At 43.1% G+C, this 72,089-nt stretch overlaps 1 protein-coding gene across 1 annotated transcript; it reads right to left on the bottom strand.

The window, feature by feature from the left end:
- Positions 1 to 22,635: 22,635 nt before the first annotated feature.
- Positions 22,636 to 24,072, bottom strand: LOC133911119 (uncharacterized serine-rich protein C1E8.05-like). The gene has a single exon (XM_062353324.1). It carries the CDS (start codon positions 23,984 to 23,986, stop codon positions 22,847 to 22,849), a length of 1,140 nt encoding a protein of 379 aa, XP_062209308.1. The 5' UTR covers positions 23,987 to 24,072; the 3' UTR covers positions 22,636 to 22,846.
- Positions 24,073 to 72,089: the final 48,017 nt, after the last annotated feature.

Genomic DNA, 72,089 nt, shown 5'->3' with positions numbered 1-72,089 from the left:
ACAATGACGTTGCACGCAATCCCCAGGAGTGTACGTGTCTGGTGGGTGTGTGGCTCTCATCCCAGCGGCCTACACCCCTACCTCGTGTTCCATTACTCATCATCATCAACGTCCTGCCCTCTGGGACCCCTACCGAACGTGTATCTTGCCCTGCTAACTCTGCCCTGCTTGTACCATGAAGGAGGATCTTCATGTGGTAGTGTGGACGCCCCTAGAACGTGCTTTGATAGATTCCGGTGTGCTAAAGGCCCGCCCTGCTGTTGCCACTGTGAACCCCCAGGTGTATCAGGATATTAGGGGTGTTGTGCGCTGAGGAGCTCGGTGAAGCTGGTGGCCTATATTACAGTAGCCCAGTCAAAATCATGCGTGCCGCTCTAGTCAGGCGTCTATTGCGTTCAGTCAACGATCTTCAAGATGAGTCGATGTTGTAGGCGGAGGTATCGGCAGAGCTTGAGGAGGTTATGTCCACTACGAGGCCTGTGAACCCAGTGTACACTGCTTGGGCACAGGAGCTTGTGTGCACTCCTCGTGATGCTCTGAAGCAGAAGGTGCTTCTCGCGACTGTGCCCAAACGGGTTCATCATGGGCACTGGACGAGCGCTTGCTGTGGGAGGCATGGGATGAGTCCATGGCTGGTAGGTCATAGCCCCTCCAACGCGGGGCACAACTACCTAGACCACATATAGTGGATGGGAAGTGGGACCCTCTCATCCTTATGTAGTCTCGGAGAGGATTCCGATCCCTCTGCGTTGATGACCCGCTTGCTTCCCCATAAGCTTGCTCTGACTATGTATGCATCTACGCATCTTTGATCTGTATAAGATGAGGGTTATGTTAGTACTACAGAGGTTTAACCAATAAAAAGCATCAAAAGTATTATAGCTATTACCACAACATGAAGAAGGCAGGCATGATCCTCGGGAAAGGGTCTAGGGCCCGATTGTATAAGTTCGCTGAGTAAGGTGGCATGCGTGCACGGATAGTACCTTTTATGGTACTCCCAGTACGTGGCGTCATTGTATTGTCCAGCGGGAATGACAACATCAACTGTAGTTGACTCCGTCCACCTCTATAGGTGCTTGGCATTCACTGATGCTCAGTCCCGCATGCCTCCGCCACCCTGTGCGCTCCTCCTGTATATGAACGAAACAGTTATAATTTATTAGCATAGATCACCAAAGATACTAATGCTACCTTGAATAACATAGTTACTCGTGCGTCCGACCGGCGTCTTGTGGGGAGGTACTGGCACCACTTGTCAGTACCCGAACTGCCTCTGTACACGCTCAGAAGAATATGCTTCAACGTTGTTCATGTACAACAAGAAGCATTTGGTCATCTACAAGTCTGAGTCACACCAACAATATGATGTGATGAGCCCTCCAGTCGCAATTTCAGCCACTCGTAATATACTCCATGGATCCCACTCCACGAGATCGACGCTAAGGACATCCAAATTACTGATCACCCAGGAGTAGCTACCATGGTCTTGCTGCTGACTCCATCTCAGCCTGGCATGCATCCAATGATACCCCATTGTAGGCCTCATATCATCTGCAATACCATCGAAGATGGGGCTGGATAGTAGCTCTTGAGCACCCAAGGCCGACAAACCAGGAGGTACTCCCAGCTTTATAGCTGTAAGAGGTATAAGGCAGCTTGTAACTAATCCCCTCTTCTTTGACCGCTGGGTTGCATCATATAATCCTCTGTACATGGCAGCTAGCACAACAAATCCCCAAGTGTAAGATGTCGGCTCATAAAGATGTGACATGAGCTGACTCGATAACCATACAATATGGGGGACGACTTAATCGCATGTCATGTTACAGAACATGATGTCTCCTAGTAGGACATACAAGTACACCTCATAGTGCTGTAAAATTGTAGTCTCATCTAGACCCAGTGGGTATGGACTGAAGTGTGGTAGCCTATGAATTCAGAACATGGAGAGGCCAACACCCTTCTTGTCATATTGTACACTAAACCTACAAGATACAAATGGTCAATGAAGCTTGAATATCACTACAATATTTGAAGTGCATTACATAAGAAATAATTACCTGCCATCAATGTAACCCTTCCACTGCTCCTTTACTGGTCGCGAAACTACTAACATGGCGCCCCTGATTGGCAGGCCAGTCAGTATGACCACATCCCTTAATGTTATATTCATCTCGCCAAAAGAAAAGTGGAACGTGTGCATCTCAGGATGCCATCAATCGACCAGACCTGTGAGCAATTACTCCTCAATTGGCGGGAGACGTGTCCTACCACCACCCGCCATGAGAGCTCTAACCATCATGAGAGCGAAAGGTTGTAGTCCTGCCCATGTAAGTGGCTCATGGAATCGAGGGTCTAACTCCTTAATTGTGTGGACACTCCGTGCTCGCAACAGAAGCAACTTCATAAGGTATTCAATACATGTACTGAGTTAATAGCAAATTATCGTGGCAATTAAAAATCAAATATAATCGTGGTACCTGCTGCCCTATAAAAATCATTCGTCCCCCATGGTTCTCATAGTACCACTGGTGAAGAAGCTCGGAAAGACCACCATGAGCCATGACAATGATTTCAAGCTATATGGTTCAATAAGTAGGTGAATAACAAATTAGAATATATTACAAGTTTCATGGTTCAACAAGTATTTCAATAACAAATAAGAATATATTATAAGCTTCATGGTTTAATAAATAGGTGAATAATAAGCTTCCTGGATTAATAAAAAAATATCGTATGTGATGCCAGTACCAAATGATATATTACAAAATAAGTAGTATAACTATTAGACGAATAATAATTTAGAATACAAACCATGACTACGAATAACTTCAAACAACAAACTAAAATACAATAACTCTAATACACTATAGTTAGATAGTGATCTGATAGTTTACTGTTGGGTCAGGTATGTCCTCCTATCATGGTCAGGTTATTTGCAAAGTTTGTACTTGCGTAGGCCGTCAACAACATCTACTTCATCCATGTCACCTTATAGCCTCGTGGCACTAGGTCTTCCAGGATCCGTGCATCGTGCTCGGGGATAAGGTACTTATTTAAGCCCCTCGATCGCTTTGTAACTACTTCTGATGTTGAAGGACCACATCTTTGAAAGGCATGTGTTTCTTAATGCATTGATCGTGAAGTATGGTGCTACGTACTATAATCCGTCATTACCACCTATGTCCCTGCAAGTGGCTAAGATATGCGAGCACGGGATATGATGCAGTTTTAGCTTATTCTATGTGCACTTCACCTTGTGAGGCCCAAGTTTATATTGCTGCATGGTGTCCCCTGCGCTATACCCAGAAGCACACCTATGGCGACACATAACCTCGAATTCATTGTTGGCCAGGTTGTAGATCTTTGTCCGATGAAAGTGTGTCTTGTTTCTCCTTTTGGATATGATATCCTCCACCTTAGATACTGCATGCTGCAATTCATAGCAGCATTACCACGGTCTCCAAAATAGTCCATCGTTCTATAGAATATGAGCTCAATAATGACCCATAACGGGAGGCTTCGTACTCTCTTTAGAACATTGTTAAACGTCTCTGCTGTGTTTATTATCATGATGGTGTATCTAACATGGGATATAATAATTTTGGAATGCCTATTTAAATAAAAAAGATACAATATAATCATTTAAATTATATATACTAACCTGGCACTATGAGTGTCAAAAAGATAGCAAAAACAAAATGACGTGACATGATGCGACACGATGTGACCTGCCACGTCGAAAACACCAACCGATGCGGCGATCGCTTTGGGTCGGCCTATAATCGGCACCTCATATTTGAGGTGTTTGAGGTGCCGAATACAGATGCTAGATTTATAAATACATTGATATGTTATCTATTTTAATAAACACGGTTCGGTCTGTTGTCTATTTTTATATTTTTGGCGCATGCACTCACATCTTGTGTGCACAAACTTCTACAAAACCGGCCGGATGATTGTGCGCAGAAATATAATCTCGTGCGGGTGCTGAATTTAAATAGCACCTGGTTCCCCGGCCAGTCTCATGAAGCAAATTTTGAATCGTCTCGTCAGACAAACATCATACAGACGGAATAAAGTGTCCAAGTAATCCAGGCTGACGCGAGTGGCGGACCCGTTCAGTAGCTATCACGAATTTGACAGCTTCCCGTGCGACTACGCGAGATATTTGCTGACCGGATCGAGGAGGCTCCAAAGCGGATCGCCCGGCGTTGCCATCGAGACCGGAACATCAGACAGGAAGGAAGACAGCCAGGTCAGGGCGCGCGGTGGGGTGGTTTCAGTCAGTACGCAATCCATCAATTTTGGTTGATCCACAAATCACACGCTTTGATTCTTGAGCCGCCTCTTTGCTTTGGTTGTCCACGTGTAATTCAGATACAATACTTTATTACGAATGGCATCCACAACGAAAGTGGTTTCATTTTATTTAAAATGTTTTATGAATGAAAGCACATTATTAGGTTACATGTACCGAACATTTAAAAATTTAAACTGATAGAAAAATATTAACAATTCAGTTATAATTCAATATATACTAGTACAATACTCGTGCGTAGCAACGGATTCTAAATATAACACCTTTATACTGCAATGGTTCCTAAATCTTACCCATAATACTATTTTATTTTCTACATGAAGAAAATAGAGCCCCAGATCGAGGAGGTGGCTGTGGAGAGAGGAGTGCAAGGGTTGGTCGGGGCAACAGAGTAAAGCATGAGCAAAGCCAGGAGAAGAGTGGATATCAAAAATAGATAAATTATCTAAACCGTGTGTTTTTATTTATTATATGGAAGGGGATGGTGAGTGGGAGAGAAGATGATACAGAAACTAAATCATGCTTATATAGTAGAGACTATGCATCACTCAATTGCTTTGCTCATGATTTTTCTTTTGCCACTGAGTTGTTTCAACTGCTATTAAGAAACTAATCTCTAGCTCGTCGTCTCGCTCTACCATGTCGTTTACAAACACCGTGCTATGCTATTTTCACATCATCTCTAACCTCTACGCTTTGATGATGCCTGCTTTGAGATTTGTGCATCAACTGACGCTTATAACACGCCTATGTTGCGGCACCTAGAAGACAATTGCGGTCAAAAGGCACGGGGCACCCAGTTGGGGTGCAGCCATTCGTTGGGAAGATGCTAGCAACGCATAACGAGCGGGCGCCAAAGTAGCTAGTGGTTTCATAAGCAGCACGGTTTTAGACACACTTAAGTGTGCAGGACCTATAGTTTAAAAATGTATTTTCTAATAAAACTTATTATTCTTAAATTTGAAAAAGATGATTTTGGTACCCAAGTTTTATTCTAATGTAACACAAAGTTTTTTAGGCGGTTAGGATCTAAAACCAACTCAAAAGCATCTTTCCTTAAAAGAGGGAATGCCAGGATCCCTTTCCCTTATGTAAAATATATATATATATATATATATATATATATATATATAGTTTATAAAAGTTATATCAACCCGTTTGAAAAGGAGTCATCACAAGGATAAACACCTAGCATTACCAACTAAAACACTAACACTTCAAACTATACCATCCTAAATGTAGAATAGATAGACCAGTTACACACCCTGCTACATAACTATCGAATAGGGTTTTCCAACTCTCAAGTCATCATGAGAGCGGATTCACGTACGACTAAAGAGAGGAGGAGATGGCTCCTCCTCCCCGACCCTGCCACCTCTTGCTATTGCCACCCATGGGGCGTTCGGTTCCAGCACTCTTCCCACGCCACCTCTACTGCCCCCTCCCCCTGCTCCCTTCAAGCGCTTCGACTTCAGCGCCTTCCCTCCGTTCACCTGGCACGACACTAGTCCCACGCTAGTAGCTCTGGATCGTCCCCACCAGATCAGCTTGCCTATCTATCAAATCCACACCCTGACCGGGTTGGCTATGCCTCCTGCTGCCCAATATGTCCACTACCGCTCATCTACCACAAACTCGCCCCCTGCGCCTGCTTCATACTCTTACGCAAAGGCTACATGTCCGCACCACCTCTCTTTGCCTTTACTCCCCTCCACCTACCAGCCCCCGATCGGTCACCTCATTAACCCCCCCTGATTTACTACCTCGCTCTAGGGGTGCTCATCCCCAATCGCTTAGACCAGCGTGGGATGCCTCTAAGCACTGATCGCATCGTCGTACCACCACTCTTGACTCCTCAGTGCAGCAGCCACGGCTTTGCCATCATGATGTGCCTACAAGACCTCCTTGTCCTAGCCGGTCAAGTCCGCATACAGCAACCGCTCAGTCGTCAATGCGTGTGCCCCTAGTGCGGATTCCCAAGCCAGCGCCTCTGGAGCCTAGCAGGACTCCCGTTCGATACAAACACTTGTGGAGGATGCCTCCTCATTCATTACCAGCGCTAGCCTCAAAGCATTTGCTCAAGTCACCCCGCCCTTTGCTCCTTGGCTCCTTCAAAAGAGTTCCCACATCGCGCCATTCGGCTCTCCAGAGGTCGATGGTGCACCTCGGTGACCCTAAACTTTAGCCATATGAGGATGGCTGCATGTAGGAGCTCAAGGAGTGGGACGGCACTGCGCTTGTGCATTGGGCCCTCAGCCTGCCCGTGAGTGGTGGTGCTCAACAGATAGAGGATGCGGTGCTCAACGCCCTCCGTCTCCACCGTGGGGAGGTCACTATGTCTAACCACTACCTCAAGCCCTTCCTGATCAAGTTCAAGCAGAAGTGCCACTACACCGAAGCCTTAGACATGCGAGTCATCAAGCGTAATGGGGTGCACCTCTGCTTGCATCCTTGGTGGAGTCTTAGCAAGGCAATTGGTGTGGCCTTCTTCTTCTGGGTGTGGCTCTGCCTTGAGGGAAACCCCAACCATGTGTGGTCGCCAGAGATCGTGGAACGCATTATCGTTTGTACCTACTCCCTGGTCATGTGCCCTTACCCGATCTTGCAAAGGTAATATGATAAGTCAATTAATGGAGTTTTGACGTTGATGATCTTAAGGCCCCAACCAGAATAAATCGAGAACCCTCACAACTACTACACCACTACAACGCGGTTATCAACCGTGCCAAGACGTGATTGATCTCACCAAGAAGGTTTTTCTTGCTAGCGAATCAAGAACACAAGCAAGAATAGGTAGATGCAATCTGAATATTGCTAATTACCAATGAAGTACTCGAGTTGGGGTTCAACAAATCGATAAACGGAAAAATATCTAAACAGAATAATCTAAGATAAAACCCGAGCCTAAACTATGATAGCTACTATATATTTATAGAGAGATTTGAGGAGGATGACCTAGGATTGTGCAGCTATGGAAAGAGACGTACATAACATGGACTCTGACCCCGACACGTTGACAAGACCCAACTAGGTCCAAAACAGTGGTACAATATCTTATTTCTTTCACTCTAACTAAACTATAAGGAATATTTAGTCAAGTTTATATCTATTGGAAAGGGCTCGTTGTAGGCTTTCCAGAATGTCCAAGATCGCCTAAAACGGACTTCGTATGAGAGAGTTATGCCCGTTTTACTGACGTGTTGTCTTGAGACTCGACCGCGACCACGACCACGACTTTGACCACGATCACAACTAGAGCTCAGCCTCAAGTCCGAGTAGACTTGACCCTCGAGGGGTGACGTCTGGTAAGGTTGTGATGCTTCTCCTACATTCCTAAGCAATAAAATATTACAAGAATTTAGTAGTAATCCATCCAAAGAAGCACGAACAACGAGAAATAAGTTCATCTGGTGGTCTAATTGTCGTGCACGTGCTCTTGTAATTAGACCTTGTATGATTTGAGGAATATTAATAGTATTTATTGTATCTAAAATAGCCATCGGCTCATCACCTGGAGTACATTGAGTCCGACATGCTCTCCTGGACCGACATAAGCATCCTCAACCTTTGGGCTTGGACGGGGAACCCGAACCGCATCCCCAAGGTAATATGGCTCATATTTACATATCAACCAGTCGTTGGCTCCTCCTCACACCTACAAATCTCCACAACTTTGACGAAATGGTGGCAGTTTGGCACCATGTTTCGGGTGCTTATCCACCTCAACACAGTGGGAGATTTCTCGAAATGCTCTACGTTCCTCCACGACCAGCCGTTGGCTAGATCGCTGACGAACAAGTTAATGTGGTTTAGGGCTAAGATCAACAACGAGCTAGGCATGGACTGCGTGCCCTCTTTCACAGACCCACCGTCTGGAGATGTCTCTCAAAGGATGACCGCGGTGCGCAACGGGAGTGCCATGAGCGCCGTGGTGGTGGTCGACACTACTTAGGGGACTACCACCCAAGGGCCCCCACGTAGGAGCCAACGGCATGATGACTCTAACGATGGTAGTGGGGACAGGTTGCCTCCCTAACAGCACGGTGATTCTAGTTATGGGTCTGGGTCAGGACATGAGGGTAGGCAATGGCGTATGAACTTCCCTGGTGTCCTTGCATCGTTCGTTGGGGCCCCTCCTTTCGCCCCCACCATGCTTCACAACTCCTCCAGCATCTGCGATCGCCACACCAATGGACCCTGCTGATGGGGTCCAATCGAAGGCTGGTGGGGCTCTAGCCGTTGTTGGTGCCCAGTCGGTCATGGACAATAATGCAGCCCACCACCTTGCCTGGATCCCCCATGATGGTGAATTTGGCATGAGTGGGTTCTCTGGTATGCCGGCATCAGCGTCGGATGATCTGCAGCTGCATGAAGTGGATGTGGTGCACGCAACCCCGTTGTGTGTCGTGCCTTTGCTCATGGAGCCATGGGCTATAGAGCACTCCCTCACCATCCATATCCGAACCAAAACTGAGCCAGCATTCACCCTACCATCGTGCATGGGTGCCGCCTCTCTTCACAATGGTGTCATTCTCCCAAATGCCGTGCCACCTGTGGGTGCCATTTCCCTTATTGACGAGGTGTGGACAACTCCGACGTCCCCTCTGCCAGCAGCGGCCTTCATGTTCCACTCCATGCTAGTTGTGTGGCAATCGAGAGCGACCTCATTTTTTGCTTTTGCTGCTAACATCATTAGTGCAGGGGACCTTGCCGGTTTGCCGAGCCTTTGAAAAATTTGGTGCTCCTGGTCCGGACTTGGGACTCAACGGCTCGCGCGATGCAAGGAAGGTGGCTATAGCAGGCGGACAATCGTGCCCTCTCATCAATCGCCCTAGACTTAGACCTGGGCCACCTCCAAGGGCTTAGGATTGGCTGGAGACCGAGACACTTGGGTCTTTTGCAAATCCACCAGGTAGCCCAGTACCTTGGCTGAAGCCTGCAAAAGGCACTGCCTTGAGGGGGTCCGTTGGTCAAGGTAAGTGCGACTTTAACATGTATCCTGGGTGATATGTAGGTGGGCTTCCACAGCGCAGTTGTGCCTGCACCTACGGATTCGCAGACCCGATCGGGTGAGCCGACCCTTGACACCCTTGTGGTGGTTGCCCTCTTTGGGGCCCCCAGACTGGCACAACTACCATCTATGCCGGCAACCCTGTCGAGCTCCCCCGTGCCAGTGACTAGATGAAAATGGACACGCCGCACATATGGATGCTCGTAGCTGCGCAGGAGCGAGCGCCTCTCAAAGTAGCTCCAACTCCTGATCACCCAGCGTGTGCAGATCCAACTCTGTCGCAAGTTGGATCTCCTTGATGACTCAAAGACACTGGAGGAGGCCATGTAGGACTATGTCACCATGTACGATGGTCCTCTTGTAGAGCCAATGATCGGTGCCCTGGCGGAGCTCTTCAACCACACAAACTAAGAAGACCATCTCCATGACACTATGGTAGAGATCCTGAACGAGGATGGCCCATACCTCCTGGAAGACCCGTCCCCGGTGATGTCTCTAATGCTCTAACAGGTGGAGCCATCCTTCTTCCTTCTTGGGGGACTCTTTTGTGATCATGTTGTTTTACTGCTTGATATTTTGTACCGTGTGGGGATGCTACATGATCTTTTGTAAGTGCACACAAGGTGGTGTCAGTGGGGCCCACAAGTCTGATCCCTAACTGCCATTGCGAGGCCTTTCATGCTTGTTATGTTTTGCTCCTTGTTCTGGCTTCTAGATTGCCTTGCAAGGTTTAGTCTACGATGGTCCCTGCAATTGCCACTACTTGTCCCTTCTCTTTCTTTTCTTTGGTGCATGGATGCCATGAAGGGTTACCTCTTTGCGTACCATGCACCATTCTCAGGGTTGACAATGTTCCGTCAATAATTGGCCTAGATGTATCCTTCCTCTCATAGAACATCCATGGACCATGTTCTGCAGATCATCATGACCTCATCTATCAGTTCCTCAGGCTAAATCAATGGCATATTGTCTACCCCCAAGAGACCAAACTCCACAATATTGACAACCAAAGTGTGAGTTACATGGGTGAGAACTACTTAATGCGCTACACACATCGTCCTGCTTCGAGTACACCTTGGCCAAGAGGAGGAATCCTCCTTCTTTACTCATTTCAGTTTATGGCCCCGTCGGATGCTCTCTCAAAGAATCCTTCCTTCAAGAGCTTAGGAAGCTTCACCTGCCACTAGGAACTAGATGGCTCATCATGGGCGACTTTAGCATTATTTATAAGGTGGTGGACAAGAACAACAACAATGTGCACGTGCGTCACATGAGGCCCTTCAGGCGCGCGATAAACTTCTACCAACTTCGGGATATCCATCTTCAGAACTGGAAGTTTACATGGTCAAACGGTTGATGAAAACGAACTTTGGTAAGGATGGACATATACATCTGCAATCTTGAGTGGGATGCGGCCTTCAGCCACCATGGCCTTCAGGCCCTTTCTTCCACTCACTCAGACCACAATCCTTTGCTACTCTCCAACCAAAGTGGGCCAAAGCGACCTAGGTCCTCTAAGTTCGAAAACCTTTGGACCTATATGTCGGGCTTCATGCATACGATGTCTTTGGCATGGTTTGCCAACATTGGACATCGTGATCCCTATCACATCCTCAATCAGAAGCTTCACAGCATGGCTGATCACCTCTGTAACTAGAGCCGACAGCTCTTCTCTGGTGCAAAGCTTCAATTAGTCATGGCGCTAGTGGTCATCCTCCGCCTTGACTCCGCCCAAGAGAGTAGGCATCTCTCTGCCAATGAAGTCGTGTTCAAAGCGCAGCTCAAGAGAGGAGTCATGTCCCTTGCTGCTATCGAGCATGCTAGGAAGAGACATGCCTCCAGAATTTCCTTCCTCAAAGAAGGTGATTCAAATATGAGTTATTTTTATGACTTGGTGAGCACGCAGAGAAGGCGCAACCAGATCCTAAGGTTGTGCACAATGAATGGTTAGGAAGCCTCACATGCAGACAAGTCCTCCACGGTTTAGCAGCATTTTAGGCAGGTGATGGCACGACCGCCACCAAGGGAAACTAACTTAGACTGGGAGCTTCTGGGTCTTCACGGCATGCCCTTGCCTCCCTTGATGGCTACACATCTAAGGAAGAGTTCCTCCCTAACATTAAGGATTTACCGCAAGATAAGGCCCCATGCCCTGATAGTTTCACCAGGCACTTCTTTGTCACTTGGTGGCACCTCATCAAAGCAGATGTGGTTGAGGCCGTCAAGGCTTTCTTCGGTCTACGCACCTCTGGTCTCCGTCTCCTAAATTCAACAAATGTCATCCTCCTTCCGAAGAAGGCATAAGCGGAAGGGATTACTGACTTCAAGCCTATTAGTCTTATCCACTCGATTGCAAAAAGCTGGTCTCCAAAATCTTAGTGTCAAGGCTCACACCTTTTATGGACTCAATGGTCTCCAATTGCCACAACCCCATTTTCAGAGCATGTTGCATCCACGACAACTTCATGACATTTCAGAGCGTAGCTAGGGCATTGCACAGGAGCCAGACTCTGACGCTTCTCTTTAAGCTAGACATCTTGAAAGCGTTCGACTCCATGCACTGGGATTACCTTTTGGACCTACTCTCCATTTTGGGTTTTGCGCAGAGGTTGAGGGTCCTTATTTCGATTCTCCTTGCATCATCCACTTCGAGAGTTATTCTTAATGAGATCCCTAGGGATCCCATTTATATTGGGATGGGTCTACAGCAGGGGGACCCTTTGTATCCTTTCCGGTTCACACTACTAATCTATCCGCTCTAGCGTCTGTTAACCCTGGGCGACCCAAAATGGGCTTTTAAGCTTGTTGGCCACATACAAGATAAGGGTGTATGCGTATGCTAAAGACATAGTGCCTTTCATAGCACCCATCGCCAAAGAAGTGTCAACTCTGGCAAGCATTCTTCACTCTTTTGGCATGGCGATTGGGCTGCAAATCAACATCTCCAAGACTTTGGTTACCCTCATCAGTTGCACATACATTGATCTACATGTGATCCTTACAGACCTTCCGGTGGTGCTCTCCAAGTCCCCAATCACTTACCTTGGCCTCCCTTTGACAACGAGGCGGTCGAAGGTGTCTGATCTACAGTCGATGGTGGATAAAGTGATTAGGAAGATGTCCTCCAGGAAGGGGAGAAACTTGGTGCCCTCGGGCCGACTAGCTCTTGTGAAAGCCACAATGTCCTCCCAACCTATTCACTTCCTGTTGGCCATCAAACCTCCTGCTTCAATAATGACGTAGATAGATAAAGCCAGGAGACAATTTCTGTGGATGAGATGCAAACCAATAATAGGAGGCAAGTGCAAAGTTAGTTGGAAGAGGGTTTGTAGATCGAAGAAGCAAGGCAGCCTGAGGGTCCTCCACTTGGAGCTCTTTGGTAGAGCCTTAAGGAAGAGATGGCTCTGGCAAGAGTGGACCACGTCCCAGAAAGCCTGGGTTGGCTCACAGCTTCTTTGTGGCAAAACAGACCGTCTAATCTTCATTGCCACCACTTCCATACACATTGGCAATGGGGAGACGATTTCATTTCGGCATTTTCCCTAGACTAAGGGCAACACTCCCAAGGACCATGCTCCACTGCTTTTTGTCGTCTCGATAAACAAGCTTTGTTCCCACAAAGAAGTGATTCTCCAAAGATAATGGTTGTTGAACTGACCACTCTTCAACACGTTTATAGTGACCACATTGCTCAATTCATTTGGTTATGGGCTGCCACCATAGTGGTTGTCCTCCAGCCAAGCATTCTGGACTCCATTACTTGGAGATGCTCTAGTCAGGGATCCTACACGGCCAGCTCGGAGTACGCCATGATGTTCACTAACTTCACCACCACTAATTTCTCTTAGTTGATTTGGAAGCTATGGGCGCCACCAAAGTGCAAATTCTTTGCCTAACCGACAGTCCAAAACAAGCTTTGGATTTTAGATCGCCTTACCCATAGAGGTTGGCAATGCAACCGCATCTGCCCCTTTGCGAACAAATCAATGAATCCGGCCTCCACCTCATCGAAGAGTGCTCTTTCTCCAGTAGAGTTTGGTATATCCTTGGTGCAATCTCAAACAGCTAGCAATTCGCCCCGAGTCGGCGTTGCAGTGCTACTCGGACCTTGGTTGGTGACCTCAATGGCTCTCTCCATCCTATCTTCAAGAAAAGCTCTCAAATCGCTTGTCATCCTTGCCACCTGGTAAATTTGGAAGGAAAGATATAGACACATCTTCGAGGGCAAGAAAAAATGGTGTCCTATATTGTGGGCCAAATCTTTGATGAGACAGGCACCTAAGCTTTCGTTGAGGCACACCATCTAGGATGCTTCGTGCGGCAAGAATAGGCCCTTCTGTCTTCCCCACTTTTGTGTTTTCTTTTTTCCTGCTCTCTTGTCTTTCGTGGTTTGTTTTTTCTTCTCTTGTGTATTTACCTGTCAGGACTCTCTTTTATTAATATAATAGGTAGCTCTTCTGCCAGTTTTGTTTAAAAAAACTATTAAAAAGAAAACTGACCTCAAAGGCCCAAACAGCAGAAGGAAGTCAAAACACCACTTAATTAGTCGAGCTCCCAGGCCTCACTATTAGATCCGTTCCCCTTGTCCTTGGAACAGACACAATCAAATTTTGGAGAAATAGCGATTCCATCAAGAGCTTTAAGCATATGTCAAATGCTTGTTTATCCACTTTATCACCATTCGTTCCTACATTACTGAAGCTACTTACAAATCTAAGTTGCACCTTTTAGAATAGAATCTTGTTTTGATCAAATCCCTGATCCAAACAACCTCTAAAGTGACATCTGAAACTCGTTTGGAAAAAAAGGGCCATTTGGAACACAGGGGTTTCACTCGATTGTTGTGGGAATTTCATTGTTTCATGTGAAATTTATGCATTCCAAGCACGCCTAATTAAAAACTTAATTTTATTTACAATTAGGCTGAGATTGTCATGCAGACTCTGCTAGTGTTCACATTTTGAAACTTATGAGCTGTTTTCTTTTGCAACATTGGGTCTGCTTCAGAGACCACTTCAGAGGTTGTGCTTTCAGAACTCACTATAAGTCCTCCTTGTCCTTAGAACTGTCGTAATCTAAATTTTGATGAAATGTTTCCTTTAAGGGCATCTGTGGGACGCTTGTATTGTATACCTTGTTTACTATTTTATCATCATCTTTTGCAATGTTGTCCAACATATACACCAAACTTACTCGTACCCCAGTTTTGTTCTGCTATAATTCATGATCCAAATAACCATTAAAAAGCTAATTTCATTACACGAGTAGGCCAGGATCATCATGCTGACTTGGCTAACGTTCCTAATTCAAAGCTATGAACAGGTCTTGTTTGCGACATGAAAATTTAGAGGATTTTACGGTAAAAATATATAATATGAACAAGGGTTCCCGATCTTCCGAAAGGTTCTGGTAACTCTCGATTTGGTGGAAACGAGACACAAGTCGATCCGGCTTCCGAACAACACGATCCGAAACCCCGCAATCGCAGCACCACGTCTCCTCTGGTTATCAACCGGCGTTGCACGGTTGACCTCGCCAAGAAGGCTAAAATCCTTGCCTGCGAATCGAAGAACACAAGCAAGAACAAGGAAGAATGCAACCAAATTACAGATGAATGATTAATCTCACGAGTTGGGGTCTCACAAACCGACGAAACGGCGAAACTGTTCTTGACAGAATAATCTAAGCAAAACCCACCCTAATGAGAGCGGCGGTGGCTGATAATAAGGGTCTAGGGTCGTCACACCCCCTGGTCACGCCCCCCCTAATGGGCTCAACGATGATACACGGCCCAACGGACCAAAAACGGTGACGCAGCACCGGGACAGATTCTGGACGCTGACTTGTTTCGACGTTTCCCGTTGACTCAGAAGGAATTTGGACCTCAAACCAACTCCATTGGTTTCCTTATGAAATTATCTTTCCAACCATATGTGAATCGTCGAAAACGGAGTCCGGATGCGTCCTGGGCGTCCGTTTTACTGCTCGCTGGTCCTGGAGGTCGAGGCTGATTCGGACTCGAGTTGGACTGGACCTCCTGCTGTTGTTGGACGTCCTAGCTGCTCCTCCACGCCTCCAAGCCTTCCTCTATGTGTCTCCTTGTACTCTCCATGATTCCTAAGCAACACATAATCATTAGGTAGTAATCTATTCTCAAAATTATATAAAGAGTTGCTTAGGAACGAGCTCACCTCTAAATTTAATTGTCGTGCGCGAGCCCTTGTGATTGGACCTTGAAAGTTCAATGGAGGATCATTGTATGTATCCGAGGGAGTGATGTCCTCTTCATCCTCCCCCTCTTGAATTGGAGTCGTCCTCGACTCAAGCTCATCATCGGCTCCCAAGTAAGGTTTCAAATCTGCAATGTTAAAAGAAGGACTAACCCCGAACTCGGGTGGCAACTCAAGTTTATATGCATTATCATTTATTTTCTCAATTATCTTATAAGGACCAGCAGCTCTTGGCATTAATTTAGACTTACGCAGCTCTGGAAACCTATCTTTTCTTAAATGTAACCACACTAAATCACCCGGTTCAAGTTTGACTTCTTTCCTACCTTCACTACCAGCAATTCTATACTTTTCATTCATCTTTTCGATATTTATTTTAGTTGTTTCATGCAACTTATGAATAAAATCAGCACGTGCACTAGCATCACTATGTATTCTTTCAATGGTAGGTAAAGGTAAAAGATCAATAGGAGCGCGAGGGGTAAAACCATACACTACCTGAAAAGGACTTACCTTGGTGGTAGAATGTGTTGCCCGATTATAAGCAAACTCCACATGGGGCAAACATTCTTCCCACATCTTCAAATTTTTCTTCAAAATAGCTCTCAATATGGTACCCAAAGTGCGGTTCACTACCTCCGTTTGGCCATCAGTTTGTGGGTGGCAAGTAGTAGAAAACAATAGTTTTGTACCCAACTTATTCCATAGAGTGCGCCAAAAGTGACTCAAAAATTTAGCGTCGCGATCTGAAACAATAGTAGAAGGCATACCATGCAAGCGAACAATCTTTTTGAAAAAGAGGTCAGCAATATAAACGGCATCATCACTTTTATGACAAGGTATAAAATGTGCCATCTTAGAAAAACGATCCACAACAACAAAAATGCTATCCCTCCCCCTCTTAGTCCTAGGCAATCCCAAAACAAAGTCCATCGAAATATCTGCCCAAGGAATAGAAGGAACAGGAAGAGGCATATACAAACCATGTGGATTCAAGCGAGACTTAGCCTTTTGACATGTGGTACAGCGTGCCACGAACCGCTCAACATCTCTCCTCATCTTTGGCCAAAAGAAATGTGTGGCCAACATATCCTCCGTCTTCTTAGCACCAAAATGTCCCATCAATCCTCCTCCATGTGCTTCCTGCAACAACAAAAGACGAACGGAACCAACTGGAATGCATAGACGGTTAGCTCTAAACACAAATCCATCATTGAGCACAAACTTGTTCCATGTACGTCCTTCTTTACAGTTCAGCAATACATCTTTAAAATCAGGATCAAGCACATATTGTTCTTTTATTGAGTCAAGTCCAAAAATTCTATAATCAAGTTGGGACAACAAAGCATATCGTCTAGACAAAGCATCAGCAATTATATTATCCTTCCCTTTCTTGTGTTTGATAACATAAGGAAAAGATTCAATAAATTCAACCCACTTAGCATGTCTACAATTCAGATTATTTTGAGAACGAAGATATTTAAGCGATTCATGATCTGAATGTATAACAAATTCTTTAGGCCACAAATAATGACGCCACGTCTCTAAAGAACATAACAAGTGCATACAATTCCTTATCATACGTAGAGTAATTAAGAACAGGGCCATACAATTTTTCGCTAAAGTATGCAACGGGCTTACCTTCTTGCATCAAAACACCTCCAATGCCAACTCCACTAGCATCACATTCTAGCTCAAAGGTCTTACCAAAATTTGGAAGTTGCAGCAATGGCGCGTGCGTAAGCTTGTCCTTCAAAGTGTCAAAGGACTCCTCTTGTGCCTTACCCCAATGGAACACCACACCTTTCTTTGTCAACTCGTGTAAGGGGGCAGCAATGGCGCTAAAATCCTTCACGAAACGACGATAAAAACCTGCAAGTCCAAGAAAACTTCTCACCTGTTTGATGGTTTGGGGCACCGGCCAACTCTTTATGGCTTCAATTTTCATCTCATCCACCTCAATTCCCTGTGGAGTAATAACATAGCCAAGAAAAGAGACTCGATCCGTGCAAAAGATGCACTTCTCAAGGTTACCAAATAAACGTGCATCACGTAAAGCATTAAAAACAGCACGTAAGTGATCCATATGTTCATCCAAAGACTTGCTATAAATCAATATGTCATCAAAGTAAACCACCACAAATCGTCCAATAAAAGCTCTTAAAACCTCATTCATCAAACACATGAAAGTGCTAGGTGCATTAGTTAAACCAAAAGGCATTACTAACCACTCATATAATCCGAATTTAGTTTTGAAAGCTGTTTTCCATTCATCTCCAAGTTTCATTCTAATTTGGTGGTAACCACTACGCAAATCGATCTTTGTAAAAATTACAGAGCCACACAACTCATCAAGCATATCATCAAGTCTAGGAATAGGATGGCGATATCGAATAGTAATGTTATTGATGGCTCTACAATCAACACACATACGCCAAGTACCATCTTTCTTAGGAACCAAAATCATAGGAACAGCACAAAGGACTAAGGCTCTCACGTACATACCCGCGGTCCAAAAGCTCTTGGACTTGCCGCTGAATTTCCTTAGTCTCCTCGGGATTGGTTCGATACGCAGCACGATTTGGCAATGTTGCTCCCGGGATCAAATCGATTTGATGCTCTATCCCTCTCATAGGTGGCAGTCCCGGGGGTATCTCAGCTGGGAAAATATCCTCATACTCCTGCAAAAGGTTAGTGGCAGCAGGAGGTATCGAACTAATAACATCATCAAGCGAATACAAAACTCGTTTGCAAACCAAGGTGTAGCAAATATCATTATTAGAAATTTCAGCAAGATCACTTTTTAGTGCAAGCATAACACCACCCTTCAATTTTATGCCCTCTACCTTAGAACTAGGTGCAGACTTATCCTTTTTAGGTGGGTAAAGAGAATTAGCAACTTGCTGATTTTCAGATTTAGTATCACGCAAATTAGCAGCTCGTTCTTTATCAGCTTGTACAATTTCAGCAGGGGTCATATGAACCAAAGTAATTTTCTTTCCTTTATGCATAAAAGTATATGTATTACTTCTACCATGGTGTATAGCATCTTTATCAAATTCCCAAGGTCGACCCAATAAAAGTGAGCAAGCTTCCATAGGTACCACATCACAGTCAACATAATCAGCATAGGAACCAATGGAAAAAGAAACTCTGCAAGTTTGTGTTACCTTAGCTCTGATACCACTTAATATGAACAAGTTATGGCGTTGCAGCTTCTCTGGTTGTTGTACCTTTGTGCTGAGCGCCCGCTGCACAATGATGCTCCTATAGGTCGCTGTGTCATCACTGCCCAAGATTTCGTTGCTCTCCTCAACAACTGGTTCTTCTTCTTCTTCTTCCTCAATGTCAGAGGCGCTGATGTACCCATCTTCCGTTGCAATGTATGCCCGCTGACTTGGGCAATCCTTCTGCACATGACCGAATATATGGCAGCGACGGCACTGAATGCCAGAGGTGCATCCCGTTGATGCAACAGAGGAAGCACTCTTCGAAGGTCCCTGCAAAACATAATTTTTACCTGAGCCTGAAGGTCGTGTAGTGACCGGATTTGGTGCCGTAGCTGCTTGTTGCTTGCTCGCTGGTGAGGGAGCCCTGTAAGTGGATGGTTTGGACAGCCCAAAGGATGGTCCTGTGCGCGGCGTGTATGTGGTGCTGGCCTTGTACTTGCCCTGCTGCTCACGCCCCTGCAACTCCTTCTCTGCAAGCATAGTAAACTGAAACAACTGGTTGACATGTTAAATTCTTTATAATCAATAATATCCTGGATTTCACGTCTCAAACCCGAATAAAATCGACAAATAGAATCTTCTTTTCCCTCTACTATGCCACAACGCATCAAGCCCTTTTGAAGCTCACCATAATAATCCTGCATAGATTTATCTCCCTGTTCTAAACGCATCAATTTCTTACGCAGGTCTCTATGATAAGATGGGGGAACAAATCTATCACGCATAGCAACCTTAAGCTCTTCCTATGTACGAGGTGTGGCACCATCTGCAGCTAAACCAGTCCACCAAATAATAGCAAAATCTTTAAACTCACTAGTGGCTTGTCTAACTCTATGTTGTTCAGGTACTTGGTGGGCACTAAATTTTTGCTCTACTGTCATCTCCCAATCAAGATATCCCTCAGCATCATAATGTCCCGAAAAAGAAGGTATAGTAAATTTAACCTTAGCATAAGGATCTTCAGGAGCTCGATTATACATACCTCGATGGTGGTGGTGATGTGGAACGCCACCCATACCTGTGGTGTTAGTGCGAAGACGACGCCGTAATCTGTTTTGCAATGTCGCCGCTGGATCAACATTAACATCATCATCATATAACTCATCACCGGTGTTGCTTCCATTCACATCTTCGTTGTGCACAGGACGGTTTTCCAACGCATATACCCTGTCGGTGAGCTCGGATAACCGTTGGTCCACCCGCTCAACCGCATTTGCGAGTTTCATCTCAATTATCGCTTCAGTGACAGCCTTGATGACTGTCTCCTTCATCTCCTTCTGAGCATTGTCTACAACAGCTTGTAGCTGCTCTTGGCTGACACACTCCTTGAAGTCCTTTGGCGTTTTATCTCCTTCAACTGACATTGTGGAAACAAACACAACAACAAACAGTGAAGGTTATCCCTAATAATCGTACTACAAAGGTGGAGTGGTGCCTCTCAATCAAGATCAGCAAAGGTAGATACCTTACCAAGCTCTTACCAGGGTTCTTACCAGCAAAGCAAAGGATACCTGGAAGGCGTGCGAGCGATTGCAGGGATGCAAACCAGTGCTGTCTAGAAGAATCTGTGGAGCTTGGAAGGCACACAAAGAGAACAAATATGTATATGTGGAACACAAATCAGAAACAGATAGTAATGCTGAATTATAGTCCCAAGTACTTGTTCTCGTTGCTGGCCTAAATTGTTGCAAGTACCAAGTATGTGTGATAAACAAGGTGAAGAAACAAGTATGATGGATAGCAAGAGCAACAGAAATAAAGAACTAAACAGCACACGCTAACACAGCTCACTTTGCCCTTCTCTATGTGCTCCTCTAGATATTGTTCCTCTTTTGCCCCTCTCTTTTTTCTATTTTTTTGGGCTGTCGTTGTTTTTTTGGGAAAATTCGACTTTTTCTTTTTATTTTTTTGATATTTTTTTTTCACTTAGGAGCACACAAGAGGGAACCACAGAAAATTTGAGCTTAAACAAGTGAAAGACGTGGCCTGTAGAATTTTCTGAAGTTCAACTGGAAAATGAGAAAAATATTTGGAAATTGAAAACTCAAACTTCGGAGGCGAATTCGGGAATTCTGATTTCGCCGAACCCGGCAAAGCGGGGGACGAACGGATCCGAAACGCCGTTTCGATGCGAAAAACTCTGTGACTTTTCTGAAAACGGAGTTCGTACGCGAAAGTTATGCCCGATTTGAGAAACGACTCCGAATTAGAGGACAAAACGGGAAGAAAGTGGGGAAAATATGCGACGAAGGCTAGGGTTTGATGGAAACGGTGGGGAAAAACACACGAACTGGACTCTAACACGACCTAACCAGCAACAAGACCTTGACTAGGACACAAACTCAACACGACGAACTCTGAAACTGAAATATGCAAAAGCTAAAGGCGCGGAAGGGTTGTAGGACAGGAAAAAAAAAACGATATGGCAGTGGACTATGGAACGAAGGCGAAAACACTCGAAGGTAGATATGAACCTGACGGTATACCTGAAGCTCTGAATACCACTTAATATGAACAAGGGTTCCCGATCTTTCGAAACGTTCTGGTAACTCTCGATTTGGTGGAAACGAGACACAAGTCGATCCGGCTTCCGAACAACACGATCCGAAACCCCGCAATCGCAGCACCACGTCTCCTCTGGTTATCAACCGGCGTTGCACGGTTGACCTCGCCAAGAAGGCTAAAATCCTTGCCTGCGAATCGAAGAACACAAGCAAGAACAAGGAAGAATGCAACCAAATTGCAGATGAATGATTAATCTCACGAGTTGGGGTCTCACAAACCGACGAAACGGCGAAACTGTTCTTGACAGAATAATCTAAGCAAAACCCGCCCTAATAAGAGCGGCGGCTGCTGATAATAAGGGTCTAGGGTCGTCACACCCCCTGGTCACGCCCCCCTAATGGGCTCAACGACGATACACGGCCCAACGGACCAAAAACGGTGACGTAGCACCGGGACAGATTCTGGATATTGACTTGTTTCGACGTTTCCCGTTGACTCAGAAGGAATTTGGACCTCAAACCAACGCCATTGGTTTCCTTATGAAATTATCTTTCCAACCATATGTGAATCGTCGAAAACGGAGTCCGGATGCGTCCTGGGCGTCCGTTTTAATGCTCGTTGGTCCTGTAGGTCGAGGCTGATTCGGACTCGAGTTGGACTGGACCTCCTGCTGTTGTTAGACGTCCTAGCTGCTCCTCCACGCCTCCAAGCCTTCCTCTATGTGTCTCCTTGTCCTCTCCATGATTTCTAAGCAACACATAATCATTAGGTAGTAATCTATTCTCAAAATTATATAAAGAGTTGCTTAGGAATGAGCTCACCTCTAAATTTAATTGTCGTGCGCGAGCCCTTGTGATTGGACCTTGAAAGTTCAATAGAGGATCATTGTATGTATCCGAGGGAGTGCTGTCCTCATCAATATATATGAGATATAAGCGAAATCTCATGCGCGACTGAGAACTGGCAATTGTCAAATTTTATAATCCATTCTTAGCTTGGTAGGTCGAGAAAGGGATGACTATTCTTTCCAACCTTTGGTTTGTGCCCCACGTCCTATCTTACTTGAAAGTAACCTTTTTTCATCTCCCAGATTCCGGCCACCAAGGCCATGTTTTTCTGCAAAGCCTCATGCTACTATCATTTCACCGACGCCAACAATGTAAATTACATATCCAACTATCTGCGTGGAACACGCAAATAACAATAGCAAATTGCAAGGCAGGGCTGCAAGAGGGTCGATCTTTGGCCCTTTTTAGTTTGCTCGTCCATTTTGTGAATTTCTTATACAAACAAATGAACAGAACGGGTCATAAAGTTCACCTATTGGCACCACTATTACAATGTGAGAATAATGTATGTAATAGAGCATTTCAAAGGCCGTGGTCTTTACAAATGAGGAGCTTTGCTCAATGACATTGTTGCATTAAGGGATTGATCAACCAACTAAATGGTGAAAACAAATCAAGTGACAAATATTTCCATGGGTGATACTAACCATCAAAGAAATAAAAAAATATCGAAAACAAATGCTGGTAGGAGACTATGTCTACACGACACCCTTCTCCTTGGAGATGGAGAGCTCCTCCAGCCAGTCGAAAATCCTGCTCCTCCGAGCAGTGTTCTGACCACTCCGCTTCGCATCTCTTTTCTTCTCTTCCGCCTTCTTCCTCCTCCGCCTAGCCTCCGCTGCGGCCACCTCCGCCGAGCCCACCGGCGCGACGGCGTCAGGCGAGCACGAGCACAGCAGACCGGCTCCCAGCAGCCCCAGAGCGAGCTTCTTATCCACTGCCACCGACTCCTTGGAGGCGGCGTTCGTCTGATAGAACCGCGCGCTCCGGCTTCCGCCCCTCGACGCGGCCACCTTCCTGGACTCGGCCACCGCGCGCGGTGGATACACCTCGGGAGCGCCGACGACGCCCAGGCGTATCAGTCCCCACGCGGCCGGCGGCGCCGATCCGGTGTTGCGGCGCGCCGCGGACGCCGCCGAGTGGCCGCTCCGGCGTGGCGGGCGCGCCGACGGGCTCGGGTGAGCGTAGAACACACTGCTCGAGAGCGACCGCCGCGGCGGAATGACCGTGTCGGAGGAGGATGCGCTCTTGTTGGACGAGCTGCCGAGGCCGGCGGGGTCCGAGGACGCGCTCTTCGTGGACGTGCTCCGGCTGACGCAGCTGCTGCTGCTGGAGCTCGCGCTTCGGCTGTCGGAGCGCGAGCTGAAGCCGCTGGTGGACGCCGCCGTCGTGGCGCCGTCCAGAGAATCCGAGCGAAGCAGCAGTAGTGTCGACGCGTCGGCCGAGTTCACCGACGAGAGGCGGAGCGGGAGGAGCTTGCCGTCGGAGAAAACCTCGTCCGCGACGCATATGTCCGCCGCGTCCTCGCCGGCCAGCGCGAGCCCACCGAACGAGAGTATACAAAACTCGAAGTCCTCGGGCGCCGCCGAGACGGGGCTTTCAGCTTCTGTGTGCAAGACATCGTCTCCCGTGCCCGATCGGCGTGCCGGTGCGGCTCCTCGCAGGCTTGCCATGGATGGATTTTTGCTTTCTTGGTCTGAATGAGGAAGCGAGCAAGAAATGGATTGGTTATGCTTCTGCATCTGGGTTCTTGGGTTTGGGCAGACAGAGACAGAAGAGGAGAGGAGCTGGAAGAGAGGTGATGCGTGTTTGTGCTCAGCTCTTTGCACCCGTGTCATCGTGTCTATTTATACGTGTATGTCGATCATTTTATTGGACAATGGGTTAAAGAAAGAAGTAAAGGAGACAAGCACGAAAAGACGAGAGAAAATTTGTTCTAGAGAATGTGTCAATTTACTAATAGGTGGTTCCACACACCCCTGTTGATGAAACGAGTATGAGAATAGAAACTTCTAAATAGATAAATCGCGTGAAGAAAAAATTGTTGCTGTTTTCTTACTGCTGCCAATTTTATTTTGTATTTTTTTCCACAGACGGTGGGGACAACCAGACAATTGGCCTTGGCCAGTGGTCTGTGGAAACTAAGGTGTCATACCTATACAATGGTTGCTATCTTTATTTTTTTAAAGTAACTAAACATTTTTCAATAACTACGGGGGATATTAATCTTAGAAAAATAGCAAAGGGAAGAACCAATTTTCCCTTAGACGTGTACTGATATGTGCTTATGTTCAAAACTATATATTATGGAGTGTGTTCTTAATTTGTTTTTAAGCAAAACAAATCGGGTGAGAAAAAACTACTTTTATTGAAATTTTCCTACCACTGCAAAAAAAAAAAAGATTGCCTTCTTTAGTTAGTAATTCTTCAAAGACGATGGGCATGATTGCAATTAAAATCGTACGAAGATGTGCGGCTCCAGTGGTCACAACCGTCGCCTCTATCTCTCTAAAGCTAGCTAGGGGTGGTGGGTGAAGCCTGAACCGTAACATTTTCCTTAGGTAGCCACACTACCGGAGGCGATGAAGGGTGGACAGAACACCAATGATCAATCGACTAAAACTTTTCTAGCAAAACCACTAAGCCGAAGAGGATTGGAAAAAGGTGGCAGCAGCGTGCAACCATAGCTACCACCAAATCCTATTTTCTTTTGCATAAATTAAAATCTATCTATTTTTCCACCTTAAAATATTCTGTCTATTTTCATTGCCTCTTGAACGACTCAAGGTATCATTATGAAAAGTTCTGCCCTATTACTAGGACTGAACAAAATATTCCTAGAGTTTTATTTTACATGTGTTCCAAGAAAAAAATGGGCATGATTTAATCTTTCGACTGTGTTAGAGAACATAAACAGGAAACTAACCTGTCTTACTTGTTTTTCTTTTATTATCTTACTATTTTCGAATTGCTGCACATGACAATAGAGGACTATTCTATTATTTCAGTGATCATGAAATGGTATAAGAAGAAGATGTCTCCTTCCTTCATCAACTGCATATGACCCGCAGATGGTGATCAATCCGTTTACTCCACATGTCAGTATCTGTGTATAGCGTGATGACTTTCTAGAACGACTAAACGGTTAATCTTTTGGGGAAGAAACAGAAGGAATCTCATCTGTTGACTCCTGTATCGGCTTTGCTTTGCATTTTCCGGAGTGAGTAGAGCTCTTCAAACAAGGACCATTTGGACTCACAAATCCAAAGTTGCAGGAACACAAAACATTGAAAAAAAAAATGAAAAGGAGTGTTTAGAAAATCTTTAGGGAGAATGAAACAGTAATTTATTGAGTTGTTTGTAAATATACTTCAAAGGAGGATTTTGGAGATAGAAAGACTCCCAGAAAATTTCCCAGAGGGACTAAATTTACGTTACATTTCCTATCAAATTCCTATAGGTGAGATTTACATAAGAATTTTGTATAAATTTAGAAGCTCTTCTCTTTGTTTTAAAGAGCTATGTACGGAAATTTCGGTCATATTCAGCATGATTCCCTCGAAAATCTCCCATTAACAAGTGATACATTTAACTTTTACTAGATTGTTTGTCGGCATCTATCTTGATCAAACTCTCGGGAACACAAAGACAAGAAGACAATCGGCAGCTCAGATTTCAGATGGCGCAAAGCAAACATGTGGCATGATTATGTGACAGAGATCACAGGGAATCTAGTGGGCTTACCGAGATATCTCGTTTTTTTAATAATATTGTTTTATTGAAAAATTGTAAAAATAATAGCTAAATTCTTAAAATTGCAACATCTGTGCCGCGTGCCGACATCCCAGGTGGCAGTGGGCCCGGAGTCCTGTCAGCACTCCAGCACTCAGAGTGCCGACAAGTGGTGGGCCTAGACCTGGGTCAGCGTCATGTCAAATCTCGGTGCGTGGTGGAGGCCTATCGGCACACGGAGTGCCAACAGACCTATAATTTCTATACGGCCATCGAGTGCCCGTTCGGTTCATCTTCTTCATCTCACACTCACCGCTCATGTTGGAGAGAGAGAGCAGCGATGCACGGAGGAGAGAGAGAGCAACAGCACGTGGAGGAGAGAGAGGGGAAGTGGGGAAAGGTCGGAGGAGGGACGAACCGGCGGCACCGTACGGCTACATTCGCCGGTACCTTTTTTTATTTAGATTAGATTAGGAATAGTAGTAGGTAGAATAGGAAAAATTTAGGTAGATTAGAGACAGAATCCGGTAGAATAAAACTAGGTTAGAGGCATAGTTGTATAGAATAATAGATAGAAAATTTAGAGTACGATTTTTTGGTATATTTAGTATAGGATATTTAGAGTGTTTAGAAATTTTAGTGTAGGATTTTCGTGGTATATTTAGAATAGGATATTTAGAGTGTTTAGAAATTTTAGACCAGGATTTTCACGGTATAGATAGAAAATTTGGAGTAGGATTTCTGCGACATATATAGAATGTTTAGAAAGTTTAGAGTCGAATGTTAACAACATTTAGACTAGAATTTGTAGGTTGAAGATGTAGGAATTTTTTAGTAGAATGTAGAATAGGTAATAGTGTAGGCCTATTATTTAGGAAATTTTGGTATATGTCAAATATGAATTTTGATTAGATTTGAGCCAAATTTAAGATAGGCAAGATTCAGTACAATGAAAATTAGGTTTATTTATTTGAAAGAGTTGGTAGAAATTTGGTAGTGTTAGATAAAGAAATTGAGGCATATTATTAATTTATAGGTTTGGTTACATTTGGTAATTTTAGGTAGCATTGATTCTATAATGCGACGTCAATGTTCATTGATATATTATTAGTTTATAGGTTTGCTTAGATTAGGAAATGTAGATAGAAAATTTAGGATTAGAGAGGTTTAGATACAAACATAACAATAGAGACATAGACTTAGAGTAGAGGAAGAAATATAGAAAAATGAGGGACATAGGAATTAGAGAAGAAATGTAGAATATGTAAAGTAGAAAAGTTGCAATGGAGTACGTTCAAAAATTTGAAATTAGAGGAGAGTTTTTAGAGTGGGAATAATTTTGATATGATATAGTATAATGTAGGTAGAAAATTAGTTCTGCATTGAAATTCAGTAAATTTTTAAAAAATAGATTGGCAATTCCTTGGTAACAATAAATTTGGAATATGATGGTCACGGTACATTTGGATTGCATATTTACAATGTATTATGTAATAGTACTTCATTTTGATTTAGTAGAAATCTCGGATTATAATAGGGGAATTTAAAATATTAGAGGTGAATGTTTGCAGTATAATTAGATGTTGGTGAAAATTATAGGTATAGAATTTAGAGACTATATACGAACCTGCAGTATATTAAAAATTGGATTTGTCAGTTGGAATATTTGGGTATGTGGACAAAAGATTTGTTAGCGTTTTATAGTGATATTAGTATAATTTGTAAGGTAATTAGAGTTAATGTAGCTGATGGAATATTTAAATTGATGGAGTATGGTATGGTTGTTGAATCAGGGATGTTGACCGTAGTGGGGTTCAGGGCTTTTTACGGTTGTGGATGTCATGCATTATGACAGTGGGGTGGATTTAAGTAACTTCCATTATTTTGACATAGAATTGAATAGTCCGGGAGAGATGAGACGAACCCAAGTGTTAGGTTGACTGTATAATCTACTGCAACTTAGTCTGGCACATCAACGATTGATGGTGAATGTTCTGATTCCTAGGCGTCATGAAACCAGGTGGCACTGAGAGCTCTGGGAGCTTAAATGTTCAAAGAAATGGTAGCAATTTGTGTCACTAGGGTTGAGACGGGGCTTTTCCCACTACATCCTTATAGAATCGAGCGATATTGGTTTGACAGAAGAGGGCCCTAGCCCCATAGAAGTGATTAGTGAAAATGTTGTCGATGAGGAGGTGCAGGAGAGTGCGGTTCCAAAGGTTCTCATGCGGACTAGTGAACCAGTTGAGGTACAGACGGTGAGAGAAGAATGTAATGACGGGGAAGGTAATCAGGCCATGATGCTTGCTTAGCGGGACGAGGCACTTTTGGACTAGATGGAGGCAGATGATGACAAGTTTTGCACATTTGTGGACTCAAGTGTAGGAATTCCGGAGGAATGGTTGAATTTTGCAATGGAGAAGTTGACGGTAAATTATGGACACGAGTCGTCATGGCAGTATGATTCCATCATGGTGACCAAATGCCAGATGTTCAACGACAAGGTTCATTTGCACCATGCAATGAAGAGATAGTGTTTCTCAGAGAAGATGGAGTTCAAGGTGGTAATTTTCAATCCTCGGGCGTATAACGTGAAATGTTTAGCTAAAGGTTGCACGTGGCGGGTACATGGATTCTTGCCGAGGTGTGACACTGTATTGCTATGCATTGATTTTGTTAATAGGGATAGAGATCGAGTCCTTTAGCGGGTGTTCTGGTCGTTCGGGTGTATGATGGGGGCATTCCGACATTGCCAACTAGTGATGTGCGTGGATGGAACATTCCTCAGAAGCAAATACAAGGGGCATATATTCACAACTATCGGGGTAGATGGTGAGAACCAGGTTGTGTCTTTATCTTTTGCATTCATCGAATGCGAGTCTACGGATCAACATGCAGTGGGTAAGAGAGGTGTTATTGGTAACAGGTTGAACGTGTGTGTCCTCCATGATCACCATGCAGGCTTGTTGAGCACTGCCAATACATTACAGAGTGGTGCGGGTGGGGTATTTTTGTGGCCAGATTTACATAGTCGTTGGTGAATGTGGCATCTTGGAGCAAACTTCTACAAATAATTCAGGAGCAAGAGGTTGATGGATCCTTTTAAGAAGGAGATTTGATGCTTTGTGGGAAGAGTTGGATAGCCTAACTGATAAGCACATGGATGAAGTTTTGAAGAAACCAGTTGTACGAAGGGAGGAGGAGCCCAAGGGCTTAGAGCCTTTACCACTTGAGCCGCGGAGTGTGACCACGAGGAGTAAGGGTGGAAGGAGGGTTAAGTGTTTCTCCAATTGGGTCAGGCATGGACAATTTGGAGAAATGGGCACTCATTACGGACATTGATGGTTCACGTTGTGGAATTATGACAACTAACCTTGCCGAGGTTTATAATTGGGTAGTGAAGGGGAATAGGTTATTGCCATTGGTATCGATTGTGAAGGGAGTCACTCGTGGAACGTAGTGGTATCTCTCAGAGCATTACAGCAAGGCCGCGCTTCATATGGGCAACCCACAAAGAGTGTACACGGAGAAGATAACATCTTACATGGAATAGAAGAGCAGGAAGGGCCAGTCCCACAGGGTTCATGTTATTGGTAACCGTTAGCACATGTTCGAGGTGATGTTGTGTGTCAAGGGTGGACACGATATCGGAAAGCAAGAAATTACAATGGAATGCAGGTTGTAGCAAGTGGACAATAAGTGCGAGTGCACATGCAACAAGCCATTATTTTTTCATTTGCCTTGCTCTCATGTGCTAGCTTGTTGCGCGAATGGCAACATAGAGTTGGAGTATTTCATGTCACTGTACTACCGCAAGGGAGCCATAGAAAGTACTTAGGCTGGCGAGTTGCTTGGGTGGTGGGCAGTAAAGGACTTCACGAAGCTGCTTGAAAATGGTATGTCTTGGATTCCATATTTAAATAGCAAGGTTGACACAAAGGGGCGATGCAAGACTCGATGTATCAGTAATGATATGGACGATGCTGAGGGAGCACGAGCTCGCAAGGAGTGCCTGGTATGTGGAGGTCCGCATTAGAGGGGGCAATGCGATCAGTATCCGGTGGACACTTTGGTGTCAGGCGAGCAAGTGAGGCGTGTCCCCATTCGCAAGTAGAAGAAGAAGAAAAAACCTTCGAATGTTGTATTTGAAGTGGCGAGACTCTTTCCATGTTGTATTACTAATTGGATGGTGCCCTAAGTTTGTAATGTTCATCAGACTATATGTTTAACTCTTGTAATACTGGCACATTGTTGTATTATGTAATATTCAGACAACCTGAGTATGTATAGTAATATTTGGACCATATTGTATTATGTATTATTTGGAGTATTGGATAACCTGAGTATGTCATATAATATTTGGACCATATTGTATTATGTATTATTCGGAGTACCGGACAACCTGAGTATGTAGTATAATATTTGGACCTTGTTGTAATATTTCGACCATGTTGTATTATGTAATATTCGAACTATCTGATTGTGTGTTGTAATATTACGAACTATTGTAATTATTCATAATTTGTTGTACTATATGATGCGTTCGAACATGCTGCTATGTTTCTTGTATTAATGAGTTTTATTTATGCATTATTCTTGAAGTTTTATGTCATTCGAGTTCAATTTTTATTTTACATGTTCTGTGTTTCATTACTATGTGCTTCTCATATTCGTTATGTTATGCAGTACAATCTTTTTTGCTTTTTGGTATGGAGCTCATCGAACCGATGATCGATGCGACATATCGAACACACTTTGAGGGCACCGTGTTGTACCTCACCTTGTGTCTATGTACTCCGAACCACTTCTAGAGGCTCGACCAGTGTTGGATCCCGACGCAATAGGTTCATTCATTACAGTTCGAAATCCCTTGATATTTTGCTCTCATTCTTTATTTTTCATAGGTTGAGGCCATCAGGTTTCCTTCCATTAGCGTGTCTTCTCGACCTGACTAGGGACCAAACCCCCTAGATTCCCCTTAACCGGACACTACTGACTTCACTTGTTGACCATTGGAGGTCTGAGATGCACACTTTTAACCTGCCCGTAGGTGAGATGATTGTCACACCGCAGGATGTATCCATGCTACTAGGTTTGCACTTAGCGGGGACTGTGGTGTACGGGCCTGACTTGCATGCCGGGTGGAGGGATGAGCTACTTATTAGGTTCAATAGAGTCATCCCTGAGGGTTAGTAGCCAAAGTAGGTGGGCTTCAACTCGAAGCACGATCCATCAAAGGTTTGGTTTGAGCAGTTCCAGGCGGAGCGCCTGACACCTGAGTTAGAGGACAGGAGAGCATGATAGCATCTGGAGATGTACCTATTGTAGCTGTTCGGGTGGGTCCTCTTCACCAGCATGCACATGAACACCGTCGACAAGTGGTTCATCTTCTTCGTGCAACAGATTGCAAACGGCCCCATGGAGCAAGTCCCTCAGTATAGTTGGGGCTTCGTGGTCATAACATAGATAAATTGGCACTGTGTGAGTCCTGCTGCATGAGTAGTGTATCCACGTCGATCACAGGATGTCCGTTGCTCTTGAACCTATGGTCGTACGAGCGCTTTGACATAGGCTACCCGCAACTGAGTTCGTACGATGAGTATGATGGTTCTTTTTATTTCCCTAATGAGTTTGGCCTAGTCAACATAGTGGGCGGTCCTATGATGGGTTCGCTTTGGTGCAAGCGCGATGTAAGTAATACAAGTTAACACATTTCTTTAAGTACCGTTCTTTCATTATGCTTATATGCCTGATACTTGACCTTTTTATGTAGTCGAGGTGGGCAACAGTGACGACAAACACTTTGTACCTCAATTCGTTGCCACATTCGACCAGCTACATACGGACAGGGTGGGTGTGCAGGACACCTTACGACCATGAGGCGGTCACGACACGCGCACCTCTTGGCCTCTCTGATTTGTGCCATAGGGACCAAATTCTTTGGCTTACGTGGTGGCAGTTGGTCTTCGAAGTCATAGGCAAGCCCTACTACCCAGATAATCCACATGTAGTTCGGATATCACTAGCACTTCCCCCTATAGCGGCGACTTATGGACATCAGTCACTTGTAAGAAATCTTGTTACATGTGCTTTACTAATCATGTTTTCAGATCCGAAATGGTAACTTTGTCTTGCAGGCTAATGAGGAAGGGTCAGGGCGCCATCGCATATGATGCAACCTCGATGGTTAAGATGCAGCTATGGGTTGAGCAGTGGGCGGACACGGTTGCATACATCCACGTCCCTAGTGTGAAAGTGCATCTAGGCCCCCTAAGTGGGTTTTGGCTTATTGATGACAAAATGATTAAGGGACTAATGAGTTTATTGAAGCTATGAATAGGTTTTAGTCTCATTGGTGAAGTTATACGATGTTGGCGTCCCTCAAAAAGAAAAGAGAAGCGGTTTGTAGTATTCAATAGGATTTAATTTGATTTTATCTTTGAATTTGAGTTTAGAAAATCCGTACTATCAAGAGGGATGCAATTGCTAGTTTTGATGGTGTCTCCGTGCTCAAAGTAACCTCTTAGAACCAAATGTTGAGAGACACATTCACCCATGGACACTGGAAAATAGGCAAAGTGTTCTCAGACCAGAGTCTCTGGTGTTCACCGGATACCCCAATACTTAGCATTTTAGGCTGGAGTCTTCGAGCGAGACTCCGCCAGAGAGTCTCGGTTCCGATTTAATTTTAAATGTCCGGAGTCTCCGGTGTTCACCGGACACTCCGGTGCTTGGTGTTTAAAGCCGGATTCTCCGAGAGAGTCTCCGGCAGAGAGCCTCGGTTTCATTTATTTTTAAAATTAGCTGGAGTCTCCGTTGTTCACCAGATACTCCGGTAGTTAGAGTTTTCGACCGGAGTCTCCGATTGAGACTCTGCCAAAGAGTCTCGGTTAGAATTTATTTTAAATTTCCAGAGTTTCCGGTGTTCACCGGATACTCCAGTACATGGAGAGGCCGGAGAGTCCGGCTTCGGGTCTTTTCTGTGTGGCAACTAAGTGCCACCCGGAGTCTCTGGTGTTCACCGGATACTCCGAGTCAGTTCAACAGAACTGTAGCAGCTAGTTCTGACCCTGTTCTGAGCCTGTTTTGGAATAATGGTCGGAGACTCCGGTGTTTACCGGATACTCCGGGTTAGGTCAACCAGAACAGTAACGGCTAGTTTTTGAGGGATAGCTATATATTCCTCCCCACCTCTTTGCATTGAATGCTTGCTGTTGCTACTGAGCTACTCTTTGACAAAGCCTCCCAAAGCATTCAAGAGCCCCTCCAAACCTCTCTAGTGCTTAGATTATTTCAAGAATTGAGAGATAGGGTTTGGAAGTGTGATTTGAGTTGTTGAGCCAAAATCCAATCTTTGAGCATTGAGTTCATCGTCAAGCGTTCACTTGTGATCTTTTCTCTTGGAACCTCGTGCTCCTAGATGGCAAGGCATCGCCCGTAGAGCACCCAAGAATTGTTGAGTTCCACGGAAAGTTTGTAATCGCCCGTTGATTTGAGTAAGAAAACCTAGCTTGATCTTTGTGGTCGCTAGGATAGGATAGAGTTGAAAGAGACCCTGCTCTCTGTGAGCTCCTCAACAGAGATGTAGGCGCTTCTTAGTGAGGTGGCCGAACTTCGAGATAAATCCTTGTCTCCTTAATTTTTGCGCAAGCTTTACTAATTCTTGTAGTTTTGAGATTTTTCCCAAATTCTATTATTCGTGAGTGTTTTACTACAGGGCATTGTTGATAAAGTATTTTTACTCCTAGTAGAACCTGTGGTAACTCTTAGATTCTAGTAGACTTGCTTAGATTCATTCCGATTTCAAAATCCTGTATAAGCCGGATAATCCAGACAAGACCGGATAGTCCGGGCACCTGGAGTATCCGACCTTCATCGGAGTATCCGGACTCTGCAAATCCGTTGCTGAGTTTTAAATTTCAGAAACACCTATTCACCCCCTCTAGGTGACATCAAGCACATTCAATTGGTATCAGAGCCTAACCTCCTACAAGGCTTCACCGCCTGGAGGAATTCGAAATGTCAACATCCGGAAGTCCGAAGAGTCCAAAAGATGATCCATCGAAGAACGGCGAAGGTAATGGTAAGGGAAAGGGAAGTGAACTACCTTTCAATTATGATCATTTAAATTCTTCTAGCAATTACATCTCCGTGCCATCCAGGCGTGCACTGTTGTTTGATGGTACACATTATGTCGCTTGGAGGCACAAAATGAAAATGCATCTAATATCTCTTGATCCAAGTTTTGGAAGATTGTTTGCATAGGTTGTGACTTTCTCGATGAAGACCAAGAGCTCACTTCCAATGAAGAGCAAAACATGTACTGGAATGCTCAAGCTACAGGTGTTCTGCTTAGTGCCTTGAGTCCAGAGGAGTTTAACAAAGTAGATGGACTTGAGGAGGCTAAGCAAATTTGGGACACTCTCCAAGTTGCTCACGAAGGCACCACAAGCGTGAGAGAGTCCAAGATAGAGTTGCTTTAGGGCAAACTAGGAAGATTCGTCATGGAAGACCATGAAACTCCCCAAGCCATGTATGATAGGATTATGGTGCTTGTGAACAAGCTAAGAGGGCTTGGGAGTGAAGATATTGATAATCACAAAGTGGTGAAAAAATTGCTTAGAGCTTTCGCTCCAAGAAATCCCACTTTGGTGACACTTCTCCGAGAAAGAAGAGATTACAAAAGGCTCACACCGAGTGATGTGCTCCAGAGGATACTTGCTCATGAGCTCATGGAGGAAGAAGCAAATGAAGTGAAGATTCATGCCAAGCAAAGCTTAACCTCCAAGAACAAGGAAGTTGCATTCAAGGCAAGTAAAAGCAAACAAATTCAAGAATCAAGCTCAAGTGAAGAAGAGAACTCCGAAGATGAAGAGATGGCCTTCTTTGTGAAGAGATGGCCTTCTTTGTGAAGAGATTCAAGAAATTCATGAGGAAGAGTGGCAATTCCAAATAAAAGAGAGATATGTCCAAGAAGAGAACATCTAAGAGGGCATGCTATGAGTGTGGCAAAATTGGCCATTTCATAGCCGATTGTCCCAACAAGAAGAAGGGAAAAGACAAGGAAGAAAATAAGGGCAAGCCATTCAAGAAGGATAAGTACAAGATCCACAAGAAAAAATATTCGGGTCAAGCACACATTGGAGAGAAGCGGGATTCCAATTCTAACTCCGACTTCGATGATGAAGGGATTGCCACCATCGCCATCCGTGAACCTACACCAAGAAAATCACTCTTAATGAGTAATGATGATGATGACTCCCACAAGTGCCTCATGGCTAAAGGCCGCAAGGTAAAATCCCAATCCAAGCTCATAGATAGCGATAGTGATTATGATAGTGATTGTGATAGTATGTTTAAAGGTTTAAGCAAAAATACCATGTCTAAGATAAAAGAGCTAATAGATACAATAGATAGTCATGAGGAGACCCTTTGAGAGACAAGAGGACTTGCTCATCCTTGAAAAGGAGAGAAACCTTAAACTCAAGGAGCTCCTTGCTAAAGAGAAGGAGAAAGTTGAGAAATTGTCCGATGATTATGATTTGGCCAAATCCTCAATTACTAGTCTTGAGAGTAACAATTCTATACTTCAAGAGAAATTATCATGTTTGGATAAAAATTATAAAACTTTTGAAATGCAAATTGATACCCTTAAGAGTAGCTCATTCAATTCTAATGATGCAAACTTTCTATCTAGTGGTTCCACTAGTAATGGGTGCTCTCGTTGCTTTAATATTGATATAAATGCTTGTACTACTAATGTTGAAAAGAAAATAAGAGGCTAAATGCTTTGATCAAGTATGGGTGCATCAAAACTTACAAATCCAAATATGCACTATACAAGACCATTCAAGCCAAGGACAACAAGCAAAAGAGAGGGCTTGGATTTGATCAATACATGAGCAAGCCAAATGGCCGTGTGATGATGAATGGAGTGGAGTGCCTCAAGTTCATCAAGGGAGGCAAGTAAGATGATCACACCGCTCAAGCAAAGCAACCAAAAGCCTATGATCCTCAATCTACCTTTTATGCCTCTTATATGCTTAAGAGAAACTACCGTGGTAAAGTGATTGTTCTTTATGTTGGTCCCCATACAAAAGATTGAGTTACCAAAAGGAATGTGTGGGTACCAAAGGTGCTTGTGACTAATGCTAAAGGACCCAAACAAATTGGGGTACCTAAAATAAAGGCATAAATTTGTTTTTTAGGCATACTCCTCCGGTGGATCAAGTTGGGTGATCGATAGTGGATGTACAAATCACATGACCAGAGAAAAAGAGTATGTTCTTATCTTTTGAAGAAGATGGAGGACCACATCAAAACATCATCTTTGGCGATGATGGAAAAGGAGAGGTGATAAGTTTAGGTAAAATTGCTATTTCCAATTATCATTCTATTTCAAATGTTTTGTTAGTTAAGTCTCTTAATTACAATTTGTTATCCGTGTCACAATTATGTGAAATGAGTTACAATTGTCTTTTTACTAATGAGGATGTGATCGTCTCTAGAAGGGAAGACGTCTCAATAGCTTTCACCGGTAAGTTGAAGGGTAAACTTTGTCTTGTTGATTTTTCAACGGATGAAGTGAAGCCTAAAACTTGCTTGATTGCTAAGTCTAGCATGGGTTAGCTATGGCATCGCCGACTAGCACATGTTGGCATAAGGAATTTGTCTAAACTTCAAAAGGGCGAGCACATTCTAGGACTAACAAATGTTTCTTTTGAGAAAAATAGAATTTGTAGTGCTTATCAAGCGGGAAAACAAGTCGGAGCACCTCATCCCACCAAGAACGTGATGACAACCACAAGGCCATTACAGCTTCTTCACATGGACTTATTTGGGCCAATCGCCTACATAAGTATTGACAGTAAAAAATATGGTTTGTTTATTGTTGATGACTATTCTCGTTTCACTTGGATATTCTTTTTGCATGACAAAAGTGAAACACAAGCCATATTCAAGAAATTTGTAAGAAGAGCCCAAAATGAGTTTGAAGTGAAGATCAAAAGGGTGAGAAGCGACAATGAAAGTGAGTTCAAGAACATACAAGTTGAAGAGTTTCTTGATGAAGAAGGGATCAAGCACGAATGCTCGGCACCCTACTCCCCTCAACAAAATGGGGTTGTCAAGAGGAAGAATATGACTCTAATCGAGTCGGCAAGGACAATGCTTGATGAATACAAGGTGTCGGATCGATTTTGGGTGGAGGCAATCAACACCGCATGCCATGCCATCAACCGGCTATATCTCCACAAGATCTTAAACAAGACCGCTTATGAGCTCCTAACCGGTAACAAACTAAATATTTTATACTTTAAAGTCTTTGGTAGCAAATGATTTATTTTGAATAAGAAAGAAAAGAGTTCTAAATTTGCTCCTAAAGTAAATGAAGGTTTTATGCTTGGTTATGGATCAAATACCTATTCCTATCGTGTTTTCAACAAAACCTCCGGTTGTGTTGAAATTGCACGGGATGTGACATTTGATGAGCCTAACGGCTCCCAAGTGGACCAAGTTGATCCTAATGTATTAGGTGATGAAGAAATTCCAAGCAAAGCAATCAAGAAGATGGCAATTGGTGAAATCAAGCCTCTAGAACCACAAAAGCAACAAGTGACTCAAAATGATCAAGCTCAACCATCTTCATCAATGCAAGTGGAACCATCAACATCAATTCAAGATCAAGGTGAAAATCAACTTCAAGCCCATGATGACTCCAATAAATTCTTATATGATGATGAAGTGGAAGATATTCAACCTCAATCCTAAGTGCCACACCCACGTGTTCATCAAAGCATCCAACGAGATCACCCGGTGGACAACATACTTGGTGATATATAAAAGGGGTAACTACTCACTCAAGAATTGCAAATTTTTGTGAATATTACTCTTTTATTTCCTCTTTGAAGCCTTTGAAGGTAGAAGAAGCTCTTGGAGATCCGGATTGGATGATGGTCATGCAAGAAGAGTTGAACAACTTCAAGAGAAATGAAGTTTGGACGTTGGTGGAAAGACCAAATCAAAATGTAATTGGCACCAAATGGGTCTTCCGCAACAAACAAGATGAGAACGGGATCATGACAAGAAACAAAGTAAGGTTGGTTGCTCAAGGCTTCACACAAATAGAAGGTTTGGATTTTGGTGAAACTTATGCTCCCGTAGCTAGGCTTGAGTCAATTAGTATATTATTAGCCTATGCTACTCACTATGATTTCAAGCTATATCAAATGGATGTGAAGAGTGACTTTTAAATGGACCAATCTCCGAATTGGTATATGTGAAGCAACCACCCAGATTTGAAGATCCTAAGTATCCTTCTCATGTCTATAAACTCCATAAGACACTTTATGGGCTAAAGCAAGCACCTAGAGCATGATATGAATGTCTTAGGGATTTTCTTGTTAAAAAGGGATTTGAAATAGGCAAAGGCGATTCTACACTCTTTACTAAAAATATTGATGATGATTTATTCGTTTGCCAAATATATGTCGATGACATTATATTTGGTTCTACTAATCAACTATTTTGTGAAGAATTTAGTAGGATCATGACCAAAAAGGTTTGAGATGTCAATGATGGGAGAATTGAAGTTATTTCTTGGATTTCAAATCAAACAACTCAAGGAAGGGACTTTTATTTGTCAAACAAATATATCAAAGATATGCTCAAGAAGTTTGATATGGAGAATGCCAAACCCATCAAGACACCCATGCAAGTAAATGGTCATCTCGATCTTAATGAAGATGGCAAGGGCGTGGATCAAAAGGTATATCGCTCTATGATCAGTTCTCTACTTTACCTTTGTGCATCTAGGCCCAATATCATGCTTAGTGCGTGCATGTGTGCAAGATTTCAAGCTGCTCCAAAAGAGTGGCATTTAGTGGCCGTTAAGAGAATTCTTCGATATTTGGTTCATACACCTTACCTTGGCTTATGGTATCCTAAACGGTCATCCTTCGACCTTATCGGCTATTCGGATTCCGATTATGCCGGTTGCAAAGTGGATAGGAAGAGCACCTCGGGGACTTGCCAATTCTTGGGTAGGTCCATGGTGTCTTGGTCTTCAAAGAAACAAAACTTCGTAGCGCTAAAATCCTTGCCTGCGAATCGAAGAACACAAGCAAGAACAAGGAAGAATGCAACTAAATTGCAGATGAATGATTAATCTCACGAGTTGGGGTCTCACAAACCGACGAAACTGTTCTTGACAGAATAATCTAAGCAAAACCCAACCCTAATTAGGGTGGAGGCTACTGTATATAAAGGATTAGGGTCGGCCAAGGACCCCTGGACGCGTCCCTAATGGACTCCAACACGATACATGGCCCAACGGACCAAAAACGGTGACGCAGCACCGGGACAGATTCTGGACGCTGACTTGTTTTTACGTTTCCCGTTGACTCAGAAGGAATTTGGACCTCAAACCAACTCCATTGGTTTCCTTATGAAATTATCTTTCCAACCATATGTGAATCGTCGAAAACGGAGTCCGGATGCGTCCTGGGCGTCCGTTCTACTGCTCACTGGTCCTGGAGGTCGAGGCTGATTCGGACTCGAGTTGGACTGGACCTCCTGCTGTTGTTGGACGTCCTAGCTGCTCCTCCACGCTTCCAAGCCTTCCTCTATGTGTCTCCTTGTCCTCTCCATAATTCCTAAGCAACACATAATCATTAGGTAGTAATCTATTCTCAAAATTATATAAAGAGTTGCTTAGGAACGAGCTCACCTCTAAATTTAATTGTCGTGCGCGAGCCCTTGTGATTGGACCTTAAAAGTTCAATGGAGGATCATTGTATGTATCCGAGGGAGTGATGTCCTCATCACCGCCGAAGCCGAGTATATTGCCGTGGGAGCTTGTTGTGCTCAACTCCTATGGATGAGGCAAACCTTGAGAGATTATGGCCACAACATGACCAAAGTCCCACTTTTGTGTGATAATGAGAGTACCATCAAAATAGCCAACAATCTCGTGCAACACTCAAGAACCAAACACATAGATATTAGACATCATTTCTGTAGAGACCACTCAACCAAAGGGGATATTGGTATTGCCATGTGAGAATCGAAAAATAACTAGCCGATATCCTCACAAAGCCACTAGATGAGCAAAGGTTTTGCAAGTTGAGAAGTGAGTTAAATATCCTAGATTCTCGTAATGTGGCTTGAACTGTTCATACATTTGATTGTTATAGTGTTATAGCTTTGGTAGCTAGGAGTTTGCAAAAATTGCATTTTGTGTGCTATTTTCAAAAAATTTGATTCTTTGATCTTACGATCATAATTTGCTCCTTGTGATCATAGTTATGTAATGATGTCTGTTGGTTGATCACAAGTGGCAAAATAGTCTTATATGTCCAACTATCCATCTCTCGAAACTCCCCCTCGAATCTCAGCCCAAACTTCAAATTCTGTCAAAGTTCCAGGTACCGGAATGTCCGGACTAGGCCGAAGTATCTGGCACCTGATACTGTTCCTGTATGTGCTAAGTTCTGTTGAGTTAACAGAACCCGGACTCTTCAGTCTAGACCAGAGTATCCAGGATCTATCAGGTCTGGAGTCTCTGAACTAGATCAGAGTCTCCGAGCTCTCCAGATTTTTATCCCTACCCTACCCGAATAGTTATTCACTTCCAACCACAAACTCCTTCTTTCAACCTCTCTCTTCACAAACAACTCCCTCCGGCGATTTCCTTGTGTGGCCAAGGATTCTTAGCATTTCTCATCGATTCTCCTTCAATCCAACGTCGGAATCTCCGGACCTTCCTGTAGATCGATTCTCCGGGTTTCCTTGCCCTAAAAAGGTAATCTTTTGCAAAATCACTCGATCTCTCAATGCCTTCATCTAGAATCAATTTCCTCTGGTAAATTTGTTCATTATCCTTCCTAGAACTCGTTGCTCTAAGGGATTTGCATTATCTTGGCTGAATCCCTCAAACCCTAAAGTTTTGGGTCGGAATCATGTTGTCCAGAGTATCCGGTGTTCACTTGATACTCCAGCCCCTGTCAATTTTTTTTAGTAACCTCTATCTTCATGCAATCCTCGTATGAATCTCAAGCCTATCTCTCTTATGAATCTCAGGAGTCTTAACATGGGAGGAGATAGGTATGTGCAAGGTCACACTTTCGAAAGAAAGAAAAAGCAGAAGAGTGATCATCAAGCACAAGAACAAAATGCTCCGCCACAAATAGAGGATAGTGATAGTGGGCATGGAAGCGGTGAGCGCGTCTGGAAAGTTGTGAAGAAGGTGAAGTCACCCGAAGCCACCGGATGTGGTATTCGACTTGATGAAGGAATAATTGATGCAGGGCTTCAAAGAGCAAATGTTGGTCAAGGGAGAACCAAGAGTCAAGTGGCTAGAGGTTGGGAATCAGGAAGAGGAAGGGGAACAGCCCCAGTCACAGCGGGTAGAGGAAGAGGAACCTTGCCAACACAAGAAGAGAGAGGCAAGGCCATTGCTATGGGCACCAGCTCGGGGTCTCCTAATGATGATTTCGAGGAAGAACAAGAGGAAGAGCAAGAAGAGAATGTGGTGATAGGCCCCTTGAAACTTCAGAGGCCTGTCAAGAAGACTCCACCTTTTGAGACCCCAAAGCAAACGGTCAATTATATGAAACATGCTTCAAAGGTGAATTCAGAGAGGCATGTCAACCCTTATGAATATAAGAAGAATGTGACGGTCATCCTTACAAAGAAAAAGCCAATCAATCACATGTAATGGATTGATTGGGACTACATGGCACAAAAGAATGATTCAGTTTTCAATGAGGTCATCGCAGCCTGTGAACACAAGAAAGTGAAAAACATTATGGCTTTTAAGTATGATTGGAGTGAAGAGGTGATAACTCAATTCTATGCCACTGTTTTGTTTGATGGTGCAAAAAATCCTTCCATGTACTGGATGACAGAGGGAGAGCAATACAAAGTGAGTTTTAGAGCTTTTGCTCATCACTTTAGGTTTGATGCTCGTGACACGCAGAAGGATCAAATTCATAATGAGCATCAACTCACTCTGGAAGAATTGGGCTTCATGTATTTGAATCATGGAAAGGTTGAATTTGGGAAACTTACTGGGATGAGGCCATTCTATAAGTGTTTGAACTCTCTATTTCGCCTTACTTTGGCGCCCAAGAGTGGAGATGCCACTACGGTGCAAAGCATTTCAAGAAATCTTCGAAGCGATGTCGAATGATCATGCACCGTTCAGTGTTGCATATTTTCTTTGGGAAGAGATCATCTTCACATCCAAATCTCCCGTCAAGAGTTGTGGATATGCTCCTTATATCATGTTCTTGATTGAGAGAATATCCAAGAAAACCATTGTCAAAAAGATCAAACATGAGCCCTATCAGATGCGGCTTTTGAAAATTAAGGCTCCCTCTCCATCACCTTCTCCACCTCGTGTTCCCCCGAGTACTAGGAAGATCGCTTCAAGACGTGCTCCCCCACGTGGATCCTCCTTCATCAAAAGTGCTCTCAAGGCTATATTCAATGTTTGTGCTCACAATGCGACACAAATTAAAGAGCAAAATGCCAGATTAAAGAAGATGGAGAAGCGGCAAAAAGCTATGTATGCATCCATGAATCTTCAGTCGCCCTGTTCTCCAATTGCTTCAGAAGAAGAAGAAAGTGCGCTAGTTGAGTTTGAAAACCCTTGGGCATGGTATGATGAAGCCAAGCTGCTGCAGAGAGCTCACAAGCACAACACATTTATGACTCATCCGATGAAGAAGAAGTCTATGGAGCGAGTTCCTCCCAAGATGGTGACAACGATGGAAGCGGGGACGACAACGATGGAGATGAGATTTATGAGGAAGGCAATGAATATATTTTCTTCGTGCTTCTCTCCTCTTTTGGTGTTTGATGCCAAAGGGGGAGAGATGTCAGTATTTTTGATTCTCTGCTCCTTACCGGAGTATTCGGAGTAGGCCGGATACTCCGGGTCAGGTTGTTCCGTTTCAGCTTTGTAATCTTTTCTTTTTGTCTCCGTTGGACATTAAGACATATGTAATAATTGTGATGAATTGTGTGGTGTGCTTTTAGTAACTTTAAAATTTGTAAGACAATTTATATTAGTGTGATGCTTTTTCAAGTTTGTTTTGTTATGTTTGTTTCTCTCTTTATTAGATTAAGTGATATATCTTGCCATATACATCATGGATATTCATGTATACACAAACTTGCACCCCACCGATCCTATGATATAGGGGGGGCTCTTGCAAAATTTTCTTATAAATATGGGCATTTGAGTTCAAACCAAATTCTCAATCAATGCACACATTTAAGGGAAGCTCACCGTATATTCTAGAATTCAAAATCTTTTAATTCAGTTATCTCTTGTAAGCTTTAATCGTGTTGTCATCAATCACCAAAAAGGGGGAGACTGAAAGTGCATCTAGGCCCCCTAAGTGGGTTTTGGCTTATTGATGACAAAACAATTAAGGGACTAATGAGTTTATTGAAGTTATGAACAAGTTTTAGTCTCATTGGTGAAGTTATACGATGTTAGCGTCCCTCAAAAGGAAAAAAGAAGCGGTTTGTAGTACTGAATAGGATTTAATTTGATTTTATCTTTGAATTTGAGTTTAGGAAAGCCGTACTATCAAGAGGGATGCAATTGATAGTTTTGATGGTGTCTCAATGCTCAAAGTAACCTCTTAGAATCAAATGTTGAGAGACATATTCACCCACAGACACCGGGAAATAGGCAAAGTGTTCTGAGTCCGGAGTCTCCGATGTTCACCGGATACTCCGGTACTTAGCGTTTTAGGCCGGAGTCTCCGAGCGAGACTCCGCCAGAGAGTCTCAGTTCTGATTTAATTTTAAATGTTCAAAGTCTCCGGTGTTCACCAGATACTCCAGTGCTTGGTGTTTCAGGCCGGAGTCTCCGAGAGAGTCTCCGGCAGTGAGCCTCGGTTTCATTTATTTTTAAAATTGGTCGGAGTCTCCGGTGTTCACTGGATACTCCGGTAGTTAGAGTTTTCGACCAGAGTCTCTAAGTGAGACTCCGCCAGAGTCTCAGTTAGAATTTATTTGAAATGTCCGGAGTCTCCGGTGTTCACCAGATACTCTGGTACCTGGAGAGTCCGGCAAGCTTCTGGGTCTTTTCTTTGTGGCGACTAAGTGCCACCCGGAGTCTCCGATGTTCACCGGATACTCCGGGTCAGTACAACAGAACTGTAACAGCTACTTTGACACTGTTCTGAGCCCATTTTGGAATAATGGCCAGAGACTCCGGTGTTCACCGGATACTCTGGGTTAGGTCAACCAGAACAGTAACGGCTAGTTTTTGAGGGATAGCTATGTATTCCTCCCCACCTCTTTTCATTGAATGCTTGCTATTGCTGCTGAGCTACTCCTTGACAAAGCCTCCCAAAGCATTCAAGAGCCCCTCCAAACCTCTCTAGTGCTTAGATTGTTTTAAGAATTGAGAGATAGGGTTTGGAAGTGTGATTTGAGTTGTTGAGCCAAAATCCAATCTTTGAGCATTGAGTTCGTCGTCAAGCGTTCACTTATGATCTTTTCTCTTGTAACCTCGTTCTCCTAGACAGCAAGGCGTCGCTCGTAGAGCACCCAAGAATTGTGGAGTGCCACGGGAAGTTTGTAATCGCCCGTTAATTTGAGTAAGAAAACCTAGCTTGATCTTTGTGGTCACTAGGAGAGGATAGGGTTGAAAGAGACCCGGCTCTCTATGAGCTCCTCAACAGAGACGTAGGCGCTTCTTAGTGAGGTGGCCGAACTTCGGGATAAATCCTTGTCTCCTTAATTTTTGTGCAAGCTTTACTAATTCTTGTAGTTTTGAGATTTTTCCCAAACTCTATTATTCGTGAGTGTTTTACAGCAGGGCATTGTTGATAAAGTATTTTTACTCCTAGTAGAACCTGTGGTAACTCTTAGATTCTAGTAGACTTCTTAGATTCATTTCGATTTCGAAATCCTGTATAAGCCGGATAATCCAGACAAGACCGGATAGTTTGGGCACCCGGTGTATCCGATCTTCACCAGAGTATCCGGACTCTGCTAATCCGCTACTGAGTTTAAAATTTCAGAAACGCCTATTCATCCCCCCTCTAGGCGACATCAAGTACATTCACAGCGGTCCTTACAACCCTACAACGGAGGACGCATACTTGCGCTGGTTCCATTCCTCAACGCGGGTTAGGTGGATTCTAGTGCCTGCAGAGCCACCGAAGCACAAGCCGAAAAACATCGACACTTTCGCTACGGAGCTGGTGACGGCATACCACTCCATGGTACATGAGGCTTGTTAAATTGTACTAAGTTGCATTCTTATATTAAATGTGTTCTCTTGTGCATTGTAGTCGGACATGTGCAGGGACGTTGGGGCGGAGCTACTAGACTTCGTGGACCACTTGGACCACTGGGAGTTGGTCCCACCTCAAGTTGATGGCTGGTCTACATTAGCTCGCATGTTGTTGCCTCAATGGGTTTTGACACGCTTCATGCTAGAGGTTACAGGTGCGCTACATGCCGACTCCTGGTTTCTGCTCAAGTGGTACAGTTCCAAGCCCGTCACTCTCAATTTGATAACTCAGGACTGCACCTTAGAGTTTAATTATTATGTGATGCACAACATTTGACATGGTGCAGCCATGCAATAGTTCCAGGCTCCTTCGACATTGCGTCCAGCTTGATGCACTCCCTACCAGATGATTGGTTCACTATCATGCCCGACGCGGAGGGCCCCTCATAGACAGTGAGCGTACGTCTCCTAACACAGCCATCACAGCCTGACACTTGCACCCCTGCAAATGCTGCACGGCCTCGCCACCCTCCATGCGAGCCCCTGACATAGTCCAGCGACCACATGCGTCACAGAGTAGCTAGTCGGCATAGGCTGAGGGGCATGGCCAACAAGTGCACTCGTGGCCATGGCGATGCCCCTTGACTGCGCTATTAGACAATACTTGGACATGTTTATGTTATTTGTATTATGTAGTTGTCATGTCATATAGGATGATTATGTCGCTACTATGTTATTAGCCATGTCTTTATTACCTATGTTCTCGTTCCATCCCAAAGCGTAGCATCATGCAATCGTATCTACTTTCAAACCATATCAGTGTGTTGTCCTGTCAGGAAATAAATCATTCTCTTCCACCTTTCCAAATAAAAACCCCTCGCATTGTGAACCCTACTACACATGCAACCATAATACAATGTTACATGACATGGTACAATTTATTCAATTACAAACAACATGGTATAAGGAAACATAACATAAAGCTAAGACAACACATCAAAATACATTGCTTCTAGTCATACTGAATTAGAATGAACTGCGAAGACTCTCCTGACTCCCAGCATCCCCCATCACCATAGTGCGCTGGTGGTGGTGATGGAGGAGGGGGAGGAGCAAACTTTTGGTGACACGGACAGGGGCACCAGAGATCGAGGTATACGGTAGGATCATCAATGTGGATGACTAGCTCATTCTTCTCTAGAGGGATTAGAATAGTTCAACCTCACGCTGCATGTCGAAGATACGGTATTGCAGGTGATGGATGTACTCCTAGATGTTATGTTCAACGGGAGGATCAACTCATCTCGTGTAGCGGCAGGTCTCGTCGTCATCAAACTCCTACAAATACATATAAATCAAAGACTAAAATGTCCTACAATACAATACTGAACTTGTTGGCAATCTCACCCTTCCAAGAGGACATCGGAAGAATCGACAGCCACCATTAATGCTACCATCATACATCTGCACAACGCAGTCATATCTATAAGAGCACTTCAATCACTCCTCTTTCAGGTGGTCGTAAGTTCTAAGATGATGGGGTGGCCAAAACTCACTCTTCCCTTCCAAAGGGAAGCTCTCGAGTCGCTCTTCGTATGTACTAGGACCAAAGGAACATGGCCATATCACCGGTGCCCTCCCCGCGCAAGTAGACACTCTAGTTCTCCCTCTCCCACCTCTAGCCATTGTTTCATTGTTCCTATGGTTTGAACTCTGTGAACCCTTTTATAGATGCACTACTGCGAATTAATTATGCTAACATACAATGCTAGTCATAATGTTTAACCCTAATCTAACGATTTAAGATATAGCCTTTTCAGACATAGGCTTTTCAGAAGTTCATGGCTTTTCAGAACTAGGCTTTTTAGAAGAGGCCTTTTAAGACATAGCATTTTCAGAATTAGCCTTTTCAGATATAGCCTTTTTAGATGTAGGCTTTTTAGATGTAGAGTTTTTTAGAAAGTAGACTTTTCAGATGTAGACTTTTCATAATTATCCTTTTTAGATTTAGGTTTTCAAGCGAAATTTCTATAGACTCAGTCCATGAACCAACACTGATTTTCTGTATAAATAGCAGCCCATGAGGCAACTTATCTCAGCAAACCAAAGCCTTCTCCTCTTACCAAAATGGCCTCTGATCCTCGTCTGAAGAAGTCAATGACGGATCTTTTGCCTGCTGGGGTCAAAGCTCCGATGTGCTGGTGTGGAGACCTGTGTAGGGTTCAGAAGTCCAACGATTTCTCGGACACCTATGACAGGAAGTTCTTCATGTGCTCCAACTATGAGTATGACCCACCGGAGGGCAGCATCTGTGGTGGCTACCGTAGCCAGGTATTACATATTGCAGAACTAAAACACAATTATTTGTCATTACCACTTACGAATTTTCCCTTGTTTGCTAGTCTCCATCACCACTATGCGAGTTCATACAGTGGATCAATACTGAGCAGAGTGAAGCAGATGTGTTCCTCCTACACACCCAAGACTAAGCGGCATGGATATGACTCCATGAAATGGAAACCGGTGAGACGAGAGAGGCGATCCACAAACGCCTTTAGGAGAAGTAGCAGAAGAGAAGATAGGAAGCAGAGGCGTGTGAGGCTGATAGGGAGCGGAAGCACGAGAAGGCACATCGAGCCCGTGAAGCTAGACCTGAGGCGGCGAGAAATGGAAACTACCCATGCTACACTCACTAGAGTATCAGTAGTAATCATCTAGTTTCGATTCCCTAAGATATGTTAGTTTTAGAATCAATACACATCTAGGTTACTTTTAGAATAGTACCGTACATGCCAATATCATCGTTACTTTTTTATGTGACTTCTTTAAATTTTCTACACTCAGTTTGCCGATATGCCTGTCGGTATTCCACGTACAGACATGCCTATCGGCTCTCCCCTAGCTCGACAGCCTTATCGGTGTCCAACCGGTGGCCTTCGTTATGCGAAGTGCTGAAAGACCTATTCGGCACCATATGTGTGCTGACAGGTCCCTGAGCCCACTATCAAGTGAGATGTCGGTATGTAGAGTGCCGACAGGTCCCCAGTCAACACTTTGTGTGCTGACAGGTATCTATTCTTATAATTTTGTAAATTTAGTTATTATTTTTATAATTTTATAATAAAATAATATTATTAAAAAAATCAGAGATCTCTCCAACAGACTGTAATCATACTCACAAAATGGTCACTCCATTTGGAACAATCATGGTCAGCTTGTTCCGTATGACCCAATCTCAGGTCATGCTCGATTCTGCTACAAATCTGAATCTAAAATAATTTACAGTGTACGATGTAGTCTTGGAAGCACATTTGTCGATGGCTTGCAATTACATGACAAGAAAAATGATCCGGATCTGATGCGAGGCGACACACCAAAGATTTGAGACAGCTTTAAACTAACTCGAACTTGTGGATGTTTTCTGCAGCAGATCCAACTTGGTTTTATTTTAGGATTGAGAAATAAAGCTGGAGCCGTGAATCCTGTTTGTTCTTCTCCGATGATCGATCAAGTTACCAGAAGACAAATGTGATGCAGGACGGCATCTAGCCAGGTCAGACTTCATTGCATTTTATTTTCCTGTACAATTTATGTACATTTGTCTTTCAAGTTTGCTCACAAAGATTCTGATTTTTTTAACATGCAAGATTCCACTAGTAGTATAGTGTACGTTTAATTAGGAAAACTTTAAAATAGACTAGTGAGTATTAAATAATTAAATAAAATGCTTCGATACTTGGGCAAAGTTAGTAAAACTTGATTCTTTTTAATAAATAGATATACACATTAGCAAAAACTTTACACAATTGACTATTGCACTTGCTCTGTTTCAAAATATCCGTCCAACAGGATAGAATGACGTTTAATCATTGGCAAGGTGAAGAGTTTTTTGTTGAGCACTTGTAGTCTTTTTTCTTGTGGTACCGTACGAGAGTTCTTTGTAGTCATTTTCTCTTCTGTTTTGTCGTAAATTTAGGGTGCGAGTTGTCAGTACCCTTTTGTATGTATAAAACTTTTTGTTTTCCCTCTCTTTTTTCCTTCTAATGAAAAATTGGGGGAGCTCCTGCCGTCCGTTCAAGCAAAAAAAAAAAATCCGTCCAACTATCATATGTGCACAATGAAGAGCCCAGAGGCCAAAAAAAGAGAGGCCTCAGTAATAACTACAAAAGGATAAATCCACGAACATCTGCTTTTTCACTTTGCCCCTTGCATCCAAATTTCATTTATTCACACCTCCATACACGGAAATGCCTCCATAAACATTTATCGGGCCCTCACAGTATTCCCACCATCACATTTCAGCAGTATTCCTACAGGCCCTCACAGTAAAACAGATATATCGGGCCAATTTAAACCAACTAAGCCATCTATGATATGACGTCCCATAGAATCCAATCAGTACCAAACTAATTCATTCAAGCCAAGTCACTAAACCAACTATGACATGGCGCGCCATAAAATCTAGTTAATAGCAAACAAATTCATTCAAGTCAAGTATCGTACAATTGATTGTTGTGTGTTGAATTGACGTACATTTTTTCTGTTCTTTATCAGGCCTTTTTTAGAGAAAGCTGTTTCTTATTAGACAAATGTGCAGTAAATGGTTGCATTGCCCTTATACAGCTAGTCTACTAACATGAAACTGTGAGAAATAGCAGAAAAGTGCAATAGGCTGATTTGCAACGTTTTTTGTGGATACCTTATTTCTAGGTCTTCTTACAAATTAAATTACCTAGCTTCATTTTTCATATCTTCAAGAATACCATAAACAACTATGGATTGCTTCAAACTTTTAGCTGATAGGTTCATAGGGGGATTAGGGATTCAAGACCTAGACATCCAAAATACTTCTCTCCTCTGCAAATAACTATACAAACTACTGACCAAAGAGGAAGTGTGGTAAAACCTCCTTTGAAACAAATATCTGGGATCAAAATCACTTATATAAGTTGAGGGGAAACCAGATGATTCCCACTTTTGGTCTGGTTTAATGAGAGTGAAGCATGCACTGTTCCGCTATGGCACTTTTAACATAAAGAATGTTGGTTGGGCAATTTGCCTTTAAGAAAACAATATCAAGAGTTATATAACATAGTGCGAAACAAACAAGATATTGTGGCTACTATACTACAGGCATACCCACTTAAAGTCTCCTTCAGACGGGACCTCATTGTCCAAAACCAGTAGCATGGAATGAGCTGCTTTCATGCCTTACCATCATCAACTTGACACAAGAAAGAGATGAGCTTCAATGAAACTTAAACCAAATAGGAAAGTTCTAAATCAACTCTCTCTATAGAGCCCTTGTATACAATGATCAGCCAATTCAGTACAGATAGATGTGAAAACTAAAAATAACATTAAAATTAAGATATACGCTTGGTACTTACTCAAAGGTGTTCTACTAACAAAAGATAATTTAGTTAAAAGACAATAGCAAGGTAATCAGAAGTGTTGCTTTTTTCACAAACCATAGATGATTAAGTGCCTCTTCTTTGAGTGTTTCTTCACTCGTTCTGCATAGTTTATAGTCCATGTGGCCTCAAATTTATACCAACCACGAAGTGCATCAAACATGTTTGAAAATTGGCTTCAGGATCTTAGTAAACAATTGAAAGCTGATATATTGGTTATGGTTATGTAGGAATGACATTATCTTTAACAAAAGAAAAAATATTATCCTTTGCAAGTTATTTTTACTTGTGCGCATTGGATCCATACGTGGCCAGTGTTACAACGATATGAGCATCAAGAGTTGATTACACCTAGATGTTCACACATGGAGCGAGTGCCCAGTGAACTCTTTATCTGGTTTGTATGGCAGTCTAATCTTCGCATCGAAGCTCGCCCACGATAATCCACATATTGAAGATATGTTTACTCTTTTTCTTTTGATATAGTGTTTGGCCTCTTTCTTTGTTCGTTTTGTTTGGTTGTGTACATTTATATGCAGAAACCAGGGGGTAAATTCTTGTGCATTGTATCAGCTTGATATGACTATGAGAGTGAATAAAGTTTACATTTTCCAAAAAATTGTTGTTTGATGAGAAATCAAGTGATACAGAGAATGCAATCCCATGGCATGATCTTAAGCCATATTTTGCACTTGATTGTACTATAGAGGTAAGACTTGTAACAAATAATAAAATTAAATGTTTATGAAAGTATTTTCTGACAAAACTCTGTTAATATCATTTTCATGTTTGGTTGACCTAATTATTCATAAGAATACTTTGTTCATCAAACACTTTGTTTGACAAGAGACAATACCAAATTCTTGCTTGTTCCCAATTGGATTTTCTACCACATAATAGATGATAACAGATAAAGTTTCACAGACAGTTTCTTAGAGCCCGTTACTGACAAAATACCCTCAGACAGCTGCTAAGACAGACGTGTCTGTAACAAGACCACCTTATGGGTGTGCCTGAATACTCAAACGGTTTTTACAAATTCACTTGTTACTATCATACAGACACAGACGGGTGTTTAGAAAAACCCATATGTGATATTGACACAGATTATTTCTTGTAATATCCATTTGTGTCTACATGGTAGACACAGACGGATTTTATGAAAACCTATATTTATTTAAAGACTCATGAACTGTTTCAAATTTGACTGCTCGTCTCCCCTAGCTATTTTGACTGTACATACACACACAACCTACTCTTCTCCCCTCAATATAAAGCAACAAGGAGTGTTCATCTTCTTTCATCGCTCTACTTGTTGCTATCTGAGTGTTCATCTTCTACACACACAGCTACAGATTTTTCCATATCAAAGAAGAGAGATCTTGGGGACAAATCCCTTTCACAGCACTAAGGTGAGTATCATAGAGTTCTCATTGCAGTTTAGTTAGGGTTTGTTAGGTTTTGCTTCGATCTATGTACTAAGGCATTAAGTACTAAGGCTAATGCCTTATTTCTGTCATAGATCTACAATAGCTCAGTTCATGGGAATCAGACAGTGGTAAGATGGGGTTGTTCCTATGGCTGCTTCCATGGTGCAAATGCTTGGCGTCAACTTTGGTTGGGTGGACTTCGTGTTCTTTGCTGCTGTGAAGGTGGACTCTGTTTTTGTTGTGAATCATGTTCTCCATTCTGTCCTTGCATATAAAAATTTCTCCATTGCTGCTTGTCATAATGGAGGCATTTTTTTTTTAATTTTTTTCAACTGCAAGACTAGTTTGAACATGCATTTCTTGCTTAACCATGGTTGACGGTTTGGCAGTAATATAGTCTAGTTTTGGCTCATGCATGAGGTAGTCAAGATGAAGCCTAGTCCAGATGACTGCGAGATGCTCACTGAAGATGATGATTGGGTTGATGTTGTGCTGAAACATAGGAGACTGAGATCATGTCAATCATTTCATCTTTTTGGAAGATAGCATCGATCAACCAATGATGTCGATCATTTCGTCCTTCTAGAAGACAACATTGTCATGATATCTATTATCTCATCCTTTGGAAGATAGCATCACCAATGATGTATAGCTAGCTAGGTTTATGTGTTCTAAACAATATGTGATGTGTATCTGTGTGATGTTCTAAACCTTTGTGATATGTAAATGCATGATTTGAAGTTCTAAATAATCACTACTACAGAACCAGTCATTAGTGGTGGTTCAAAATCACCATCAGTGGTGGGTATTGAACCACCACTGATTATTCGACACTGATAGTTAGTGACTATCAGTGCCAGGTATAGAATTAGCACTAAAAATTAGCATCACTACCAACCGGCGGTGATAGGTGTTTCTCACCCTTTTCAAATTTGGCATTTGCGCCAATACCGTGCCCATTTTCAAATTTTGGCCGTTGCCACCAATAGTGTATGACATATTTATAGAGACACACATATAAATTCAATTCACGAGATGTCAAATTTCATAGCAGCATATATACACAAGCACATATAAATTTAATTCATCAAACATCAAGTCTCATAACAATATATATACACCACATACATGTCAAGTTTCATTACAACAAGGATAAGAAGTTTAAGGTTTCTTGCTAATCGAAGGGTCTGAACTCTGCATTTTCTTGTTAGATGAAGGTAACGAGATTGACCAGCTAAATTCAGTTACTCACCGGTTGGTCTGATGACTTGGTCATTAATGAACCCGACAAGTTGTTCTTAAAGTGCATTGATTTCAATAGGCAAGAGTCGATTTGTGGCCATCTTGAGGAACAACAATTTCAAGAATTGAAGAAATCAATCCTTATGAACACGTATCGGACCTAAAAATTAGTCATCAATATGTATGTTGCCTACCTCAGCTCCAGTCACCTGGAGTAACGCGTCTCTGGTGAATCTGTGCATGAATTCCACTACATAAAAATCATATACATTGTTGCCTGGGCCCTGCTTCCAACAAGGAAAGTCATATCGGACTTTCCATTCTTTCATGTATAACCGATGTCTAACACTCTTCTTGATGCATCGTGTGTACACTCTGTATGTTTTTGATTATTACCGTAAGTAGGCTTAGATTCAATCGAATCAAAGATTACAAGAGCAATAACAAAATGATCGAGTTTACCTTTGTAGCAAGTCAATGACGGGTTGGTAGGTTTCTTTGGAATTATTTTGTGAGTCCATGACAACCATCTTGCTAATGTCTGGCTGGATGATCAGGAGGATCTAGTGAAAACTACACATTGGTCACATAGGTTAGTTGGTCCCAATTTCTAACGTTTTATTGCTCAAAAAGAGTATAACATTCATGGAGGGAAACACTACTATAGAAATGATTTAGTGGAACACTTTTGTACATATGGTTCTGTGGAGCTATCTGTGCAAAGATAATCACAGATGGCTCTAAAGAAGAACTATCTTTGATAACGATGAGACACCTCTGGAAGTGGTGGGATGCTTTTCATACAGACGATTCCTATTGGGAACCATCTGCATTAATATTACAAATGGCTTGTATTTAGAGCCGTCTCTAATATCAATGTAGATGGCTCATATTTGGAGTCGTCTGTAAGAAAACAAATATCACAGATGGCTCCAAACACAAGCCGTCCGTAAAATTAATACAGATAGTTCCAAACACGAGGGGGGAGCTGGGACATTTTAGTACAGACAGCTCCAAACATGAAACCGTCTGTACTATTAGAACAGTAAATCAACCCCTGCCTCCAGATCGAGGTAGAACAGTGGCGGCCGAATAGTGAAGAATAGTGCGTAGATTTTCGAGGGAGAGGGTGGTTTTGACCAAAAAATTGTTAGATTTCGGTGAAAACTTGAAGATTCAATGGCATTTGTTACTCCATGGTAAGCATTATGTTCTTTTTTGGTTTAGATGGTCTAGGTTTTGAATTGGAGAGCTAGCTAGATCTAGATTTTTTTCCATAATGATATAGTTTTGTTCTATTCATTAGATAATGTAGATGATGTAAATTTGTGTTCTAATTTAGTCTTGAGAGATCAACTATATCTACATCTAGACTTAGATTTTTTTTCATGACGGTCTAGAATATATTAGTTTTTCTAGGTATATATGAAGCTCAAAATATAGATGAAGGTTTAATTATGTGTTACTACAAATGGCTAGCTTTAATCTAGTGTTGCAGATAAATTTTGGATTTTTCATATATAAACATAAAATTATCAATAACTATATAGTATTTAATGACAAGTTTTGAATTAATAGTTGCTCTTACTTTTTTGGTATTCATGTATATAATATAACTATAATCATTAATTATTTTTAAATTAATTGTCATTTGTGTGGTTCATTCATACATGCATGCATGGTAGCTCTATTTTTTCGACAAAAGCTTGGTTGCTCTCTTTTATTTGGTTGATTTGACATTAATTTACTTTGTACATTGTAGATGGATTGTGGCTAGATGTACGGTTCTCGTACTAACCAATGGTACCTTGATGGTGTGACAGCTTTTCTGGCAGCTGCCAAGGAGGGTCGATTGGAGAAGGGTGTTGAATTTATATATTGTCCTTGTTGCGATTGTAGAAATAAAAGATCCTTTCTTCGATAGAACGCAACCCTATAGATCCAAGCGCACTTGATTATTAGGGGCTTCAAACCGGACTACACATGTTGGACCAAATTTGGTGAAGAGCAGAATGTGTTACATGAAGAGATCTTTATCGTCGAAGAACCCAAAGTCGACGCAAGAACAGAAGATGACAAGGAATTTGGTGCAGATAATGATGACTGTGATACTGCATGTGATGATGATAGGTTGGATCAGATGTTGTGCGATGTTGATGTGAACTTGAGTACTTAGAGAGACTTTAACAAATTCATGTGCTTGATTGAGGACTCGGAGAAGCCATTATGCCTTGGATGCAAACCAGAATACAAAAAGTTGTCATCCGTGCTTGAACTACTTAAATTGAAAGCAAGCAATAGTTGATCAAATAAGAGTTTTATGGCACTATTAGAACTCTTATCAGACATGCTTTCATATGGAAGCGAGCTGCCCAAAAGCACATACGAAGTAAAGTAGGTTCTTTGTCCATTAGGGATAGATGTAGAAAGGATATATGCATGTCCGAACGACTGTATCATCTATCGTAAAGATCTATCAGATTTGCATTCATGTCCTGTGTGCAAAGCATCTCGATACGTCATGCATACAGAGAAGAACGTGTGTGAAATCTTGGTTGGTCTTTTACTTAATTCTCCAGGCAAGATGAAGGATGGCCTCAACGCAAAGCTTGACTTGGTTGATTTGAAGATTAGGCCTCCAAAAAGGTAGAACGAGGTTTCCTCCTACTTGCTATAATCTGAAAATGCCGACAAAATTGAACTGTTTCGGTGCTTGCATGGTGTGAAAGTTCCATCTGGTTACTCTGCCAACATCTCAAAACTTGTTTTGATGCAAGATTTGAAATTAGTTGGCATGAAGTCCCATGATTGTCACTTGTTGATGTCACAGATGCTTCCTGTTGCAATCCAAAATATCCAACCAACCTGTCTTCGAGACACAATTACCAAGCATGTTACTTCTTCAACACAATTTCTCAAAAGGTCATCGATCCTGAAGTACTTGATGTTTTACAGGCCTATATGGTGAAGACATTGTGTCATCTTGAGATGTACTTTCCTCCATCATTTTTTGATATCATGGTACATGTTATTGTTCACCTCGTGAGAGAGATAAAGACATGCAACCCAGTATTCCTATGTTAGATGTACCCATTTGAGAGGTACATTGGAATTCTCAAGAAATATGTATAGAATCGTTCTCGTCTAGAGGGTGGCATCGTCTAAGGTTACACAACCGAATAGGTAGTCGAGTTCTGCATCGATTACGTGGAGCACCTCAAACCAATAGGTGTGACCATGTCTCGCTATGAGAAGAGATTGGATGGGAAGGGGACCATAGGTAGGAAATCAATTATTGTTGACTTTGCCACATTATCTATAGCCCATTTCACGGTCTTGCAACACATGACTGAAGTATCGCTACATATCGACATGCATATGGATATGCTACGCAAAGAGAATCAAGGCCGTACGGAGGGTTGAATCACAAAACAGCACAACTGCAGCTTCAACAACTGGTTGGCAGCGCGATTAAGTAATAATAGTTCAATAGATGACAATATTGGCCGGTTGGCAAGATGACCAAGTCACACAGTCATGACGTTTGAAGCATACGACATAAATAGGTACACCTTTTATACTAGAGATGGTATAGAACAGTGGTGTACGCATAGATGTCTTTCAGGACAAACGTGGGGTATGTAGAAACTATGTGTAAATAGAGGAGATTTGGGAACTCGACTATGTATGTTTTAAGATCCCCCTCTTTCAATGCCGTTGGTCGCACTCTCAAGTATTAAGGTAGACAAGTACGGAATGACTACTTCAACCTTGAACATGCCGTATACAAAGACAAATCATTTGTACTGGCCAATAAAGTTGTCCAAGTCTTTTATGTGCAAGACCCGGTAAATCCAAAGTTTCACATAATCCTTCAGGAAAAAAGAAGGATTATCAGAGTTGAGAATGTCGTGGACCCTCTTGGAGATGGCATCGCCATTAACGAAGAACAACTTTCGACCGGGGCCACTTGCTATCTACGCATCGATCATCAAGAAGGGTTGATTATTAAAGTTGTATAATGTTACTCGATTGTTATGTACCTATATATTGCAATGTACTATGTAAAAATGAATTAGTTATGATTTTACTTAAAATTTTATCTCACTAATTTGGAGTTCGTATGAATTAGTTATGAATTTTGCTAGTTTTAGTTCAATTTAATATTTAGGTTTAATGATACCCACACCATGTGATAGTATATATTTAATCATAAATTTATGTACAAATTTCTTCTCACTTGGAGTTTGTATGGATTATTTATGAATTTTGTAAGTTTTAATGTTTTGTTTAGAAAATTAGTAGTACAGATGGTTCTTTATTAAAAAGCTGTCTGTAATATTTGTAGAAACGGCTTTTACTAAAACGTCATCTGTTCTAACAATATTAGTACAGACAGCTCTTATCTATAACCTGTTTGTACTATTTATACAGATGGTTCTTTACTAAAAAACCATATGTACTGACAATATTAGTACAGACGGCTCGTACTTATGACCCGTATGTACTAATGTGGCTATAAATATGCTTTCGTCCAACCCACGCTGCACCAAGTGCTAACCCTAGCTGCCTCATCTCTCTCATGACCCCAGCGATCGTGCTCCTCCATCCCAGGCAACCTCTAAAGTGACTCCACGGCGGCCCTCCTCCGCGATGACTCCTCCCCGACGGCCCTCCTCCCTCCCCGACGGCCCTCCTCCCTCACTGGTGGCCCCCCTCCTAGCGACCTCCCTCCCCAATGGCTCCTTCATCCCCGGCGACCTCCCTCTGTAGTGGCTCCTCCATGGCAGGCAACCTCCTCGACGGCCCTCGTCCCTCCCCGGCGACCTCCCTCCTCGGTGTCTGCTCCATCCCCGACGACCTCCCTGACGGCCCTCGTCCCTCCCTGGCGGCTCCTCCCTCCCCGATGACCTCCCTCCCTGGCCAGCCACTGGTAGGCCCTCCACCCCAATAGCTCTGTGATGAGATGCTTTGGATATGAATTTGTGGGCTGTGTGTTGTTGTTCATAGGATTAGAGAACGACCACTGTGTTATTATTTATAGGATTAGAGAACGGCTCTGTGTTGTTGTTCATATGAATTTGTGGCATCCTTTCGTTATATGTGTTAGAATTTTATAGCTAGTAGCAGTAGAAGCAGTAGCTTGTGAGGCGCCACCAAATTGGGCTAGATAGTTTATGACTATAGTTGTGAACTGGTTTCATGCACAATTGTTGCAGGGATGTAATGCATCATCTTGCATGATTACAGTTGTATAACTCCTCATCTTGGCCTTGCTTGATTGGTGAAGGGTTGCATGCCATGTAGAAAAATGCATGCCCACATGATCATGTTATTTTGACCTAGCACTTAGGCTTCATTACTGTTATTTTGATTCTTGTCCTATAGCTAGAGTTATATATGCATCTCTAGAGCAGCCATGATAGCTTTGTCTTTTGCTGAAACAGATATTGGATCCCAACCATCAATCCATATTGTTTATGTTCTTTAGTGTGTGATGCTCAGCCATGTCTGCTTATCGACATTGTTTAGTCTTAGTACAAGCGCTAGTTCTCTCCTTGCTTAATGTGGCTTGCATGTTTTTTGTTTCCAGGATTATGTAGTGTCTAAGTTAGCTGAGTAGTGCATTTATCATAGATGTATATATTTGCTCCCTGTTGATTGATGTAAGCTGATTCCACTTGTTCCACACGCTGATAATACGATATGTTTAGATGTATATGGCATAAAGTAGTGTATTGTTTAGTGTTCTGACACAAGCATAAGACGATATGTTGTAATTACTATCTGCCATGGTATGTAGTATGAATGAAAATTCCTAAATTTTTTATGTCTAACATTCATATGTGTTATAAGCTTGATAACTTTTCTAGTTTTTTTATGTCTAACATTCATATGTGTCATGAAAATTTTTATGCTCGGTACTATTCAAGTAGATATATCTTTATTAACTTGGAAGTGTTCAGCAAATAATCTTGTTATGAGTATTTTCTCAGTACTCTGTAGGATGCCAATATCCTTGATTTTTTGGAACATGTGCTCTGTTCTATCCATATCCTCTTAATTTCATGTGTTTTATTTCTAACGTTGGTACATTCTTTCTAGAACATTATTGCATTCTTAGAGTAGCTAGAATTTTTACCTCTTGCAAAAAAAAAAAAGGTTGCAGTTGGCTACATATTTCATCCGTGTCATGGTAGTGAACTAAGTTGTTTGGCTATGCTCTTTTTTTCTTGCTTCCTGCATGGTTTTATTAATCTAGTATTGTTTAATAAAACAAAAGTTGCTTGAATCAGTATTTAAACTTCTTGTGTTTACTCAAGGAAGGGCTTGCAATTGTAACTAGGTTTGAACCCATGTTATTCTATAGAAGGTGGAGAACTTCAAGAGTTTTCTTGAATGTTGTTGCAGTGTTAAAGGTGACACTAGTTGTGATAGAGTTACAAACTCTGCTGAAGAGCAATTGGAGATGAGAATGTGTGGCATCATCCACCAGAGAGAGAGATAGTATAATTCTTTTGCTTTTCTCAGTTCTAGAAGCACTGTATCATATATATATATATATATATATATTATTTTTCTCAGCTCTGGGAACACTACATCAGAGAGAGATATATTACATTTGTTTTGTTTTCTCGGCTCTGGGGGTGTGTGCGTGCGAGAGAGATTCCATTTCCATTGTCTTCTCAGCTCTGGGGTGTTATGCCTTGGTAGTGCTTGACTGTTCATTAAGATACTTCCACAGTGCTTCATTATTTCCTTTTGGGAACATTCATCTACGATTAATTTGTAAAGTCCTTCATGTTTTCTAACTTAGGTGCCTGTCTATCTCAAGATAACTCTATTTGAAGGATTCTGAACTCAAGTCATATTGTCTTATAATCACTTCCTAAAATTGAAAGGAGTATGACGGACTTATATTCTATATGTGGTCTTTGTTTCTTTTCTTTCAAAGATGAATTTTGGAAATTAGCGAAATCTTAGTACACATAGCTAGAGCTTAAGTTATGGATTTGTTAATCTTTTGAGATAAGATGACTTTACATCAAAAGCTTTAACTAGTACAAAATCTAATACACATGTTAAATTTAATTAAAAGTTTAAAACATATATCTTGATTCCTTTTCTTTCCTCTATTTCTGTGAATAATCTTCTACCATTATAACAAGTTCCTAATAAGTATGTGACTTTTCCTATTTTGAAGATGGTGCCTGGAAATGAACTTGAACTGCCTCTGGTCTCTTCTCCTCAACAACTAGAGGGGGTCACTGCTAACAAGATACAAAGGCCACTTCTCAGGAGAAAATAGAAGAAACTCAGGCACATAAGCGAAAGCGAGGTGGCCAAGGCAAAAATGAAAGGCCCACGGTTCACTACACCATAACTCACGTCAATGAGGCAAGCATGCCAAAACAGCCTCAACAAGCTCAGGAGGCATTTCGTAGAGCATGCGCCTCACTTGGTAGGACAAGGGTCAGGATAACCTACCCAAACTGGAAGGCTGTTCCATAGAGCGACAAAAGCTTCTTGTGGGAAACAATTAAATCCCAATTTGACTTCCCAGAAGGATGCTCCTTGGAGAACATGGAAAGACAGGCAATAGCCAAGATGGGCAAGGCATGGAAGACCTTCAAGAGTGAGATGTATAATACATATATGAAGCTAGATCTCATCCCTAATAATATTGCTTATGGGTACTTGGCGGATCAATGGGCATAGTTTGTGGCTAGGTGTCAGTCTGAGGAATTTCAACAGAAGAGTCAGGCTAACAAGGCGCGTCAGTCATGCAACACGCACCCTCATAGACTCGGCACCAGTGTGTATGCACGCAAGGAGTTGGACTGGGACAAGGAGGATAAGTAGGCAGCTTGGGAGAACCGCTCCACACCATTTTCACAGATCCTAGAGAGGCGGGCTCAGAACTGGTTCCAAGGAATGGCTGTATGCTCGACTGATGGTTCAGTCATCTTCTGGGAGCCAAAAACCAAGCAAAACTGCCTCATAGGATCCTGTAACTTTTGGAAGAATCCACTCAATGATCATTCCATCCATCTTGGAAAAAAGACATACTAACCTTAGCTCTATAGAACAAAGAGCACCTGGATCACACGTGTGGCATAGGTGTTTCCATTCCATGGAAGTTGGGATTCTCTGATGATGCAATTCATATAGGAGTCAAAGGAGAAACAAAACTGAGTGCAAAGCAGTCGAACATGAACGGATGAGAATGGATATTATTGCTGAGGTCGAAGCAAGGATGAAAGAAAAGATGGATATGCTTGAATAAAGGATGAAACAACGAGTCAAGGAGCGAGTACGGGCTACGAGGCAGCAGGATGGAGCCACAACACTTGATCCACCAGCTTGGCACTAGAGCAGCTGCGCATCTGCACCATACAACGATCTAGATAACATGCTCAATCAACATGACTTCCTTATCAGTGGATTTGAAGGTGAACCCCCCCCTCCCGGTCGACAACATTCCAAAAGAAGTCCTTAGCGAGAGATACCCTGTCGATGACATAGAGGCGGCCACCAAGTGCAAGCTCGTACTGCCCACCACGGTTGGCTCCGATAACATCATTGAGGATGGCACCGGCTTGAAAAATAGATTATTCCAAAAAAATAGGTTTTATGTTTAGAAAAAAATCCAAAAAATATAAAATTATTTAGATAAATGTTTTAATTTAGAAAAAACTATTTTCCAAATTATAACATTTATCTAAATCATTTTATATTTTTTGGATTTTTTTCTAAACATAAAACCTATTTTTCAGAATAATCTATTTTCATGAATTCTTTTCTAAAGAAAAATCGAATTACTGCGCAATGCTGATGTCAACATGCTGACTGGACACACTGACTAGGACTGCCACATGGCGAAACTGCCACCACTTCATCAAAACCATTTAGAAAAACCACTCCTGGGGGTAAAATGGACTGTATTGATAGTTCGGGGGAGTAAAATGGATGGTTTAAAAGTTCATGGGGTTATCCGAACAAATGTGATAGTTCAAGGGAGTAAAATGGACTTATTCCTATTCAAATATGGCTCATCCATTTCATAAATGTGGAGATCTTAAAGGAGAGTGGAAAATTTCATTATAGCGAGAACTTTAGGAGCCAAGGTTTATAATGTCAACAGAACCTGGTCAGTTCACTATATTGAAAATGCTTGCATCTTGCAGTCTATTGATGTGTTATAAGCTAAAATAAAGCAAATAAACTCATTACTTCCTTTTAATTAAATATGATAAAGCTAATTTGTTAATTTATATAGACATGGGGTTGACTCAAGAATGAAAAATGAAGAATGCTTTGCAAATGTTGTGTGGCTTTTGTAACTTTGACATTTTACTTATGTTTATGTTTATGACTTTATGACATGATATGTGTATGACTTTGTGACATTGAATGAATATGTTCGATCTACTGTGTGTATGGAGTTTGAATGTAAATGACATGTTGTGTGTATGATATTTTACTGTAGTGTGTGTAATCTGTTATTGATATGTCAGTTTACATTCAAAAGTATATGATAGTACAGACGATCCTAGGCATACAACCATCTGTACAAATGCACAACAAACGGCTCCTATTCCTATATCATAGACAGCTCAAAACTGGAACTGTCTGTACTATTACAATATCACATACGGCTCGAAACTTCAAGTCGTTTGTACTATACAACAGTACAGATGGCTCGTTATTTGCTATCTATACTATTACTATATCATAGACGATTCAAAACTTTGAGCCATCTGTGATGTTCCATAGTACAGACGGCTCTAGATTGGAGCTGTTTGTACAAATCTTTTGTACAAACTCTTTTCCATAGATGGTTAAAAAAGCATCATGCACGTGGGTTTCAAACCGTCTGTACAAATGTTTTCTCTAGTGGTGAAACACACCAAAGTGGTAAGGTAAAAGTATGTATCATCCATAATACACTCCAATGTATAGTCCTAGGTTTCTTTTGGTATGCTTTGGATCGTTGTCGAGTTCACTATATATGGGTCGATGAATCCCACATGGTGGATGTCGTTCGTCCTGCATTTATGCACCTCTATTCTACACAAGAAATAAGTTAAGACATTAAATCTAATGATACAAAAATGTATACTGTGAATTATATGTATATGACCCTTACAGAGTCCAACAACTCATAATAGACACGTCGAGGGCATCTTGTTGGTACACTTAATACATTTTCTTGAATAATATAAAAATAGTGTCATCCCCGTGGAGGAAATCTTGATGCTTATATCTGGCCTGGAATATTTGTTTACCCTCCCTTGACTCCTTCATGTACCATGAATGGAATTTCCGAAGTTCAAATATTAGGTTGTTCCACACATCTGGCATGACCAACAGTTCACCCAGCTTAAATTTTCATCTCTCGGTTGCTTTTGGTGCTAAGGACTCATCTAGAAGTTGCTCTCTTGTTATTTTGAATTCTTTGAGAAATCTTTCTAAATTGTGTGCTTGTACTATCTGTTCGATCATAGACTCCTTTAAGTATTTGTTGCTATTGATGCGCACATAGTCTAATTTACGCTTAGGCTCAACAAGTGTGGCCATCTTCAAGAAGAACTTCTATGCTTCTGCATGGATTAGTATTTTGTTCACAAGATCTAGCTTTTGCAAGAATTTCTTGACACTGGCGTCCACTATCGCTCTAGTTTTCTCATCACTTCGTTCATACGGAAACTTCTCAGGTGATGTCACCTTCTTAGGCGGCCTTTGCTTCTGCGATGAAGTCAATTTTTGAGATGAATTCAAATTCTTAGATTGTGCACGTGTTGTCGACTTCAGAGGGGGAGGAGTTGGCTCTCTTGGTGGTAGTGGTGGAAACTTCCGTGAGGGAGGAGTTGGAGGTCTTCTTAGTGACGATGGTAGTGGCGGCGACCATGGAGAAGTTGGAGATCTTCTGGCTGGTGGGAAGGCTGTTGGTGAGTCCGTCTTTGCATCAGATGACTCGTCTGTCTCTTCTTGAAACACTATGTAGCGCTTGTGCCATAGAGCAGAACCACCTACATTTGTTTCGAGCCACTTGGAACCCATCTCTCCAGGGTAATCCATGTCAATCTTACGGTACAACCTTCGTACAGAGTCCACGTGGACCTTGATGTATCCCTGCAGTATCGAGAGATCGTTGAAGAGAGCTCCTTTCACGCAAGTGTCAACCTGCCCCATAGCCACCGTGGTGGTAATATTCAAGGTGGGCATGATAAGCTTGCACACGTTTCTTTCTTTGATGTCATCCACAGGGTAACGGGTCAAGTCTTCTTCTGTAAACCCCGTGGACACATAGCTGCTCCGACAACTACCAGCGCTCAAAACATTATCTTCAGCTTGTTGCTGCATGTTTCCTTGCTGAAGTGCTTCTTTGATTCTGGCATCTATCATCTGTCTCTCTTGTACAAGTTCTTGTCGTACTAAAGCCAACACACCTGCCAATTGTTCTCTGCTTCACTTCCAACTCCTGTAACTTTCAGCGTCTTCTAGGAATCCCTATTTCCATGGCACCACACCCTTGCCTCTGGTGCGACCTAGGTGCTCCTTGGTTCCCAATGCTAAGGTTAGCTAGTATTTCTCCCTTTATGGCCTGAAAGAGCCTTGACAAAACTAGGCATGGGTATCTGCAATTCTTTGAGTCACTACCTATTCTCTTTCACTTTCGAAAATTAGGTTGCCCTCTGTCGACAAAGTCGCCCCTCTCATGTACATATAGTGCTTCGCTCATTCAATCTAGTCAACCGTTGTAAGTGTGGCACCACCGCGGGTTATTTGTTCTTTCATCTCTTCCCACTTGTCGTATTTCCTCATGTACTCACGCAAGCCAGTTCTATGGGGGTATAAGTTTTTATGGGAGTTGGCCTTGTCTACCTCATTTAGCTGTTGTGCTACCTTTGGCAGCTTGTACTATATGAAATCCTTCCAAAATGGTTCCATAGTCGGATAATCCTTCCATTTTAGTGTCCAGCTCTTCAATTAATACTCTCTCCATAGCTTAGCCTTGAAAGTCCTAAATGTGGTGCCCGTTGTTTATATGGCATGACTCTTTACTTTGGCCATGTTGATTCCTTCAGGGTATTCGAACTTTGCCGCAACCTTGCCCCACATCAAATCCATGATTTCAGTGGGAACCACCCACTTTCTATCTCGTCTGCCTCTCTAACTTCTATAGATGACTACAACATGGTGCCTCACGAGACACCCGATTGATGTCTTGAACGGCCCCAGAACAACGTTAGGTTTTGTGGGCTCCCCAGCTGAATTGACCTCCGTGGTGACAAAACATTCCTCGGGCATCCTACAGGGACCTCGTGCACTCCTCTCTTCTTCGAACATCTCACCCTCCAGAGCAATAGCATCATGATCGATCTCACCATTCGGAGCATCACCTTCGGCCGTCTCAACCTCAAGTTGATCCATGTTGACGTACGCATTCGGGCCACTACATGTTTGCAAGCTTGTACCGAGGCTGGACCCGGGTCTGAGGAGGGGTCTTGTATCAGAGGCGGGGTTGGGCGGGGCTGTGCATATCAATTGGATTTTGTATGTACCATTCCTACATAAAAATTCTAAAAACATGAAATTCTAATTACATGAATTCTTGAATTACATGAAATTGTAAATACATAAAAAATCTAAATTACATGTTCTGATTTACATGCCAAATATATATTCATGGTTACTGAATGCATGATGATTTTTTTATTCATAAATATATTCTAGCTATTGTACAAGTCATGAAAACATTGGAGCATATGAAAATACTCAATATTTATCACATGTAAGATTGTCTAAAACTTTGTCCTTTTCTCTTGCAAATATGACAATACATTTGGTGAAAAAGATGAACCGCCATTCTAAGCACAAACAACATCAAGAGTGAATATAAGAAATCAGGCATAGGGGAGGCATATTTAGCTAAAAAATTAGTTCTCGTCGTCAGATAATACACATTTAGGATCAAGAACAAAGCCATAAATTGGGAAGCCTAACAGCAATTGGAGCAATTGTTGCAGACTTCTAGTTAGTTATAATGGTACAAAAATCCCCTTAAAATTTAACTGGAGTAAAAAAAACCAACGATCTAGTACAAAGAGTTTAAAACAACATAATTCTACATAACTTCAGCCATTCTAGTAAAGTACAATGATGCTCTACTTGAAACTGCCAGATGTCAAAGAGAAAGAGAGCAACTAAAACATTTAGTTAACAAATTTCCATACAACTAATTTGTCTTGATGTGTTTTTTTCACATCATAGAGCATGGAGCAAGCTTTGTGCTGTTCACCTCTATAAAAGTTATATTGCATCAATGTTTAGAGACAAAATAATCTTCAGATTATATGTTCATAAACCGCTTTCCACAAAAATCATAGGCAGACAAGCGCATAAGGAAATATTGATGCTTCAAGCTCCAAAATGATTCACTGCTCACAGAGCGACTAGTATAATTATATGTGGGAAACAATTCAAAGATTCAAAGAAAGTCAAGCATGTGAGTAAAATGGTGTGTACCAACTTAATTTGACCATAAATCGAAGGAGAATGGCACTGCAACTTACAAGCAAATACTAGAAAATGGAGATAAGGATGAGATGGTAAAGTGGATAAGGGTAGGTATATGGATAGGCATTTATTGTTCATTGTAAACATGATTGTGCAGCAAGCACTATCGACCTAAGCCCCCAAAGGCCGCTTTCAAACCTCCGGGCTTCGGAGATGCCTCAGTGTCCCGGAGCCATGCCTCCTGGAACCCCAGCCTTCAGAGCTTGGGCTGTCTTCCCTAAGGCTACGGGGTGAGTCATCAGGCCTCAAGAAAGATCTGCCAGAGAGGGAATGATGGTCATCCTTCCCCTGCAAGGATGTGACCGGCATTCTGTACCAAGGCTAGTGGATGCCATCCTGACATGATGATGCAAGTGGAGGACGCCTGACACACGGGACAGCACGGCGCCAGACCGCATTTGTCGATCGGCCCAGCACTGACCCCGAGGTTGGTTCAGCCCCTGTATTTGCCATGGTAGATATTATCTCCTCAGTAAGGTAAAATGTAGTTTTACCTGGACCTGCACCATGTAATTCGGCTGGTCCTAGATATTTATTAGTAGCGATAACTTGTACGCTACACCAGGGGTAGCCCTATAAATATAGGGCCATGGCCATCAGGCTAAGGAAAAATCTTTTCTACTATCAATATATTTTCGGTGTCCCTTTCTCTCAAACTTCATCTCAAAGCTTGAGTCTGCTCCTTAGAAGAAACTCTCGATGTACTTGTTAGCGCAAGACGATCTCTTGCGCCAACAGTGCACCGTCCGTAGGGACTCAGACGTAGAAATGCTAAGAGAGGTAGGATACCACCCAAGAAGAAGACCACCATGGCCGCAACGATGGCAGTCAACCCCCCAGTCATGCCTATGTGAAAGTCCGGGCGACTAAGCACAGGCCATGCCGACGATGGCCCCCCAACCGAGAAGAATGAGGGCCTTATGGCCACCACCGACCCAGCCAGACCATAGCTTTGGCCAGCACCAAAGGGCTCCCTTCCTCGGAGGCCCAGCAGTAACAGCAGCAGCATAGCGAGGCCCCTGCTGCGCTCCTAGGGGCTGCAGCTAGTGATGCCGCTAAAAACACCATTCCACCCGAGCGTCAATCACGCTTGGTAGAACTCCTAGCCAATATGGAGGATCTACAGACAGCCCTGTGTGTCGAGCAGCAAGCTACCCGCACGACCACAGCTACCCCCATGATGATCGGCATTGATCTGACTCAGGCCCTAAAGGCTGACGATCTCTTCAACACTCAGACCCATCACGTTCAGCTTCTGGAGCCACAGAGCCGGTGTTGCGAGGATCCTCTACAAGGCTATGACTCTCCCCTACTAGCCAACCTGCAGACTACGCCCTTCCCAAAGGGCTTTCGAACCCCAAAGCTACCTAAGTTCAAGGGCGATTCGGACCCTGATGAGTTCATCCGTTCCTACACCCTCGCCATAGAGGCCAATGGAGGCATACTAGCCACCATAGCTAAATGCTTCCCTCTCACCTTGGAACCAGTTGCCATAAGCTGGTTCTGGGCACTCGACCCTGGTGCCATTCACGCCTGGTCCCAACTCTGAGACCTCTTTTGCAGCAAACTCCAGGGCACCTTTGTCGAGCCAGTGACCTTTGGAAGGCTGTTCACTATCAGATAGGAGCCGGACGAAACCCTTCAGGATTAAATCTGAAGGTTTTCCCAAACCAAGGCCCAGATTAGGGGCATGTCAGACTCTTCAGTCATCGATAATGCAACCCAGGGTCTGGCCGAAGGACCCCTGTACGATTGGCTGAACCGGCAACCCATATGCATGATGGAAGTCCTCATGAGCAAGTTCAAGGAATATGCATGTGTAGAGGAGGAAAAACTCCGCTGGAGGCTCTCGTGAGCTATCGAGACTTCCTGTGTCGACCCCGAGATGTCACATTCGCAAGTGGGATCATCACACACCCTCTCCCCCAGCGAAGAGGGGCTTCGAGGAGGCTCATACCCCTGGGTCCCAAAGGGGGTGACAGCGACAGCGCCAAAACATCAAAAACATCAACTAAACCTGTGGGGCTCCAAACCAAAACCATCCCAGATGGCGTGGCCGAGGATGCTATGGAGCCTTCTCGGAGTGAAACTGCACCCTGAGCCAGTATCCCGAGGAGGAATCCTGGTGCACTCTACATGGAGCGGGATGAGGACATAACATCGACAACTGTCGGACCTTCAGAACCTTATGAGAGGAGTACCTTGGGAGGGGGCCATCGACGAGTAGTCCGAAGATTGCAAGCCATCAGGAAGCCGGTAGGTTGATCATCTAGCCTTACATAACCCTTTGTACCTGGCCTTACCTCCTCCGCCTCGATCATCCACAGAGCGATTCAACGACGAAAGGGCCTGGGGCAAACAGGTCGTCCTTGCTATACCCGGTGGAGGAAGCTCCGACTGGGCTTCGAAGTGGTAGTGGCGAGACTACGCACGTGGGGTAAACCACATCGGAGCAACTAGCATCTATCAGCAGGTCCCTGAATGGGCCGACGCCCCCGTGACATTAACCTTTGATGACTTTGAAGGGGTGAAGTTTCCCCACTCTGATGCCATGGTCATCTCAGCCAACATCGCCAAAGTTGAGCTCCGAAGAGTATTGGTCGACGGAGGCAGCTCGAAGGACCTCCTATTCATACATGTCTTCGACTAGCTCCGCATCCCACAGAACCGGATCTCACCCAGCCATAGACCCCTCTAGGGGTTCAACGGGCCTCCTTGACGTCCTAGGCTAGATAGAACTCCCAACCATCTTCGGTGAGGGCGGACCGAAATAATCACCTTCGACGTTGTGGACATACCTTATGTCTACAATGTCATTCTGGGACGGGGAACTCTAATTAGATTTGGAGTTGTACCCCAGCAAAATTACCTATGCTTGAAGATGCCCGGACCCTAGGGGCTGATAATCATCCATGACGACCAAGACCTAGCTAAGCGCATCAAGTACAGGCACCCTACTCTGCTCCCTGGTCACCACATCCATGTTGTAACCAAGAGGGCTCTGAGGACCCTCCATCGGTGCATCCCGGCACCGTGGCCCTCCGAGGCCACAATCGGAGGGGGACATAAGGTGTGTCCCCATACATGAAGACCAACCCGACCGGACCTTCCAAATAGGGGCGGACCTTACCTCCGAGCGAGAAGCCCAGCTTCTGGCCACCTTGACACCTTCGCATCGTCCCTGCAGGACCTCTCAGGAGTTGATCGTTGCATCATCGAACACTCTCTTCAAGTCGATCCGAGGGCTAAGCCTATACGCCAAGGGCTTCGCAAGCTCTCCCAGAGCGGGTAGAGGCTGCAAAGGAGGAGGTCTAGAAGCTAATAAAGGCCAGTGTTATCTGAGAGGTCATTCACTTTGATTGGCTCTCTAACACCGTCTAGTCAAGAAACACAATGGGAAGTGGTCTATGTGCATCAATTTCACATCACTAAACAAAGTATGCCCTTAGTATCCGTGTCACACCCCAAAATTCTAATTTTGGGTTGTGAGCATTTAAAACAATAAAATAACATTTTTCTTGATATTTGAAAGCTTTTCAAATGAATTTTAGAGTTTAAAAAGGATTTGTTTTGTGTGATGAAAAAAATGTATTATCCAAGATCCCTATATTAATATCTTCCATTTTATATCTTGTCACCATTTCTTCAAAGCTCCGTAGTTCCTTATCTTTATTTCTCCCTAATTCTTTGCCATACCAAAGATGGCCCAAGCTTCCATGTCCCTTCTTCTATCTCCAGATCGAGAGGAGGACATGAACAAAGCCATTCGCCTTCCCGACTACATGGCTGAACATAGGAGCTCCCAAAACCGATGAATTCAATGTGCACCCGTACTATTTAAATGCCAATATTAAACATGTTGTTGTCCTCATTCAATCCCCTCATCAATTCCCTCTTTATTTTCCTCAATTAATGATCAAAACCGCCACTTTAATGGCCATAATAGGAATTGAAGCCGGTTGCCAGTTACTCCTCATCACCAGCCTCGTCTTCTCACGAAGTTTCGGAGTTCAAGACAACCACAAATGCAAATCATGACAATACCAAAATTGTATTTCTTGTCGAGGGCTTCGATTTGCACCTATGGAAGTCCCCATTTGGATAATGGATCTGAGAGTTATTACCCCAGAGATTAGTGCTGCGCAGTTAAGGCTAAATTCAAATAGTTTTTATAGTGGCACAGTTTTAGAAATTAAGATAATGTTTTCAGAAGTTCTAATGAATACCAAAATTGTAGATATTTTCTAATACTACATGATAGAGTCTGAAAATGTCCAATTTGGAGTTGTAACGATGAAGTTATTGCCCTTGAACCAGAGCTGTTCGTTTCATATTCCTGAGCCATTCATTTCATCTTCCACCTCCGGCCTCTTCCTCTTCCCCTTCTTGTCCAGCATCACCCAGGCTATCAGGAGGAACTCCACACCCTCCAGTGCCCCTTCCCATTCCTCCCAAATCATATCCACAACTGCTGCCCTACCTGTGCATCACCGCCGCCGCCGTTCCAACGAGTCGTCGCCCATGGAGGAGCTGCCCCATCGCCCCACCACCGTTGACGATGTCTCTACACTATAGCATGTCATCAACACCACCGAGGATCCTCTCCGTACCTATCCACACTGGATAGTGCTGCCGTACCGCTGATGCCACATGTCGTCGTCGCCGGTGCCATCATCATCTCTGCGAATTCTTCTTTACCGATCATCGCAGCAAGGTGAGGAACCATACCAACCCCTTCCCCTCCTCTTTTCCCATGTATGTATGACAATTGTGATCCCTAACCGAATCTCGAACCCGGCCAAAGCCCTCACTACGCCGCCATGGCCGTCGTTGTTGCAGATAGCCGCGCGGCCGCGAATTGGCATCGGCGTTCCCTGACCGATCTGAGGTCAGATCACTGTTCCATTTGACCAGCACGTGCCCCTAGATGTCCCACACACCCTCACCAACTTGTTTGGCCATTAGAGCCCCAAAGCTGCCGGGATCACGATCGTCGTGCCCACTGCCCAGTCTAGAGTTCTGCGCATGCAGCGTGGGTTCAGATCGCGTTCCCTGGCAAACTAGCACTCCAATCCTTGAGTACTTTGGCCAAAATATTCCCCTGCTAGTCCTCTACATCCTCCCAAAATTGGTTTGTCCAAAGCTGCAACAGAGCCCCCGCTCTCGACGTCACAATTTTTGTTGCCCAGTCCCATACATGTTCTGCGTACATAGAATGTCAGCCGCGTTTCCCGACGAACCGGAACTCCAATCATTGATCCCTTTTATTGAGACGTGC

This window comes from Phragmites australis, chromosome 3 (genome assembly GCF_958298935.1).
Source record: "Phragmites australis chromosome 3, lpPhrAust1.1, whole genome shotgun sequence".
In the NCBI taxonomy this organism is placed as follows: domain Eukaryota; kingdom Viridiplantae; phylum Streptophyta; class Magnoliopsida; order Poales; family Poaceae; genus Phragmites; species Phragmites australis.
This window is presented reverse-complemented; position numbering and strand designations above follow the sequence as displayed.

What these genes read in the sequence shown, in the direction of transcription:
- LOC133911119 (XM_062353324.1), bottom strand. Translation starts at nt 23,986, where the DNA reads ATGACACGGGTGCAAAGAGCTGAGCACAAACACGCATCACCTCTCTTC.